Source organism: Mytilus edulis, chromosome 11 (genome assembly GCF_963676685.1).
Source record: "Mytilus edulis chromosome 11, xbMytEdul2.2, whole genome shotgun sequence".
In the NCBI taxonomy this organism is placed as follows: Eukaryota; Metazoa; Mollusca; class Bivalvia; order Mytilida; family Mytilidae; genus Mytilus; species Mytilus edulis.
This window is the reverse complement of record NC_092354.1, coordinates 3458468-3530556: the sequence shown is the minus strand read 5'-3', so window position 1 is coordinate 3530556 and position 72089 is coordinate 3458468. Positions and strand designations below refer to the sequence as shown.

The 72089-nt window shown below is 32.5% G+C and overlaps 1 protein-coding gene and 1 long non-coding RNA gene across 2 annotated transcripts; one reads left to right on the top strand and one right to left on the bottom strand.

Moving 5' to 3' along the window:
* Positions 1-7234: 7234 nt before the first annotated feature.
* Positions 7235-8685, bottom strand: LOC139494730 (uncharacterized). Its single transcript, XR_011657126.1, has 3 exons — positions 8597-8685; positions 7872-7963; positions 7235-7417 (listed from the first exon to the last, which is right to left on the bottom strand). It is a non-coding gene; the product is annotated as an uncharacterized lncRNA (long non-coding RNA).
* Positions 8686-14983: 6298 nt separating this feature from the next.
* On the top strand, positions 14984-66908 carry LOC139495379 (uncharacterized). The gene is made up of 15 exons (XM_071283686.1): positions 14984-15206; positions 19191-19300; positions 23659-23734; positions 28411-28653; positions 29128-29616; positions 34756-34862; positions 41111-41564; positions 47673-48445; positions 50133-50163; positions 54251-54522; positions 56864-56891; positions 59999-60325; positions 61123-61422; positions 63669-65139; positions 65341-66908. Exons 1-14 carry the CDS (start codon positions 14984-14986, stop codon positions 64001-64003), a joined length of 3768 nt encoding a protein of 1255 aa, XP_071139787.1. The 3' UTR covers positions 64004-65139; positions 65341-66908.
* Positions 66909-72089: the final 5181 nt, after the last annotated feature.

Here is a 72089-nt window from a genome sequence, read left to right as displayed (position 1 = left end):
AACGGAAAAATAAATTAAAAAGTTTAAATCAGATTCAACTTGATCACTGTCTCTAATCATCGTCGGAACGGGCTGTTGAAGGCCTCTTTTTTAAAATATAATTACCGATGGAAGGAGAAAGACTTTTTGTGTAACCTGCCTTTGTGTTAAATTTTTTATTATTGATCAAGTCGAAAATGCTATCTAAAACACATACCACTCATGCAAAAAGAGGTGTCAGACAAATTTTTTATCATACTGCTTTAATTACATTAAAGATGTCTGTTTCCGTTTTTTCCGTTAAATACCAATTCCTCAGAGCAATTGGTACTTTGCGGAACGGAACGGAACGGAAAAATAAATTAAAAAGTTTAAATCAGATTCAACTTGATCACTGTCTCTAATCATCGTCGGAACGGGCTGTTGAAGGCCTCTTTTTTAAAATATAATTACCGATGGAAGGAGAAAGACTTTTTGTGTAACCTGCCTTTGTGTTAAATTTTTTATTATTGATCAAGTCGAAAATGCTATCTAAAACACATACCACTCATGCAAAAAGAGGTGTCAGACAATTTTTTTTATCATACTGCTTTAATTACATTAAAGATGTCTGTTTCCGTTTTTTCCGTTAAATACCAATTCCTCAGAGCAATTGGTACTTTGCGGAACGGAACGGAACGGAAAAATAAATTAAAAAGTTTAAATCAGATTCAACTTGATCACTGTCTCTAATCATCGTCGGAACGGGCTGTTGAAGGCCTCTTTTTTAAAATATAATTACCAATGGAAGGAGAAAGACTTTTTGTGTAACCTGCCTTTGCGTTAATTTTTTTATTATTGATCATGTCGAAAATGCTATCTAAAACACATACCACTCATGCAAAAAGAGGTGTCAGACGATTTTTTTTATCATACTGCTTTAATTACATTAAAGATGTCTGTTTCCGTTTTTTCCGTTAAATACCGGAATTGGTACTTTGCGGAACGGAACGGAACGGAAAAATAAATTAAAAAGTTTAAATCAGATTCAACTTGATCACTGTCTCTAATCATCGTCAGAACGGGCTGTTGAAGGCCTCTTTTTTAAAATATAATTACCGATGGAAGGAGAAAGACTTTTTGTGTAACCTGCCTTTGTGTTAAATTTTTTATTATTGATCAAGTCGAAAATGCTATCTAAAACACATACCACTCATGCAAAAAGAGGTGTCAGACAATTTTTTTTATCATACTGCTTTAATTACATTAAAGATGTCTGTTTCCGTTTTTTCCGTTAAATACCAATTCCTCAGAGCAATTGGTACTTTGCGGAACGGAACGGAACGGAAAAATAAATTAAAAAGTTTAAATCAGATTCAACTTGATCACTGTCTCTAATCATCGTCGGAACGGGCTGTTGAAGGCCTCTTTTTTAAAATATAATTACCAATGGAAGGAGAAAGACTTTTTGTGTAACCTGCCTTTGTGTTAAATTTTTTATTATTGATCATGTCGAAAATGCTATCTAAAACACATACCACTCATGCAAAAAGAGGTGTCAGACAATTTTTTGTATCATACTGCTTTAATTACATTAAAGATGTCTGTTTCCGTTTTTTCCGTTAAATACCATACCAATTCCTCAGAGGAATTGGTACTTTGCGGAACGGAACGGAACGGAAAAATAAATTAAAAAGTTTAAATCAGATTCAACTTGATCACTGTCTCTAATCATCGTCGGAACGGGCTGTTGAAGGCCTCTTTTTTAAAATATAATTACCGATGGAAGGAGAAAGACTTTTTGTGTAACCTGCCTTTGTGTTAAATTTTTTATTATTGATCAAGTCGAAAATGCTATCTAAAACACATACCACTCATGCAAAAAGAGGTGTCAGACAAATTTTTTATCATACTGCTTTAATTACATTAAAGATGTCTGTTTCCGTTTTTTCCGTTAAATACCAATTCCTCAGAGCAATTGGTACTTTGCGGAACGGAACGGAACGGAAAAATAAATTAAAAAGTTTAAATCAGATTCAACTTGATCACTGTCTCTAATCATCGTCGGAACGGGCTGTTGAAGGCCTCTTTTTTAAAATATAATTACCGATGGAAGGAGAAAGACTTTTTGTGTAACCTGCCTTTGTGTTAAATTTTTTATTATTGATCAAGTCGAAAATGCTATCTAAAACACATACCACTCATGCAAAAAGAGGTGTCAGACAATTTTTTTTATCATACTGCTTTAATTACATTAAAGATGTCTGTTTCCGTTTTTTCCGTTAAATACCAATTCCTCAGAGCAATTGGTACTTTGCGGAACGGAACGGAACGGAAAAATAAATTAAAAAGTTTAAATCAGATTCAACTTGATCACTGTCTCTAATCATCGTCGGAACGGGCTGTTGAAGGCCTCTTTTTTAAAATATAATTACCAATGGAAGGAGAAAGACTTTTTGTGTAACCTGCCTTTGCGTTAATTTTTTTATTATTGATCATGTCGAAAATGCTATCTAAAACACATACCACTCATGCAAAAAGAGGTGTCAGACGATTTTTTTTATCATACTGCTTTAATTACATTAAAGATGTCTGTTTCCGTTTTTTCCGTTAAATACCGGAATTGGTACTTTGCGGAACGGAACGGAACGGAAAAATAAATTAAAAAGTTTAAATCAGATTCAACTTGATCACTGTCTCTAATCATCGTCAGAACGGGCTGTTGAAGGCCTCTTTTTTAAAATATAATTACCGATGGAAGGAGAAAGACTTTTTGTGTAACCTGCCTTTGTGTTAAATTTTTTATTATTGATCAAGTCGAAAATGCTATCTAAAACACATACCACTCATGCAAAAAGAGGTGTCAGACAATTTTTTTTATCATACTGCTTTAATTACATTAAAGATGTCTGTTTCCGTTTTTTCCGTTAAATACCAATTCCTCAGAGCAATTGGTACTTTGCGGAACGGAACGGAACGGAAAAATAAATTAAAAAGTTTAAATCAGATTCAACTTGATCACTGTCTCTAATCATCGTCGGAACGGGCTGTTGAAGGCCTCTTTTTTAAAATATAATTACCGATGGAAGGAGAAAGACTTTTTGTGTAACCTGCCTTTGTGTTAAATTTTTTATTATTGATCAAGTCGAAAATGCTATCTAAAACACATACCACTCATGCAAAAAGAGGTGTCAGACAATTTTTTTTATCATACTGCTTTAATTACATTAAAGATGTCTGTTTCCGTTTTTTCCGTTAAATACCAATTCCTCAGAGCAATTGGTACTTTGCGGAACGGAACGGAACGGAAAAATAAATTAAAAAGTTTAAATCAGATTCAACTTGATCACTGTCTCTAATCATCGTCGGAACGGGCTGTTGAAGGCCTCTTTTTTAAAATATAATTACCGATGGAAGGAGAAAGACTTTTTGTGTAACCTGCCTTTGTGTTAAATTTTTTATTATTGATCATGTCGAAAATGCTATCTAAAACACATACCACTCATGCAAAAAGAGGTGTCAGACAATTTTTTTTTATCATACTGCTTTAATTACATTAAAGATGTCTGTTTCCGTTTTTTCAGTTAAATACCAATTCCTCAGAGCAATTGGTACTTTGCGGAACGGAACGGAACGGAAAAATAAATTAAAAAGTTTAAATCAGATTCAACTTGATCACTGTCTCTAATCAAGGACGACGTGAGGTCAGTCTAGATATCATAATGCATGACTTGCAAATGCGTTAATTTCATGATAATTTATCAGGACAATCCGACATATTCATCTACAGAATATTTCCCGATGTTATACATTATTACACATTTCACCTGTGAAGATGAGATTAAGTATACATTTGTGTTATTTGTATATGGAAAACCGTAAAACACAAATTTTAAAGTTTGTTTTGTTCTAAAGATTTTTCGAAATTTTGATAAATGCCCCCTTTGGATACCTTAAATGAAATTCCGTTCCGTTCCGTTCCGTAAAGTACCAATAGCCTTGTTTATAAGTTTCAGAACATTTAGTTGACGTAAACTTATATTAGAGAACAGGGGCCGTATGCATAACACATCTTAACTTAAGTATTCCTTAAACTTAGATTTCACTAAGAATTTCCTTAGTTAAGTCAAATTCTTAAATGGTATGCATAAACTTACTTAAGTATTCACTTAACTAAGGAATACTTAAATCGGAACCTTTCTCTAGTTACCGTATGATAAATATTAGCTCATCACATGTACTCATCCGTGTAAAAGTTTGTTATGATTATTTAAATTTATTGATCAATGCATGCTTTTATTTTAAAGAGCTGGGGTTAAATTGATATAGGCATGTAAAACAATTCAATAGAACGTAACATATATATAGTTTAATGATGAACAATTGGCGCATATAAGACAACGCTTTTTATGGTTGATGGTTTGACGGATGAACATTGGTAATCCAAAACTTTCCTCTACTTAATCTTTAATTATCTTTCATGGGTGTAATATTTTCTGGAGACAACAATATGTTTTAAACTCTAACAAAACATGATCAAGGTTAAATCAGTGGTGTAGCACAAGACTGAGTACAGCATTGTAAGCATGCATGTGCTAACAAATAATTTTACAAAACACCCTTTTTTCAATAAAATGTTCACTTATCGTTGAGCTTATTATGCGCTGCCATCTCCCTGTCCAGAACCCTTGCCTACATTTGCTTATAGTTTAAAAAAAAGTCTATTTTGATGTGAAATTAACATTTTTATCACTTCCCTTTTACAACAAAAAAAGGGGGAGGGTAGATTGTTTTCCAGAAATCCATATACAAACTAGGGTATATTTCAAAAGTCCTACAATCTTTACTAAAACAAATGGTTACAGTAAGTATATTCTCCACATCTTAACGAACTTAGAACTATTTTCGAACCGCAATATATCTCTCTGAATATATAAGGTAATATGAAAAAATAATTTAAAACGAGTAAGGTATCACAAATACCTTATATAACCGACGAATTCCATGGGGACTTCTGACTGCCGTAACAGTGATTCCAAACAATCAACCTAATTGTTTCATATCCCCCCCCCCTTTTATGAAAGAAATCCACCTCTGGGTAGGTCTTAAAACTTTTCGATTTTGTCCCGGTAAGTGAACAAAAAATTAGGGTATGCCCTACATCTTTAGAATAAAACTGAATTGAAAGTTCAAATGACGCACCACCTCCCACCCAACCCCATCCACTCGGCAAAACAGAAACCACCCCCACACATATATAAAGTGTTGTTTTTCATGCTCTCTTCATTCCTTGATTCGGTTTTTAACTAACGGTTAAAATTGATACCGCGCGGTGTATTTTAATAATTAATAAAAAACCGTGCACGTACAAAGTATACAAAAGAAAAAAAGTACCATGAATTACATGTGTGTAACACTCAGTACTTTTCGGTATACATAACATCGAGATTAGGAAATAGTATATATAACTACCCACTGTTATCTCTTGATTTGTTGATTATACGTGATTCGAAGAAAATAACGATGATCTTTAATATTTACTTATAATATCTAGCAATAAATAAACGAATAATTAGTTTATTACTGATATATATATATTAATCAATCAAATTGTAGGTAACATAATAATGTTCTACCAAAAACGCAAACTTTCGACTAATTTTTAACTATTTTTGAAAATTTAAGGTAGCTCTATAGGTACCTTGGACTTAAGTGTTATATTAGGCGTTTCCTTAGTATAAGGAGTTTTATGCATACCACTTAAGTTTTGTGGGCGTGACTTACAACAACTAAGATTTTACTTAGGAAATACTTAGTTTAAGATTTTTTATGCATACCACTTAGATAAAAAGGGCGGAGTTTCCTTAACTTAAGTGTTTACTAAGGGAAATCTTAACTTAAGTAGCTTTATGCATACGGGCCCAGAAACGAAAAATTCAGCAATTTTTTCCATGTTTAAAGGGCATAACTCTAGAACAGTAAAAGTGACGTCACCAAAATTCAAACTCCATTTGTATTTTGTGGTAATAAGCATTGTGTATAAGTTTCATAATATGTGGTAGAGACACACTGAAGTTAAAGAACGGAAACCAATTTTGGGACGTACGGACCTACAGTCGGACAAAGGTAAAACTTAATGCCCCCTCCGCAATGACGGGGGCATAAAAAATTGAGTTGTCCTGCATTCATTGAAATTTGAGTTATTGAATGACAGAACATCATCTTTATATCTTAAAGTGAAATTAAAGGACTTTTTTTATCTTTAAGTTGGTTCTGTATAGATCTGCTTCATATGAGTTCAAGTTGATTCAACGTTGACACAAGGTTGTTTCTCAACGTTGAAACAATGTCAAATTTATGTTTGATTTTGAAATTTGAATTAACGTTGTCATTTCAACGTTGAAGTTTCAACATCCATTCAACGTCGATTCAAGGTTGAATAGTAGTTGAAAGTATAATAATGAAATTTATTATAAAGCTACAAACACCACATTTTTTACCTGCTTTCCAAATTTTTGCTGTTGTTAGATGGTAAAGAGGCAGTGTGGGTGTACATGGTTTTTTTTTAATGTTTTTCCCTCTCACCAATACACATATGAACAAAATAGATAAGTTAAATGAAAGACATCTAAATAAATACATCAACTGTTACTTTAAACAACATTTGGTGCTTGTACAAAGTCAAAAATCTAGACCATTAATGTCATATCTTAAAATCCTGTTGGCAGAAGGAATAGCTGAAATGATTGTGTGTGTCCACTTGTATTTAACGATAACTATAGACATAATTATCTATTTAATTTATAAGTGGACACCTATCATTTTTGATATATTCTTACTTGTAGGTTTTCTTGTTGTGAATAGCTATAAAAAGACAATCATTCAATGAATTTGCACAGTTTGCATAAAAACTAAGACATACACTTTATTCCCCGACACCACAGAAAAGAAAGAAGATGTTGAATAGTTCTAAACAATTCTCACAAGTTCAAAGCAGTTTTTATTAAACGACCACCGATGTTTAAACCCTTCTTGAAAGAAGTATATATATCTAGGAAGAGTGAAGACATTATTAGATCCAATGTGTGTTCAGGATGATCACAATATTTACGAAAATAAGAAGTTGCTGCATGACTGCTAACCAGACAACTATCCACAAAAAACAAAGGTCCTTGGTTATATGTTATATAAATGTATATATTACCCGCATAAACCATTACATTAATACTTATTTACTCAGGGACAATAATATCAAAAATAGTAATACAATGATATGTCTTTTGATACAAGATTTATTTTATAAATTCATTTGTTATATTTGTCTCTTTTTGTCCTTATTGTATGTCATCATTCTTCCACCACCTCAGGATCTTTCAGCGGTAAATTTTAAGCAGGAGAGGTCTTCATCAGATATGTATTTCCAAGTGACATCTTTTTACTCTTGCAGTATATTTAAACTCTGGAAAAAATCAGATTATATATATATAATAAATATAAATTGTATGTCCTGAAAAGATATTTTAGATTTGAGCCACTTTCAATTTGTTTCTAGAAGCATTGAAAATAAATAAAATCATACTGGCAAAGCACTTATTGTAATAAGATAATCATTAATAAAAATATATACATTAATGTTTACTATTAGTAGTTTTTTGTTAATGAAGAAGCTACAACCTGAGTTTTGTAAGACTGCGGGTTTCACTATGTTATTGATAACAATGAAAACACTTTACCTAAGACGTTTGCTTGTTGATGACTGCACAATTCCATTAACATAAAATAAAGAGCTTTACTAGAATAGCTTAGATATAAAGACAAACATAACATGGTATGTAAGGTAAACAAAATTAGAATAAACAAAAGATTAATCTTTGAACACAAATGGTATATAGCTATACAGACAAAAAACCTACCTTTGATGATTTTAAAGACTGGAATTCCCAAAACTGAATTTTAATTTTGCTCCACTTGATGCCTTTTAGCCATTAATCTGTTTGACAAGCTTCTGTAAAATAAATAATACATGTTCATGATATCAGATAATGGACTGCTATATCATTCAAAACCAGGTTACGTTCACATTAATGTAAACATGCATTTCTCATATTACACAGAGTTAGAGATCACCTGAAGATCATTAAAGGCTCAGACTGACTTGTTTTTGTAAAAATAAAACAATAAAAGTATCAAGTTTCCATGATTGTCCAGTTGAAATTCATTGTTTAATATGATCGTCAAAAAGTATGTGGTTTACCAAGCCTTAAAGTTAAACTAAAAGAATCGCATATATATAGTATAAAGTAAACATGTTGTGAAATTTACCTGAGCAAAATAATGTAAACACTTGCTAATCCCCCCTTTTTCTTATATGAATCTTTAAGCATAATAATTGTAACAATCTTTACCTAAACTTTAAAATGAAACTAAATATGCTTTCCACATTAAATGCTCTTAGAAATAGTATAATTCGAGGAAATTATATATGATGGCCCTTCCATGTGTTCTGATCTGTTTTCTGGAAATTACAATGTTGACGTTATAATTTTCTCTAATTGTGCAATATGATACCAATTCAGAGTTTTAAACACAATTCATAAATATAACAAACCGTGATAGCCACGTGCAAACATCTACATACCATAAATATACGTGATAAACGGGAAGTTTCTCCTTCGACTTCGTCCTTTGTTGATCTTTTTCAAATACAGGAAAGGTGCGTGTTTGAATAATGCGCATGGGCAATCTAACTTCCTGTTCAAATCCCGCGAAAATATGAATGAAAGAAATCGCGATCATTGTTGATAATCAACTATTTTAAATTTCTTTACATGTTATCTTTATGTTCAAATTAAAGTTATGTGAAATGAAATTAATAAATTATATTTCTTATTCCCTAGAAATTTAGTATCAAACGACTTACCCCCCCCCCCCCTTTTCTGATACCGTCACGGTGACTCAAGTTGAAATAGTGACCAATAGTTAGTACTATACTGTTTTGTGTAACCCAAAACTCTTTTTCATTCATTTCTTTATAAATATATACTTCTACAGTTATGCATATATTGCCTTCTGATGATGATTTTTTTATATAGGCCTACTATGAGTAAATAAGTTAACGTTGATTCAATGTTGAATCAACGTTCCAATTACAACGTTGAAATGATCAACGTTAATTCAACGTTGAATGTTGGTTTATTCCTCAACGTTGAAAATGTTACGTTGTTTCAACGTTGAATATAAGTTGATCAGATTTCAACCTCATTTCAACGTTTATTAAACGTTGACTGCCTGCTGGGCTAGTAGTGGCGCACATTTAGTACCAATTGGAATACAATTTTTTCGGCTCTCCCTTGACACCATCTGCGAGTATGGTCTTGAGGAAACGATGATAGTCCGTCGGAAGGGGACGATAAATTGCTGACCCGGGTTAGGAGAGAGCCATATCTTTTGCACGTTAAAGACACCCTTGTAGATTTCGAAAAAGAGTAGGCTAATGCCGCTACATGGCAGCACTCGCACCCGCAAAGTGGAAAGGGATTAATATAAGTTGCAAAACTTGTTTCCCAATGCACTATAAATAAATATGTTTAAACTACCAAAGGTATGCTGAATTATCAATCCAACAAAAACTCAACAAAGATGATCTTCGGTATTTTTGTTGTGGTAGTCAGTGTGGTTCTTTAAATAAAAAAAGCAGAAAATATCTTACAAAAACACAGACTGGGTGTGATGTGTTATTAATACATCCCTCACAACAACAACAAAAACACAAAGTACAGATGTGAGGGACACAAAAGTCTGTCATAGATCATCATTTCTTTAATTGGAAAACTTTTCGCTATATCCCCCCTTCCACCCCCTCATGAACACATTTTCGTTCTAGACTCTCCTTAAAATCTTTTATGTGTTTGGTTTCCTTATAAAGGTTAATATTTGTAGTTTGACATTGTTTTCAGAGGTCAAACAAAAGAATCAGAAGACAAGTTATATTTGTCAACATTTATTTTATGAGTTTGGTTTCCTAATGAAAGCTTATACTGTAAACAAAATTATATCGTGTTTTATTTTAGTTTAGCCCTTTGTATCCACTGTTTTATTTCTAAATATGTTCTTTTAACTGTGTTGACCTATGCATGGTGTTTTAGTGTAGCCCTTTGTAGCCACTGTTTTATTTCTAAATATGTTCTTTTAACTGTGTTGACCTATGCATGGTGTTTTAGTTTAGCCCTTTGTATCCACTGTTTTATTTCTAAATATGTTCTTTTAACTGTGTTGACCTATGCATGGTGTTTTAGTTTAGCCCTTTGTATCCACTGTTTTATTTCTAAATATGTTCTTTTAACTGTGTTGACCTATGCATGGTGTTTTAGTTTAGCCCTTTGTATCCACTGTTTTATTTCTAAATATGTTCTTTTAACTGTGTTGACCTATGCATGGTGTTTTAGTTTAGCCCTTTGTATCCACTGTTTTATTTCTAAATATGTTCTTTTAACTGTGTTGACCTATGCATGGTGTTTTAGTTTAGCCCTTTGTATCCACTGTTTTATTTCTAAATATGTTCTTTTAACTGTGTTGACCTATGCATGGTGTTTTAGTTTAGCCCTTTGTATCCACTGTTTTATTTCTAAATATGTTCTTTTAACTGTGTTGACCTATGCATGGTGTTTTAGTTTAGCCCTTTGTATCCACTGTTTTATTTCTAAATATGTTCTTTTAACTGTGTTGACCTATGCATGGTGTTTTAGTTTAGCCCTTTGTATCCACTGTTTTATTTCTAAATATGTTCTTTTAACTGTGTTGACCTATGCATGGTGTTTTAGTTTAGCCCTTTGTATCCACTGTTTTATTTCTAAATATGTTCTTTTAACTGTGTTGACCTATGCATGGTGTTTTAGTTTAGCCCTTTGTATCCACTGTTTTATTTCTAAATATGTTCTTTTAACTGTGTTGACCTATGCATGGTGTTTTAGTTTAGCCCTTTGTATCCACTGTTTTATTTCTAAATATGTTCTTTTAACTGTGTTGACCTATGCATGGTGTTTTAACTGTGTTGACCTATGCATGGTGTTTTAACTGTGTTGACCTATGCATGGTGTTTAGCCCTTTGTATCCACTGTTTTATTTCTAAATATGTTCTTTTAACTGTGTTGACCTATGCATGGTGTTTAGCCCTTTGTATCCACTGTTTTATTTCTAAATATGTTCTTTTAACTGTGTTGACCTATGCATGATGTTTTAGTTTAGCCCTTTGTATCCACTGTTTTATTTCTAAATATGTTCTTTTAACTGTGTTGACCTATGCATGGTGTTTAGCCCTTTGTATCCACTGTTTTATTTCTAAATATGTTCTTTTAACTGTGTTGACCTATGCATGGTGTTTAGCCCTTTGTATCCACTGTTTTATTTCTAAATATGTTCTTTTAACTGTGTTGACCTATGCATGATGTTTTAGTTTAGCCCTTTGTATCCACTGTTTTATTTCTAAATATGTTCTTTTAACTGTGTTGACCTATGCATGGTGTTTAGCCCTTTGTATCCACTGTTTTATTTCTAAATATGTTCTTTTAACTGTGTTGACCTATGCATGGTGTTTAGCCCTTTGTATCCACTGTTTTATTTCTAAATATGTTCTTTTAACTGTGTTGACCTATGCATGATGTTTTAGTTTAGCCCTTTGTATCCACTGTTTTATTTCTAAATATGTTCTTTTAACTGTGTTGACCTATGCATGGTGTTTAGCCCTTTGTATCCACTGTTTTATTTCTAAATATGTTCTTTTAACTGTGTTGACCTATGCATGGTGTTTTAGTTTAGCCCTTTGTATCCACTGTTTTATTTCTAAATATGTTCTTTTAACTGTGTTGACCTATGCATGGTGTTTTAGTTTAGCCCTTTGTATCCACTGTTTTATTTCTAAATATGTTCTTTTAACTGTGTTGACCTATGCATGGTGTTTTACATTCACATTATTGTCTACTTGGTCTTCTTGGTCTGTAATTGAAATAATTCACTCTCTACAATTTGTTGGTTTACAGTAAATCATAATAATTTCATGCTATTGCCACAGTTTCTGAAATAACATCGACAATGATTAATGATATGTATGTCGTATTATCTCCCATTGCTATGAATTATCCATGTTGTCTGTCTGTTGATAAGGATCTACAATTCGTCTATACACTGCCAAGAATTTGTCCCCTTTGTTATGAATTATCCATGTTGTATGTCTGTTGATAAGTATCTACAATTCGTCTATACACTGCCAAGAATTTGTCCCCTTTGTTATGAATTATCCATGCTGTCTGTCTGTTGATAAGTATCTACAATTCGTCTATACACTGCCAAGAATTTTTCCCCTTTGTTATGAATTATCCATGTTGTTTGTCTGTTGATAAGTATCTACAATTCGTCTATACACTGCCAAGAATTTGTCCCCTTTGTTATGAATTATCCATGTTGTATGTCTGTTGATAAGGATCTACAATTCGTCTATACACTGCCAAGAATTTTTCCCCTTTGTTATGAATTTTCCATGTTGTATGTCTGTTGATAAGGATCTACAATTCGTCTATACACTGCCAAGAATTTGTCCCCTTTGTTATGAATTATCCATGTTGTCTGTCTGTTGATAAGTATCTACAATTCGTCTATACACTGCCAATAATTTGTCCCCATTGTTATGAATTATCCATGTTGTATGTCTGTTGATAAGTATCTACAATTCGTCTATACACTGCCAAGAATTTTCCCCTTTGTTTCTTGTGAACTTTTGACAAGCTCTGTGCTGAGGTACAACTTGGTAAGATTCCTGCAAAATGTTCATAGAATTTTACTTGTATATAGCTAATATAAAAAAAGAAGAAACTATTCCATAAAAAGACATTTTTATTTAAAACTATGTCAGTCAGACCTGTATAGACTTTTGGTTAAATTGTGAAAGAAATTTATCCCATTAAAAGACTTTTCCCATATGTCCTCCTTCTTTGTTTCTTAAAAGTCCTTTATACTTGGACTTTTCCCAATTTACCGAAGGCTTTATAGTGAAAAGTATACATATTCCGTTTCATCTCTTTTGTCTTCTATAAATATTAGGTTCCCTGATGTAAACCACTTATGTTTTTATAATGTATGCTGTCAGAGTTGTATTTTTCTGCTATTTAGGTTGTTCATGTTACAATCTAAACGGCAAGAGAAGGTAACTGTGTTTGAACGTCTGATCCCACTTTTTCAGCAGTTATCTTTCTTGAGTTCTTGTTTTCGTTTATCTCGAATCTCCAACTTAATTTTCTTTATCTAGTGTCTCGTCCTAAATATGCATGAACTATTTGCCACTGGACCCTAAATAAACCTGATTTGTTATTTTTTTTCAATTTGAAAATCTATTTTTAGTACTGAGTAATAGTCAAACTTACTAATTCAGTATCAGGAATTCTTTCAAACAAAGGAAACTCATCAAAATGGCTGACCATCCAATCATGGAGATCTTTAGCATCTGTGATAGTATACAATATACCTTAAAAATGTGAAGCTGTCAAATACCTGTACTTCACAAAACTTTCAAAATACTGTAAACTCAGAAATTTGTGCAGCATTTATTAAAGAGATTTATGAAAATGTACAAAAATGTGAGATAAGATATTGCAATATCAGTGAATGCTTCATACAAATAGTGCTAACAAAAATTAAAATGTGAACTTTATTTTTGGCAATACTTTTCAATGATCACAATAAGAAAACAAAACAATAATTTCTGAATTCACAGTATATAATTTTCCCTTAATTTCATTCTCTGTACATTTACATAAACTATATTCCCTTTTATAATACATGAGAATTTAGATATCAACATATTATTGTAAACACAAAGACACCTGTAAATTGTTAAATACTGCATGTTGCCCTCTAGATGTCCTCGTTTTTTTTTCGTCATTAGTGTTACTGTTATTCTTAAATGATTGTTCATATCTACAAATACTTGAATGTGATTAGTCTGTTATGAGTTTTTACCTTGGTGTACACTTCCATAGACTATGTTGCTGAAACAACTTTCATAAACTATGTCCAATTCACTGTTCATGCAAGACATATACATATAGAGTTTGAAGAAAGTTGAAGTTGAAAGAATGAATAAAAAAAAATTGGGCTGAGAATTATAAAGAATAAACACATTTTTTTCTATAGGCTATGGATGTGTATTTGTAAGCATACTTTTATTCCAGGGTGTATTTATTCTGACATACCTACACTCACTGGGAAGTATTATGTATCAATAGTATAATCGAGAGGTACTATTATTGAATAGAAACAGTGTTTCTGTTGTTCCATTGTTTTCCTCGTAAAGTTGATGTGTTTCCCTCGGTTTTGGTTTGTGACCTTGATTTGTTTTCACTTAATCGAGTTATGACTATTGAACAGCGGTTTATTACTGTTGCCTTTATGACACAAAGCAAACAAACAATTAACAGATACACTCAAGCATAAAGTACTGATCAGCTAGTTAAAAAACATTAACAAATTATTAAAGAAAAATGTACCCGACAAAATATCAATCAATACACATCAAATGAATTTAGTTTGATTACGGCATAAACACTTTAGGAAAACTTGACATAACATATCTATTTTACTGTGAATATCACTTTATATATCTATGTACATTTTTGGGAGTTTGTTTCTTATACAGGAATTTCATATCTGTGCATTAAAATTGAAGTTTCTTCCATAGAATTAGATTCTGTCTTGAGAGTGTGAGCTGTGCTCAATTTTCATATTCCATATTTTGTATTCGTTCAATTTCAAAACTTGAACTAAAGTCCAGACTTTTCGTTTGTTTGACGATACATATTTTGAAAAGAAATCATTAGATGCAGTATGCTTGCTGAATACAAAATATAATCATTTTGATATTTTAAGTCAACTTACATGCTAAACGAAATTTTGTATTACTACAATTACAGATAAAATCAGAGATAATGCAAACAGAATCATACAGGACATACAAATTAGTCAAATTTTAGATCATATGATGACACATTTGGTGATATCAGCAGACGACAGACGTGATATTGAACATTATCCTCGACAAGATGATCAGAACAAAGCATTGCTGGATATTGTGACCAAAAGGAGGGAACCTGCTTACAGTGTGTTTGTTGATGGATTACGTAATTATGGATACGAAGATATCGCTAATGATTTGAAATGTGATATCAGTCCAAGTCCAACATCAGCACCTGCTAAAACTGAAGGTATGTCTGATGGTTTTTTTTTTATTATAAACACAAAGAAGGATTTTTACTGAAATCATTTTTAAATCTTGTTATATATTCATTCAAAATAGATATAATGTATTTGATTCTAAAGACTATCTACCAGATCAATTGCGTCATATTTAATTTATCATAAGTATACTACTTTTCTTGCATACCAAAGTAGGTCACTGGTATATATGATGAGTCTTTCAGTTGGATCTAAGAAGCGAAATTCATCTGAGGTCATATTTGCCTGATTCGTAACAGGTACTTAATGAATTGTGACTTCATAACAACTGTAGAAAAGAATCTTGATCTCAATGTCTGAAATCATAATTACTCAATGTCACAATGTCTAAGATCATAGTTACTAAACACAAACTGAAATTCTGCATTGTATACTTTATATTTGTTGTTGGTTTAGGTTCACTGGTCTTTATGTCAAGTATAAATAAGACTATTCTGCATTGTACACTTTATATTTGTTGTTGGTTTAGGTTCACTGGTCTTTATGTTAAGTATAAATAAGACTATTCTGCATTGTATACTTTATATTTGTTGTTAGTAAAGGTTCACTGGTCTTTATGTCAAGTATAAATAAGACTATTCTGCATTGTATACTTTATATTTGTTGTTGGTTTAGGTTCACTGTTCTTTATGTCAAGTATAACTCAGACTATTCTGCATTGTATACTTTATATTTGTTGTTGGTTTAGGTTTACTGGTCTTTATGTCAAGTATAAATAAGACTATTCTGCATTGTATACTTTATATTTGTTGTTGGTTAAGGTTTACTGTTCTTTCTGTCAAGTATAAATAAGACTATTCTGCATTGTATACTTTATATTTGTTGTTGGTTAAGGTTCACTGGTCTTTATGTCAAGTATAAATAAGACTATTCTGCATTGTATACTTTATATTTGTTGTTGGTTTAGGTTCACTGGTCTTTATGTCAAGTATAAATAAGACTATTCTGCATTGTATACTTTATATTTGTTGTTGGTTAAGGTTCACTGTTCTTTATGTCAAGTATAAATAAGACTATTCTGCATTGTATACTTTATATTTGTTGTTGGTTTAGGTTCATTGTTCTTTATGTCAAGTATAAATAAGACTATTCTGCATTGTATACTTTATATTTGTTGTTGGTTAAAGTTCCCTGTTCTTTATGTCAAGTATAAATAAGACTATTCTGCATTGTATACTTTATATTTGTTGTTGGTTTAGGTTCACTGTTCTTTATGTCAAGTATAACTCAGACTATTCTGCATTGTATACTTTATATTTGTTGTTGGTTTAGGTTTACTGGTCTTTATGTCAAGTATAAATAAGACTATTCTGCATTGTATACTTTATATTTGTTGTTGGTTAAGGTTTACTGTTCTTTCTGTCAAGTATAAATAAGACTATTCTGCATTGTATACTTTATATTTGTTGCTGGTTTAGGTTCACTGGTCTTTATGTCAAGTATAAATAAGACTATTCTGCATTGTATACTTTATATTTGTTGTTGGTTTAGGTTCACTTGTCTTTATGTCAAGTATAAATAAGACTATTCTGCATTGTATACTTTATATTTGTTGTTGGTTAAGGTTCACTGTTCTTTATGTCAAGTATAAATAAGACTATTCTGCATTGTATACTTTATATTTGTTGTTGGTTTAGGTTCATTGTTCTTTAGGTCAAGTATAAATAAGACTATTCTGCATTGTACACTTTATATTTGTTGTTGGTTAAGGTTCCCTGTTCTTTATGTCAAGTATAAATAAGACTATTCTGCATTGTATACTTTATATTTGTTGTTGGTTAAGGTTCACTGGTCTTTATGTCAAGTATAAATAAGACTATTCTGCATTGTATACTTTATATTTGTTGTTGGTTTAGGTTCACTGTTCTTTATGTCAAGTATAAATAAGACTATTCTGCATTGTATACTTTATATTTGTTGTTGGTTAAGGTTCACTGTTCTTTATGTCAAGTATAAATAAGACTATTCTGCATTGTATACTTTATATTTGTTGTTGGTTAAGGTTCACTGGTCTTTATGTCAAGTATAAATAAGACTATTCTGCATTGTATACTTTATATTTGTTGTTGGGTTAGGTTCCCTGTTCTTTATGTCAAGTATAAATAAGACTATTCTGCATTGTATACTTTATATTTGTTGTTGGTTTAGGTTCACTGGTCTTTATGTCAAGTATAAATAAGACTATTCTGCATTGTATACTTTATATTTGTTGTTGGTTAAGGTTCCCTGTTCTTTATGTCAAGTATAAATAAGACTATTCTGCATTGTATACTTTATATTTGTTGTTGGTTAAGGTTCCCTGTTCTTTATGTCAAGTATAAATAAGACTATTCTTCATTGTATACTTTATATGTGTTGTTGGTTAAGGTTCACTGTTCTTTATGTCAAGTATAAATAAGATATTCTGCATTGTATACTTTATATTTGTTGTTGGTTAAGGTTCACTGGTCTTTATGTCAAGTATAAATAAGACCATTCTGCATTGTATACTTTATATTTGTTGCTGGTTAAGGTTCACTTGTCTTTATGTCAAGTATAAATAAGACTATTCTGCATTGTATAGTTTATATTTGTTGTTGGTTTAGATTCACTGTTCATTATGTCAAGTATAAATAAGACTATTCTGCATTGTATACTTTATATTTGTTGTTGGTTAAGGTTCCCTGTTCTTTATGTCAAGTATAAATAAGACTATTCTGCATTGTATACTTTATATTTATTGTTGGGGTAGGTTCAAGGTTCTTTATGTCAAGTATAAATAAGACTATTCTGCATTGTATACTTTATATTTGTTGTTGGTTTAGGTTCACTGGTCTTTATGTCAAGTATAAATAAGACTATTCTGCATTGTATACTTTATATTTGTTGGTTAAGGTTTACTGGTCTTTATGTCAAGTATAAATAAGATTATTCTGCATTGTATACTTTATATTTGTTGTTGGTTAAGGTTCACTGGTCTTTTTGTCAAGTATAAATCAGACTATTCTGCATTGTATACTTTATATTTGTTGTTGGTTTAGGTTCACTGGTCTTTATGTCAAGTATAAATCAGACTATTCTGCATTGTATACTTTATATTTGTTGTTGGTTAAGGTTCACTGTTCTTTATGTCAAGTATAAATAAGACTATTCTGCATTGTATACTTTATATTTGTTGTTGGTTTAGGTTCACTGTTCTTCATGTCAAGTATAAATAAGACTATTCTGCATTGTATACTTTATATTTGTTGTTGGGTTAGGTTCCCTGTTCTTTATGTCAAGTATAAATAAGACTTTTCTGCATTGTATACTTTATATTTGTTGTTGGTTAAGGTTCACTGTTCTTTATGTCAAGTATAATTAAGACTATTCTGCATTGTATACTTTATATTTGTTGTTGGTTTAGGTTCCCTGTTCTTTATGTCAAGTATAAATAAGACTATTCTGCATTGTATACTTTATATTTGTTGTTGGTTTAGGTTCACTGGTCTTTATGTCAAGTATAAATAAGACCATTCTGCATCGATACTTTATATTTGTTGTTGGTTAAGATTCATTGTATACATAAAATTGATCCTATTACTTTATTATTTATTGCATTATACATGTTATATAGGTAACATTAGTGCAATAATTTACCTATTATTTATCGTTTTGAACTATATAGGTAACATTAATGCAACAACTACCTATTATTTATCGTTTTACATTGTACATGTTGTATAGGTAAAATTTATTCAACAGTTACCTATTATTTATTGCATTATACATGTTATAAAGGTAACATTAGTGCAATAATTTACCTATTATTTATCGTTTTGAACTATATAGGTAACATTAATGCAACAACTACCTATTGTTTTTCGTTTTACATTGTACATGTTGTATAGGTAAAATTTATTCAACAGTTACCTATTACTTAATGTTTTACAGTTTTTGAAATAAAATATATATATATGTATAATTAATGAAAGATTATTTGATTGTATTTCAGGGTAAGACTCCTTATGATCTGGTAAAAATAAAAAAAAGAGATGGTGAAGAGGAAAAAAGGAAGAAGGAAGAAGTGATGAACTTTCTTAAGGTAAATACTCTTGTCTTACTTTGAAAGATATTAACAGATTATGAGAGACAAAACAGACTTGGTACAAAGAAATTACAATTAAACAGTTGCCTGTAGTTTTCAATGTCATTGTAGTAATTTTTGTCAGTTAACAATGTAAGTTGACAATTCCAAGCTTGTTGCCTAATATACATGTTGGCATATGTGAAAGACAAATGTTTAAAATCTGTGTTCTCATCTGTTGGATGTCTCTTATTTTTAGCTCACCTGGCCCAAAAATTTTCTCCTCTGAAATTAAAAGGCTAAATTTCACCAAACTTGGCCACAATCATCATTGGTGTATCTAGTTTAAAAATTGTGTCCGGTGACCCGCCAAACCAACCAAGATGGCCGCCATGGCTAAAAATAGAACATATGGGTGAAATGCAGTTTTTGGCTTATAACTCTAAAAAACCAAAGCATTTAGAGCAAATCTGACATGGGGTTAAATTGTTTATCAGGTCAAGATCTATCTGCCCTGAAATTTTCAGATGAATCGGGCAACCCGTTGTTGGGTTGCTGCCCCTAAATTGAAAATTTAAGGAAATTTTACTGTTTTTGGTTTTTATCTTGAATATTATTATAGATAGAGATAAACTGTAAAGAGAAATAATGTTCAGCAGAGTAAAATTTACAAATAAGTCAACATGACCGAAATGATCAGTTGACCCCTTTAGGAGTTATTGCCCTTTATAGTATATTTTTAACCATTTTTCATAAATCTTAGTAATCTTTTACAAAAATCTTCTCCTCTGAAACTACTGGGCCAAATTAATCCAAACTTAGCCACAATCATCTTTGTGGTATCTAGTTAACAAAAATGTGTGACGTGACCCTGCCAACCAACCAAGATGGCAGCCATGGCTAAAAATAGAACATAGGGGTAAAATGTAGATTTTGGCTTATAACTCTTAAACCAAAGCATTTACAGCAAATCTGACATGGGGGTAAAATGATCTATTAGGTCAAGATCTATCTGCCCTGAAATTTTCAGACAAATCGGACAACCCGTTGTTGGGTTGCAGCCCCTGAATTAGTATTTTTAAGGACATTTTGTTGTTTTTGCTTATTTTCTTAAATACTTTTTATAGATATAGATAAACTGTAAACAGCAATAATGTTCAGCAAAGTAAGATCTACAAATACATCAACATGACCAAAATTGTCAGTTAACCCATTAAGGAGTTATTGCCCTTTATAGTCAATTTTTAACCATTTTTTCTAAAATTTTAGTATTCTTTTAAAAAATCTTCTCTGAAACTACTGGGCCAAATTTAACCGAACTTAGCCACAATCATCATTTGGGTATCTAGTTTTAAAAATGTGTGGCGTGACCCTGCCAAACCAAGATGGCCGCCATGGCTAAAAATAGAACATAGGGGTAAAATGTAGATTTTGGCTTATTACTAAAGCATTTAGAGCAAATCTGACATGGGGTTAAATAATCTATTAGGTCAAAATCTATCTTACCTGAAATTTTCAGACAAAACACAACCTGTTGTTGGGTTGCTGCCCCAGAATTAGTAATTTTAAGGACATTTTGCAGTTTTTGGTTATTATCTTGAATATTATAATAGCTAGAGATAAACTGTAAACAGCGACCAAGTTTCTTGTGAAGAAAACAAAAACATTTTAAAACAACAAACACTGGACATGCTGAAAACCAACATCAAATGAACAGGCATTTTCAGATAAAAAACTTTTTAACCAAAACTGAAACTTTAACATAGTGTCATTATCCAATTTATGACAAAAAATATGATATAATTATTAAATACTGGAACACTTATAAACAAGGAATGTCATTATGACTAGAACTGTTTTAAAGAAATATATTCAGACATGTATGGTTCTTGACTAGAATGTTTTCATGAGTAGAGTATTTTCATCAGAAAATGTATATATTATAGATTTATAAGACAATTATCAAAGAGTGTATTTAAAAAAAAAATAACCATTGAATCTTCCTCAATTGAAAAAAAGGCAACTTGAAAAAAAAGTATTAAGACATCCGACTGTTTTCATATTTCTAACAATATTTAATTATATGTGAGGCCAACTAAAATTAATTAGTAGATTTTCATCCAAATTTTTGAAAACAATGGGGCGGGTGGGAGGATTTTATTTTTTAAATTTTATCTCATATGAAACCTTCTTGTCACCTGTTATTCGATCATATATGCAAGTGTAATAATAAGCTTATATCATGTAAATACATCCATTAGGTATCGTGTATAAGACTATAACAATCAAAACCAAGGAGTAACCAAAAACTTATAAAACCAAAAGACATTTGCACCAACAGTTACAAATAATAAGTAGGAAACAACACAAACTCCACTAAAAACCAGGAATGAAATCAGGTGCTCCGGAAAGGTAAGCATTTCCTGTACCGTATACGGCACCCGTCATGTTATTTGTTTGTTCAGTTCGAAAATGATGGAAGGTTGTTATGACTGAGGAAGAATATCACTGAGATATGATTTCTGACACACTTTTGTCATAATGGCCAATCAGCTCATGATGGCAACCATACAATTGAGTGATGACCTTAATTTGATGATTCATAGCCCTGTCTTAGCAACTTTTGAGAAAGCAGTATTCCTCGTTCAACAAAATCAGCGTACATGTACTTTGATCTAGCTCCAGAGTAACGTATCAATATTGAGACACATTTACTCCACATGCTGGTGTCGCTTTTTCAAATTCGTATTCAAGTATTCATCTCTGATTGGCAACCACTGTTCTACATGTAATTGCCGCTTTAGAAACCTATTTTATAGTAAACAGCAGAAATGTGAAGAAATGCTCTCTTCAGTTGGACTACCTACATGAAATATATTTTGCTTTCTAAGCTATGTTTTGTTGCCCGAATAAAATGAAGCAAATTCATTGGTATGCAACACGAGTACGATAAGTACAGAATAAAATGAAAACTCAAACAGTGTTGAAATAATAGGGTTGGTCCTTAATATGCAAGATGCAAATATAATTACAATGTAGAACAGAATAGAATGTTTAATGACTCTATCGTGGGTATTGGGACAGAGGATGTTTGCTGGTTTTTTTTACAAAAAAACGAAAGGCATGGATAAATTTATTTCTAAGAGCTTGCTGTAAATTAATAAATTAAAAATGCGTATCTGTCGATTTTCTGAACTCAATATACGGTCATTAATCTAAAAAGTTCATGCTTGTGTTAATTTCTTTATTCCAGTCAAATGTGTTCCACGATTCTGACGCTTTTGGGTTTCCTTCACAGTCCAAATTTCTTGACACAAAGTCATTGTATAAATAAAATAAATCCAAGGCGTTTTACTCGCACACATTTGTCATTTGTGACATAGTGCACGGCGATTTGCGTTCTTGGACACAGCGAATATTTCACGCCCTTCTCATAATCAATCTTTTAATTTATTCTCGGTAAATGATGTTGTCATCATAGATCAGCAGAATATATCGACTTAATCATCCAGTTAGAATACTCTAAGAAATACAAAAACCGAAATTTAAAACAAGAAGTTTTACACGAAACGAAATATTGACGGTTACCGGTAACGGAAATGAACAAAATCCGGAAATCGTAATTTTATCAAAAATAAAAGAATTCGGGGCGGGAAGATTTCAGAGGGGCGGGCGGGGATGAAATTCTATCAATTAATTTTAATTGGCCTGATAAGGTTATATTTTTGCCAGGCTTTAATGAAAACCAAAGAAATTTAAAGTTTGGGGTGAAATCCATAGCACCCAATTAAAAGTAAATGGTCTGTACTGAAATGTTTTTAATGCATTAAAAAAATTGGCAGCATAGCTGCTAAGGACATGTTTTAATTGAATTCACACAGGCCACACAGTTTGGGTATACTAAATATTGTAAAAAAGAGAATAATTGCAATGAGTGGGGCAGCCCCCCTTATCCTAAAGGAGCATGGCATACTAAACTCCAAATTGTACACAAGAAACTAAAAGTTAAAATAATACAAGACTAACAAAGGCCAGAGGCTCCTGACTTGGGACAGGCGCAAAAATGCGGCGGGGTTTAACATGTTTGTGAGATCTCAACCCTCCCCTATACCTCTAGCCAATGCAGAAAGGTAAACGCATAACAATACGCATTAAAATTCAGTTCAAGAGAAGTTCGAGTCTGATGTCAGAAGATGTAACCAAAGAAAGCTGCTCAACACCTAGCCCTCAACTTTTTTGCTTAAAACAGCTAGCCCTCAAATGTCCTCCACATAGCCCTCAACTGGCCCTCCACTTTTTTTTCTGTAGGGGTATTAAACTATTTGACAAGTTTTCACATGGGACATGATAGTCTATAGCATATTTTTCTTTTGTAGACTGTCATGTCAAAGACATCCCCGGAAGTAACTCCTGACACCCATTCACAGGAACCTGCAGCACCAGTAGTTGGAGGTAATCATCTAATGTTAATTATTCAGATACCGGCTGAAATGATTTATAATTATTTGTTTCTAATATACGGATATTTGTTGTCCCAAGTACATCCATACTTTTCTGAGAGTATTGCCACAGTGGGATATGCTGATCTGCCTAAGACAAGTAAATGGATGTTTTATGTTCTGCCTACAATAGTAGAGGGTCATGATGTTTTCTGGTTTGTGCGTCTGTCCCAGTATCAAGTTAACGTTTTGAAATAAACATGTAGTTTGTGATCACATCAACTTGAAACTTAGTTAATATATATGACTCAAGCAATTGAATATTTGATTTAAATTGAGAATGGAAACGGGAAATGCGTCAAAGAGACTTCAACCAGATCAAAAAGCATTAAACAGCCCAAGGCCACCCATTCGTCTCGAACACAGCGAGAAAATGACACACCTACAGGCTGCTTCAACTGACCCCTAAACTGTAATGTATACAAGTTCAGTGAAAATTGATGTCTCACTAAAATAAACTATCAGTATTCACAAAGTGTGGACTAATAAAATAAATTAAGTAAAAAGACAGGATATCACACAATTATGTATTGAAGGGTTTCTTTGCAAGTACAAACTGATGGATATCACTAGTGGATCAATAATTGTTCTCATGGACGTTTGGTGAGATTTGTGCTCTATCTGCAATTTTATGTTTAATGTTTTTAATGGACTTGTGTTTGTCTCTTTATGTTGACTCTAATGCGAATAAGGGGAAGTTGGAATGCTGAAAACCAGCCATCAGCTCAACTGGATTATACAGAATAAGTAGTTTTTTGGCATATTGATACATTGACACATAGATGGATAGACACATTGACCAGTTGACCTATTAAAAAACTGACATATTAATTAATTGCCATATTAAAACATTGACAGATCTTCATCTCAAAATTGAGGTATCAAAAGAGGATCAAATTCAAACATTGACACAAAGACATGAGGACACATTGACAGTTCTAAAGCTTTTTACACATCAACGCTTTGAGAGATCTACACATTGACATATTGACACATTGACAGATCAACACTTAAACAGACTCATATACTGACACATTGACGTATCCACACTTAGACAGATCAACACAATAACAGACTCATATATGCATAGACACATCAGGCCTCTACAATAACTTTTTTTCAACTTGTCCAGTAGGACAAGTACATACCAAAACTTACTTGTCCGAATGAAATTGTTACTTGTCCAAATTTTTTTAACCCAAAATAACCTCTTTACATTTTAAGTTGATTAAAGGAACAAAACGAATTTAAATAATAGAATAGAATTTGATGAATTTCTTTTGAAAAAGATTCAAAAATATGAGTCAAGTACAACTGAATCTAGTCATGTCACAGGACTTGGGTTCTAGTTTTCACCAATGTCAGTCTCATCAGAATCTAAACATTAGGCACCATCTGATAGGCCTGTACACTCATCATTGCTCATTGGATTTGTATCCTGGTTTTTTTTATAGTTGAAAACAGTTTTATTCAAATGCAATCAATAAAAAGAAGATGAGGTCGGATTGCCAATGAGAAAACTCAAAACAAGAGACCAAATGACACAGAAATTAACAACTATAGGTCACCATATTACAAGTATTGTTTTTTTTTCTACTTATGATCAAATATGATTTTGTGAATTTTATGAAATTATGGTAAATAAAAAAAATATTTTTGTGAAAAAATTACCGGTATGGTATTTATTATAAAGAACATAATAAGGTAAGAAAATGAGATACTGATTTGTCTTGGTCCCAAATTGTTTCCTGTCTTGCCAAACTGTCTATCAATCATGTCTACTAAATATGTGTCCTACGGTGCCAAACTGTCTTAAACTTTGAGCTAAACCTGTCCAAGTGACGAACTGTACTGTAAAGTTACCTTATCTATAAAGCGCAGCATTGATTCGGATCAGTATGACTGGTTTCCAAGAATAGTATACTTTTGACTTGTTAAAAAGTACCTGACAAAGAACCAGTTAAAAATTATCGATTGCAAGTAAACATGTCGAAGAAAAAAGTTTTGCATTTGAATAGACAGAATACAGAAACATGTCAAATTAATATTTGTTTTGTTTGTTTGTTGTTTATAATTATACTTTGTTCATCAAAGTTGGATGAAGTTTTTTTTATGCAGAATAATTGTACTTGTCCCAACGGACAAGCTTGATACAGCTTTTACTTGTCCGACCATTTTTCCCTCTGGTACCGGACAATTGGACGAGCGTTATTGTCGAGGTCTGCACATTGCTATATTGACACACTGACAGATTAACACTTTTACAGATTCATACATCAGCACATTGACATATCGACAAATTGACAGATCAACACAAAACAGACTCATCAATTGGCATATTGCTTCACTGACAAATCAACACATAAAGATATTCATACATCAACACATTGTCATATCGATACACTGACAAATCAACACTTAAACAGATTCATACATCAACACCATATTGACACACTGACAGATTAGAAAAAAATAACAGACTCATATATCGACTCATTGACATATTGAAACACTGACAGATCAACCCATCAACTTACTCATACATCAACATTTGATATATCAACACATTGACAGATCAACACATTGACAGATCAACACATTAACAGACTCAAACATCAACACATAGACATGTTGACACACTAACAGATCAACATATAAACACACTCAAACATCAACAAGCTGACATATTGATACACTGACAAATCAACAAATAAACAGACCCATACATTAGCACATATACATATTGACATAATGACATATTGAACAGACACATTGACATATTGACACACTGACAGATCAACATATTACCAGACTCCCACTTCAACAAATTGACATATCGACACACTGACAGATCAACACTTTAACAGACATATATCATCACGCTGATAGATCAACACATTGACAGGCTCATACATCAACACATTGACATATTGACACACTTACATATCAACATATTACCAGATTCAATCATCAACACATTGACATATTGACACACTTACATATCAACATATAACCAGACTCAAACATCAACACATTGACATATTGACACACTTACATATCAACATATTACCAGATTCAAACATCAACACATTGACATATTGACACACTTACATATCAACATATAACCAGATTTATACATCAACACATTGACATATTGACACACTTACATATCAACATATAACCAGACTCAAACATCAACACATTGACATATTGACACACTTACATATCAACATATTACCAGATTCAAACATGTAACCAGATTTATACATCAACACATTGACATATTGACACACTTACATATCAACATATAACCAGATTCATACATCAGCACATTGACATCTTAACACAGTGACATATCAATATATTACCAGACTCAAACATCAACACATTGGCATATTGACACACTGACATATCAACACATTCCCTGACTGAAACATCAACACATTGACATATTGACACACTGACATATCAACACGTTCCCTGAATCAAACATCAACACATTGACATATTGACACACTGAATATCAACATCTTACCAGACTCAAACATAAACACATTGACAGATGAACACATTAAGAGACCATACATTGACACATTGACAGATCTACACATTAACAGACTGAAACATTTGCATATTGACAAATTGACACACTGACAAATCAACACATCAACAGACTAAAATATTCACACGTCGACATATTGACACATTGACAGGATCATACCTCAATACATAGACATATAGACACTCTTGACATATTAAACCACAAACATATCGAACAACTCATACATTAACACATTCACATATTGACACACTGACAAATCAACACATTAACAGTCTCTAACATCCACAAGTTGACATTACGACACATTAACAGACTCACACAGCAACACATTTGCATATTGACACACTGACAGATGAACACTTTAACAGATTAATAAATCTACACATGACATATCAACACATCAACATATCAACACATTAACATACTAAAACATCTACACCTTAATACATCGACATACTGACAAATCAACCCATTAACAGATTCAAACATCAACGCATTAACACACTGATATATCAATACATTAACACTCATACATCGACACACAAACATATTGACACACTGACATATTTACTAAAATTTCAGACTCATACATACACCTTGACATATTGGCACACTAACAGATCAACAAATTAACAGACTCATACATCAACATGTAGACATATCAACACACTTATAAAATAAATTCATCCACACAGACAAACTGACATTTTAACACATTATCATGCAGATTCATCAATCGACATATAGACATATTGATGCACTGAAATTTCAACACATTAAAATATTCATATATCAACACATTAACATATTAAAACACTAACAATTTAACACATTAACAGACTTCTACATCATTACACCAATAATTCACTACATAAACAGGCTAATACATCAACACATATCCATAAAGACATTCTGACATATTTAACACATTGCCATATCGAAAAGATGACATATCAACATATTAACCAACAAATGAGGAGAAATTATCTATGAGTGTGTGTATGGATACATTTTTTTTCCACAACATAAACACATCAAAACTTTCCAATTTTTTTATTTTTTTTTAGATTCCATCGGAAAAGGTCAACAGTCTGCCATGTTAAATCGTTTATTAGGGAAGGGCAGTTATGAATCATTTGATATGAGATGCATGGTAACCGGTCAATTTTCTGTTGGGAAAACGACTCTTGTGAAGCTGTTAGCTGGGGATGTCCTACCAGAAGGGCGACATCCAACTGATGGGATTTCTCTGGTAGAAGGTCGCTGTGGCCTCGACATTCAGTCAAAAGAGTGGATTCTTGTTGATCCAGGTGAGAAAGAGCACAAGTAGAATATCTGACCACATTAAAAAAAAACTATATTGCATGGACTGCGCTATCAGCAGACATGTTATAGCACTGATTTAAATAGTTTCACATTGTAGCCATTTTTTGTGCCTTCTATTCACGCACCATATTAATTCAATATCAAATCTGATTTGTGTATGAAAATCTTAACATTTTACTAATCTTATTAGAAAGATGTTAAGGTTTTATATTTTGAAATTGAATTTAAATGTTAAAATTATTCAATGAATTAACATTATTTTCCATATTTAATAATGTCATCATCAATCAGTTAAAATATGACTCTTTAAAATGTGTTAATAGCATTATGTGAATGTTACACCTGACAAGATATCATTCTAATCTTAATTACTGATTTTTCTTACATTCTTCACTTCGTTTTGACAGCCTGCAGCTGATTTTGATTTGATTTGCCTGATGTATTAAATATAATTTCAGACTCTTATAATGCCCTGGATGTTGTGTACAGTAAGGTTTTAATGACCTCTCTGGAAGAAGAGGAGGAGAGTGAACTAACCAAAAAGTTCATCAAAGCTTCAGATACAAGCCCAACTCGTTATGCCAAAGCTACACTTTCCTCTTTGTCCTCAGAACAGTCTGCAGCAACACAATCTCTGCCATCTACGAAATCCTCCAACGTGCCTCACACGGTCAAACAGATGGAAAAGAAAATGAGAACAAGAATGACTAAAGAAGAAATAAGAAAGAAAATGGAAAAGTTCCTCAAAAGTGGGAAGTATAAGATGAAAGTCGGACGTCTTATCTTCTGGGATTTTGGTGGACAATATGTTTTTCTAACAACACATCAGACCTTCATGACGTTCCGGGCATTGTTTCTTGTAGTATTTGATGGGAGCAAAGATTTGCATGAACAGGTCCCTGATGTGATGTGTTTTCCAGGGCAGCACATGACGCCAACGCCAGCAGGTAATGTGCATGTTATTTACACTCAGATAATGAAAACAGGATACATTTCTATGACAGCAAGGTGATAGTTCAAAAAGCAATTAGAATTGTCTAAATATTTAAGCCAATCTAAATGTTTACGTAACTTATTTGCATTGCCACTTTGAGCTTGTCACAAACTACAATATTAACCTTAACATATGTCTCACATTTTGAAACATTGATATGAGGTAAGACAATAATATTTATCAAAGATACCAGGTTTTGAATTTTTGAACGTCGGAAAGTGCTTTAGATTTTTGAATCAGTAAATTCTCACAAAAAAGGAGCTGATGATTTTATCATAAGCATGAACAGAGTGTTGCATTTATTGACAGACAACATTATATTTTTGCGGTCATATATTGGTATGAAGTTGGCGTTTTTGTCGTCGTAGGAAGACATATTGGTTTTTGCAAAATAACTTAAGTTTAAGAAATGGATCTCTATGAAATATTACCATAAGGTTCAATACCACAAAAGGAAGGTTGGGTTTGATTTTGGGGGTTATGGTACCAAAATTTAAGGAAAAAGGGGCCACAAATAAGCATTTTTGTAACTTTCAGACAATAACTTTTGTGTTAGTTTATGGATCTCTCTGACATTGTACCAGAAGGTACCATATCACAAAGGAAATGCTGGGATTGATATTGGGGGTAATTGCCTCAAAATTTTTGGAATTAGCGGCCAAAAAGTAAAAAAAAAAACATACATTTTTCTAGTTTCAGGACAATAACTTTTGTGTAAGTGTATGGATCTTTCTGAAATTATACTACAAGGTTCTATATCACAAAGGGAAGGCTGAATTTGAGTTTTGGGGCAATTGTCCTAAATGTGTAGGAAGTTGGGACCAAAAAGGACACAAAAAAGCTTTTTTCTAGTTTCCAGACAATAACTTGTGTTCAAGTGTATGGATCTCTCTGAATTTGTACTGCAGTTTGGGGTTTTAAAAGCTTTATATTTTAGAAGGTGGAAGATCTGGATACTTCATACTTTGTATATAGATGCCTCATGTTACGAAGTTTCCGTCAGTCACATGTCCAATGTCCTTGACCTCATTTTCATGGTTCAGTGACCACTTGAAAAACAAGTTCAAATTTTTTGTAATGTTGAATTCTCTCTTATTATTAGTAATAGGATAATTATATTTGATATGTGCGTACCTTGCAAGGTCCTCATGTCTGTCAGACAGTTTTCACTTGACCTTGACCTCATTTCATGGATCAGTAAAAAAGGTTAAGTTTTGGTGGTCAAGTCCATATCTCAGATACTATAAGCAATAGGGCTAGTATAGTCGGTGTATGGAAGGACTGTAAGGTGTACATGTCCAACTGGCAGGTGTCATCTGACCTTGACCTCATTTTCATGGTTCAGTGGTTATAGTTAAATTTTTGTGTTTTGGTCTGTTTTTCTCATACTATATGCAATAGGTCTACTATATTTGTTGTATGAAATGATTGTAAGGTGTACATATCTAGCGGGCAGATGTCATGTGACCCTGACTTCATTTTCATGGTTCAGTGGTCAAAGTTAAGTTTTTAAGTTTTGGTTTTTTATCTAATACTATATGCCATAGGTCAACTATATTTGGTGTATGGAAATATTTTATGATCTTTATGTCAGTCACGCAGGTTTTATTTGACCCTGACCTTATTTTCACGGTTCATTGCACAGTGTTAAGTTTATGTGTTTTGGTCTATTTTTAGCTCACCTGGCCCGAAGGGCCAAGTGAGCTTTTCCCATCACTTTGCGTCCGGCGTCCGGCGTCGTCCGGCGTCCGGCGTCGTCCGGCGTCGTCCGTCGTCCGTCGTCCGTCGTCGTCCGTCGTCCGTCGTCGTTAACTTTTACAAAAATCTTCCCCTCTGAAACTACTGGGCCAAATTGAACCAAACTTGGCCACAATCATCATTGGGGTATCTAGTTTTAAAAATGTGTGGCGTGACCCGGTCAACCAACCAAGATGGCCGCCACGGCTAAAAATAGAACATAGGGGTAAAATGCAGTTTTTGGCTTATAACTCAAAAACCAAAGCATTTAGAGGAAATCTGACATGGGGTAAATATGTTTATCAGGTCAAGATCTATCTGCCCTGAAATTTTCAGATGAATCGGTCAACCTGTTGTTGGGTTGCTGCCCCTGAATTGGTCATTTTGAGGAAATTTTGCTGTTTTTGGTTATTATCTTGAATATTATTATAGATAGAGATAAACTGTTAACAGCAATAATGTTCGGCAAAGTTAGATTTACAAGTAAGTCAACATGACCGAAATGGTCAGTTGACCCCTTTAGGAGTTATTGTCCTTTATAGTAAATTTTTAACCATTTTTCATAAATCTAAGTAATCTTTTACAAAAATCTTCTCCTCTGAAACTCCTGGGGCAAATTAATCCAAACTTGGCCACATTCATCTTTGGGGTATTTAGTTTAAAAAATGTGTGGCGTGACCCGGTCAACCAACCAAGATGGCCGCCACAGCTAAAAATAGAACATAGGGATAAAATGCAGTTTTTGGCTTATAACTCAAAAACCAAAGCATTTAGAGGAAATCTGATTGGGTTAAAATGTTAATCAGGTCAAGATCTATCTGCCCTGAAATTTTCAGATGAATCGGTCAACCTGTTGTTGGGTTGCTGCCCCTGAATTGGTAATTTTGAGGAAATTTTGCCGTTTTTGGTTATTATCTTGAATATTATTATAGATAGAGATAAACTGTAACAGCAATAATGTTCAGCAAAGTTAGATTTACAAATAAGTCAACATGACCGAAATGGTCAGTTGAACCCTTAAGGAGTTATTGCCCTTTATAGTCAATTTTTAACCATTTTTCATAAATCTAAGTAATCTTTTACAAAACTCTTCTCCTCTGAAACTAATGGGCCAAATTAAACCAAAGTTGGCCACAATCATCTTTGAGGTACATTTACCTTGTTTGAAAAATGTGTCCGATGACCTGGCCATCCAACCAAGATGGCCACCACGGCTAAAAATAGAACAGGGGTAAAATGTAGTTTTTGGCTTATAACTCTGAAACCAAATCATTTAGAGGAAATCTGACAAAGAGTTAAATTGTTAATCAAGTCAATATATATCTGCCCTGAAATATGCAAATGAATTGGACAACCGGTTGTTGGGTTGCTGCCCTCCAATTGGTAATTTTTAAAGAAATTTTGCTGTTTTTGGTTATTATCTTGAATACTATTATAGATAGCGATAAACTGTAAACAGCTATAATGTTCATCAAAGTAAGATCTACAAATAAGTCCACATGACCTAAATGGTCAATTGACCCCTTAAGGAGTTATTGCCCTTTATAGTCAATTTTTAACAATTTTCATTAATTTGGTAAATTTTTACCAAATATTTTTCTCTGTTACTAATGGGCAAAGTTCATTATAGATATAATTGTAAGAAGCAAGAATGTTCAGTAAAGTAAGAACTTCAAACACATCACCATCACCAAAATACAATTTTGTCATGAATCCATTTGTGTCCTTTGTTTAATATGCACATAGACCAAGGTGAGCGACACAGGCTCTTTAGAGCCTCTAGTTCTTAAACTATAAGTAATGGGTCAACTATATATGTTGTATAGAAGCATTGTTAGCTGTACATGTCTGCCTGGCATGTTTCATCTGACCTTGACCTCATTTTCAAGGTTCATTGGTCTTTGTTTGGTTATCTTGGTTAATGTTCAGTTTATGTGACAGTTGTAATAAAGCTTAGCTTTATGCCTAGGACTATCAACATAATATCAATGATTAGTATAGAAGGCGAGACATTTCAGCGTGTGCACTCTTGTTTTATTTTAAGTTGTTTATTTCTGATATATATATATATAAAAGCAAATAATAATGATATGGCAGGAGATACACACCAAACAGGATATGTGCATTATTATATTAAGTATTGTGCAATAGCAAGAAATTTTCAATTGCACAGTATTGCGCTATAGCAAGAATAGGTCAACTATATTTGGTGTATGGTAATATTTTATGATGTACATGTCAGTCTCGATGTATCATCTGACCTTGACCTTATTTTCATGGATCATTGATCAATGTTAAGTTTTCATGGTTAAGTTTGTTTCTTAGATACTATAAGCAATAGTTCGAATATATTTAACGCATAGATTGATTGTACGATGTACATGTCTGCCTGGCATGGTTCATCTGACCTTGACCTCCTTTTCATGGTTCATTGGTCAATGTTAAGTTTTCTTGGTCATATCTATAAATAAACTGTTAACAAAACTTTTGAATTTTTGAAATACTAAGGCTTTTCTACCTCAGGAATAGATTACCATGGGTGTATTTGGCAAAACTTTCAGGAATTTTGGTCCTCAATGCTCTTCAACCTCGTACTTTATTTGGCCTTTTTAACTTTTTTGGATTCAAGCGTCACTGATGAGTCCTTTGCAGACAGACTGGTCAACTACATTTAGTGAATTGAATGATTGTTAGGAGTACATGTATTTCTGTTTAGTTTATCTGACCTTGACCTCATTTTCTTGGATCATGCTAAGTTTTTGTGATAGTTGTAGTAAAACTTTATATTTAGAACTATCAACATAATATAAATGGTTAGTAAAGAAGGCGAGAAATTTCAGTGTGTGCACTATTGTTGTTATTCCTTAATTCTATTTTTGTTAAAACTTTGTATTAAATAGCAGCAAAACAAATGTTTTCCTTACTTGTGTCAAAATGTGTTTATTTGTTGTAAAAGTAAGTTAATCAATGTATTGTCAAATTCACGGCCTAGTCATTAAGCAATGTTGAAAAAATGTTTTCCTATAGAAAGTCAGATTGTTTTATAATGAGTAAACCAAAAAACATATTTAATGTTAGAATGTTTACATACTGATTTCTCAAAATATATACCCAAAGACTAAAAATTGTAGTTTTGATGAATTTTTTCTTCATACACCATCCAGATTTATTTTCTTATATTTTATGCCTAAAAAAGTAAGTAGGGGAATGGAATTACTTGTTAAATTTGGTCATGAATTTGTATTCCATCTGCTTCCTTTGTTTAATATTCACATAGACCAAGGTGAGAGACACAGGCTCTTCAGAGCCTCTAGTTTATACTTTTTTTATGACAGATTTTGATTTTATTTTGTAGTATTCTTGCAATATTGGGTCAATTCCATCCTGACCTATTGTAAGGTTGTATATGCAGGCATACCAAAAATCTTGTTTGTTGCCACTCACAAGGACAAAGTACCAATGGTGAGTGATCTTATGTTAGAAATATAGTAGTAAGTCATTGCCATTTGAAACACTTGAATAATGTGTAAAAACTGCTTACATAATGATAATATGCCCATATGTCTTAACTTGACCAAACTTCGTATAAAGCTGCACTTTCGAAAGAACAAGATTCTAATTAAATTGTGGGTAATAGACTTAAGATCAGATTACAGGGCCTATAACTTGAGTAGAATATATGAAGAAACACTTATAGATAAGAAAATGATATTGGTTAGCATTTGTATTAATATTCAATTTGATATATCTCATTGTCATGGAGATTCTTTGCCGTGTCACTCTCGGTCATAGTCTATTGAGTTTAAACAGTTGCTCAGTTTAAATGTAAAAGTTTGTATTTTCTTTGCCGTGTTACTCTCGGGCATGGTTTATTGAATATAACAATTGCTCAGTTTAAATGTTAAAGTTTGTATTTTCTTTGCCGTGTTACTCTCGGGCATGGTTTATTGAATATAACAATTGCTCAGTTTAAATGTTAACGTTTGTGTTTTGTTTGCCGTGTTACTCTCGGGCATGGTTTATTGAATATAACAATTGCTCAGTTTAAATGTTAAAGTTTGTGTTTTCTTTGCCGTGTTACTCTCGGGCATGGTCTATTGAGTTTAAACAATTTCTCAGTTTAAATGTTAAAGACTTTTAAGTTTGTATTTTCTTTGCCGTGTTACTCTCGGTCATGGTCTATTGACTATAACAATTGCTCAGTTTAAATGTTAAAGTTTGCATTTTGTTTGCCGTGTTACTCTCGGGCATGGTCTATTGAGTTTAAACAGTTGCTCAGTTTAAATGTTAAAGTTTGTATTTTGTTTGCCGTATTACTCTCGGGCATGGTCTATTGAGTTTAAACAGTTGCTCAGTTTAAATGTTAAAGTTTGTATTTTGTTTGCCGTGTTACTCTCGGGCATGGTTTATTGAATATAACAATTGCTCAGTTTAAATGTTAAAGTTTGTGTTTTGTTTGCCGCGTTACTCTCGGGCATGGTTTATTGAATATAACAATTGCTCAGTTTAAATGTTAAAGTTTGTGTTTTCTTTGCCGTGTTACTCTCGGGCATGGTCTATTGAGTTTAAACAATTGCTCAGTTTAAATGTTAAAGACTTTTAAGTTTGTATTTTCTTTGCCGTGTTACTCTCGGTCACGGTCTATTGACTATAACAATTGCTCAGTTTAAATGTTAAAGTTTGTATTTTGTTTGCCGTGTTACTCTCGGGCATGGTCTATTGAGTTTAAACAGTTGCTCAGTTTAAATGTTAAAGTTTGTATTTTCTTTGCCGTGTTACTCTCGGTCATAGTCTATTGACTATAACAATTGCTCAGTTTAAATGTTAAAGTTTGTATTTTGTTTGCCGTGTTACTCTCGGGCATGGTCTATTGAGTTTAAACAGTTGCTCAGTTTAAATGTTAAAGTTTGTATTTTCTTTGCCGTGTTACTCTCGGTCATGGTCTATTGAATATAACAATTGCTCAGTTTAAATGTAAAAGTTTGTATTTTCTTTGCTGTGTTACTCTCGGTCATGGTCTATTGACTATAACAATTGCTCAGTTTAAATGTTAAAGTTTGTATTTTGTTTGCCGTGTTACTCTCGGGCATGTTCTATTGAATATAACAATTGCTCAGTTTAAATGTTAAAGTTTGTATTTTCTTTGCCGTGTTACTCTCGGTCATGGTCTATTGAATATAACAATTGCTCAGTTTAAATGTAAAAATTTGTATTTTCTTTGCCGTGTTACTCTCGGTCATGGTCTATTGACTATAACAATTGCTCAGTTTAAATGTTAAAGTTTGTATTTTGTTTGCCGTGTTACTCTCGGGCATGGTCTATTGAGTTTAAACAGTTGCTCAGTTTAAATGTAAAAGTTTGTATTTTCTTTGCCGTGTTACTCTCGGGCATGGTCTATTGAATATAACAATTGGTCAGTTTAAATGTAAAAGTTTGTATTTTCTTTGCCTTGTTACTCTCGGTCATGGTCTATTGACTATAACAATTGCTCAGTTTAAATGTTAAAGTTTGTATTTTGTTTGCCGTGTTACTCTCGGGCATGGTCTATTGAGTTTAAACAGTTGCTCAGTTTAAATGTTAAAGTTTGTATTTTCTTTGCCGTGTTACTCTCGGTCATGGTCTATTGACTATAACAATTGCTCAGTTTAAATGTTAAAGTTTGTATTTTGTTTGCCGTGTTACTCTCGGGCATGGTCTATTGAGTTGAAACAGTTGCTCAGTTTAAATGTTAAAGTTTGTATTTCTTTTGCCGTGTTACTCTCGGTCATGGTCTATTGAATATAACAATTGCTCAGTTTAAATGTAAAAATTTGTATTTTCTTTGCCGTGTTACTCTCGGTCATGGTCTATTGACTATAACAATTGCTCAGTTTAAATGTTAAAGTTTGTATTTTCTTTGCCGTGTTACTCTCGGTCATGGTCTATTGAGTTTAAACAGTTGCTCAGTTTAAATATTAAAGTTTGAATTTTCTTTTTAAGTGAGTTTTATTTCAACAAATATGTTGGCAATATGAAAGTTTAGAATTTAGTGGTACTGCACCAGATGCACATCTTAACAATAAATGTCTCTTCAGTGATGTTAGAGGCCAACATATTTGAAATTCCAAAACGTAATACAAATGTTGATGAGTTTGTGAAATAAAAGATTGTGACAGGGAATGCATGAGGACGATTCATGATTTGTTTTAAAATAAGTTCAATTTTTATCAACAAAAAATTGAAATTAAACAATATCCTTATGTTCATGCAAATACCCTCTTGACATGTTTTAGATTTATTGCCAACTTATTAATTGTGACTTATTTTGTTTACTTGAAGCAGGGGTTAAGAAATCCACTAGCCCGACGCCCGGGACTACAACATTTAGACCTCGGGCAACCAAAACCTTATGCCCGACGGACTAGTAACAAAATATTCTTGGCGTTTCTGAAATAGAATGAACAAAATCCCCTCATCACTTTTCTATTCTAGCCAATCAGATTCCAAGAATTTGAACTGATTTTGTACAAGTTTTAAAATAGAACAAATAACTCTGGGTGGATCCCGTTCTTTCAATATCAATGTGTCAATACAAGGGGTGGTATTGCACCTCCTTCTGGTTAACTTATTGCAATATAAATGTGAATCCCTTTTGACAGCAGAAACCTGACTTTTGTCAGATATAAATTTGAAACATGTGCACATGTTATGGATGCCATTTTGTTTTTGTTTACATAATGCAAAGAAGCTTCCCGAACCATGAACTAAACATTAACAGTCTTCAGAAAACTTAACCTTGATGCAATAATATTTCATCAATCATGATTATCTTCATTGATATTCAAATGAATTCGATTTGAAGAAATAAAATTTATAACGAATACAGTTTCAGTTTAGAGACTGTGTTCAGGTTGTAATCTATTTATAGCCTACAAATAGCCTACCTGTGATAAATGTAAATATGGACATTACTGTACTTGGTTAATAAAACAATTATAAAAGACCTAAACTATGGATGATGAATTTATTCACATACATATGTGAGGTCTTTTAATTAATTTTAATAATATATAATTTTAAAACTAAAAACAAATATGAGTATTACGTAATTAACCAGCTGATAATTCTTTTACAAAAACATGATGATGTTATTGTATCTGATAAAAAAAAAAAAACAATCCTTTAACATAGCCATGTATTATATAGCAGTGGTCAAAGACTTGTATCATCTCCAGATTTGGTCAACTCATTAGATCAGAATATTCAGTGAATATTCAATTATCGATTAATTGAATATATATGCTAAAGGAATATTTTTTGCTACATAAGTTTTGAGTATCATGTTTGCAAAAATCTACTGTACAATGGATACAAATTGTTAACTTTATAGAAATCATTGTTGGGCATACTAGGGCTAGCAGGTCAGTTTTGTTGGGCTAGTAGTTCTTCCAACAGGGCTAGTAAAACTCTGCTACCAATTAGCCCTGGGCAAGTGAGCTATAACAAAATTTCTAAACCCCTGGACTTGTGTTTCTTTACTAGGTAGGTAAAGTGAATTACCAAACAAAAATAATAATAGCAAGTTTTTCTTTCAAAATACCCTTTTCATTGTATTCCCCTTTGGAATGTAAGATTTAACAACTGATAACAGTTTCAATCTGTTATCTTTGAAAGTATAAGATCTAGGTTAAAAGTGTAAAATTTACCTTTGAGAGAAGATGTATGTCACTTGAAAATTTGAGTTAAATCTAATTGAAGAACGAGTTATGAATGATGGTGATGTCAACTTAACAGTCCTGTCGGATTTTAAGAAAGCTTTTGATGTAGTAGATCATGATATTCTCTGTAAAAAATTTGAAATTTATGGATTTGATGATACTGCTGTTTCTTTTTTAAAATCATATTTAAATGAAAGAACTCAACAAGTACAAATTGGTAATGCTCATTTTGAAAAACTGTATATCAAGTATGGTGTCCCCCAAGGCTCCATATTAGGCCCCCTTCTGTTTATATTATACATAAACGACCTTCCTTTGTATATGAAAAATTGTTTCACTGTTATATGCCGATGATTCAACTTTACATCTGTCTGGTAATTGTTATCAAACTCTACAGTCAAAGGTACAAAAAGATTTACATGGTGTTGAGGAATGGTGCAATGATGACAATATGTTCATCAATAAAAATAAAACAAAAAATATTATCATTGGAACGAAGCAAAGAGCAAAGCCACATTACAATGAGAGTTGTTTAACTATTAACAATCAAGTGATACAATCTTCCACATGCGAAAGTCTTTTAGGCTTTTAAATTGACCCTTCCCTCACATGGACAAACCAAATTGATGTGATCTGCTCAAAAATATCCTCTAGACTATATCTACTATTAAAGATTAAAAAATTTCTTAATCTAAAATGCAGAAAATTATTCTATAATGGTTTTATCTTGCCACTAATTGATTATTGTTGTTTAGTGTGGAGTAGTTGTAGCAGTGAGGATTTAAAAAGGATATTAAAATTACAAAAGAGAGCTGCTAGATTAATACTAGAAACCGACCCTTTCGCTCCTTCTTCGCCCTTTTTTCAAACACTTAAACTGGTTGACATTTGAACAGAGAATAAAATATCACAAGTTTGTGATGACATTTAAGTGCATTAAAAATGATGCCCCATCATATCTAACTGACAAGTATCATTATGTTTCAGACAGAAATACATATCCCTTGAGAAATGCTGTTCAAGGAAACATCATACTTCCTAAACCAAAAACAGAATTGTTCAAAAAAAATTTTATGTATTCTAGACCGTTCATGTGGAATACTTTGCCAATACCGTGAAGAAATATTGCAAATGTTAATTCTTCAAATACAACATTTATAACAGATCATTTATTGAAATCAACCTAGCTGTATAAATAATATTAAAAACTGATTATCATGATTATGTCATCATGTTTATTTTTTCATCACATTTTATCAAGTTGTATTGAACATTATTATCATACTTGACTTTTTATACTAATGTATGCAATGTATATGTTTGCATTTTGTTTGATTTTTCATGATGAAGGCCTCAGGGAAGATTAGCTAATTGTGTAAATAAAGGCAACAGTAGTATACCGCTGTTCAAACTCATAAATCCGTGGACAAAAAACAAAATCGGGGTAACAAACTAAAACTGAGGGAAACGCATAAATATGAGGAGAACAACGACACAACACTACAATGTAACACAAACAGAAACGGACCAAGCATCAGACAAAATCCCACGAGAATAACAAATATAACATCAAAACCAAATACAAGATTTTTGGATAGACAAGTACCGTGACACGTTTAATCGCAATGTCAGTTTACTCAAAAATAAGAGAAAACAAACGACGCAACGTTAAATTGTAACACACACAGAAACGAACTATAATATAACAATGGCCATATTCCTGACTTGGTACAGGACATTTTTAAAGGAAAGCATGGTGGGTTGAACCTGGTTTTGTGGCATCCCAAACCTCGCACTTTAATGGCAATGTTAAATATAACATTGAAATGACAACATAATATTACAGGACTACAATACAAATAAATAGGAGAACGTATTAGACAAAGAACTCTCTTAAAATAAAGTATTGTTGTTGTTGTTGTTATTCCACCATTGAAGATGCATTTAAATCACCAGGTGTGCGATACAGTATCTTTACAGTGTATTATTCTGTCAACTTTTTATCTTTAACAGGAGAATATTGAGACCAGACGTGAAGAGCTTTACAGAGGAATTGAGGAGTTGTTTAAAGACCACGAGGGAAAACATCATCTGGTCCTTAGACCTCTAATATTTGTCAATGCCAAAGATCAAGCCGACCCAGAAATAGAAGTTCTGAAGAAAACAATAACAGAACTTACATTCGACCACCCATGCTGGGGTGAAAGAATGCCCAATGCTTGTGTTCCACTAGAGCTAGAGATCGCTGAACTAGTGGCAGAAGGAAAACAAATAATGTCATTGGCTGAAGTTAAAGAATTAAATGCTATCAGCGAGGTGTCTGTCCTGTCCCCTGAGCAGTTGACTGATTTTCTACATTTTCATCATTCTTTGGGAAAGATTGTTTATTTCGATACCCCCCAGCTGAGAGATAATGTAATGATCAACCCTCTTCTTATGGTGGAAGTTATGAGATCTTTTATCACAGGTGCGTATGTATTTTCATTGTGTAGTGAATATATATATTGCAGGTAAAAATGTTCCAATATCTAAAAAGTGTTAAACTACCTTTTATTAGAGCGTGACAGACTGTTTGATAATATTGTAATGCCGTCAATCCCCCTTTTTGAATATGCTGTGTTATTAAGTACAAATAATAATACGGAGATGTCTGTGAGATGATATGCTTTGCATATGAGTGTATTCGATACGCTGATTACACTAAAATTGATTTAATTGTATTGTGTTTCAAGTGATGTTATGAGTGGAATTTACTCGCGGTGACAAGTTTGTTCCCGGAGTGCCGGTACCTTTAGTTCTGTTGTATATTTGAGATATTAACCTTTTTCATGTGTTCCTAAGTTATCCTGTTGGTGTAATAACCTTCATGATGAATACATATGTTAGTTCTTAATGATTTTAAGCTGGAAAACATCTTTATTTACATAAAATGTCCAGTGTTTACATTTTGAATTGCCATTTTTGGGAATTTCCCAAATTAGAGAGATGGTTGCTGATTGGTCCGACTTTTGTAAGAGAGTCTGTGATTGGCCGACATTCTTATAAAACTAAAATGATCAACTACGGAAAGCAGTAATTGTTGTGGTTTGGAATTGAATGTTATGAAACACCAAACTTGAAATCTCGGAGAATTTAGGAGGAAATTAGGAGACGAAATGGGGAGACTTTAGGAGGAAATTAAGGAGATACATTAGGGAGATTGTGGGAGTAAATTAAGGAGACTGATTTGGGAGACTTTAGGAGGAAATTAAGGAGATACATTAGGGAGATTGTGGGAGTAAATTAAGGAGACTAATTTGGGAGACTTTTGGAGGAAATTAAGGAGACAATTAGGGAGACTTTTGGAGGAAATTAAGGAGACGAATTTGGGAGAAGTTTGGAGTAAATCTCGGTGACTCAGTTTGGGTGGTAATAGTTGGTGACAATATATGTAGAGGGTAAATTATACCTATAGTTTTAATTATCAAAGTAATATATGTCTTGGTGACAATACTAACCAATAGTATTTATATACAGATGGTTATTTTAAATAGATGTTGTTGAATTAAGGCTACATAATTTTATAGGTGTTCTTTTATTGAGACCCTTTGTAAGCCTGCATGAGCTATATGCTAATGGTAGCTTTTAAACATGTAAAACTAGTCGACTGAATCTACAGAGTGGTTATACTCTGGATTGTTATATATATATGTGTGTATATATATATCTAATTAGTTAGACCAACCATACCAGGAACCCAACCAAACCAGTAACAGCTAGAGCCTTCACAGCCATCATCTCTCTGACATTTTAAGATTGTTAAATAAATTATCACAACTTTTATATGCTTTGTCTTTTATTTATAAATAATAATTATATAACATTTGATAGACCTCTAGAGTCTAGGTTAACGAAGCTGTAAAGTGTGTTGGTTCGACGGTATTCCAATTAGACGTCGGGCCATACATCTTATAGTAATATAAACCATACCAGTTAAAGAAATCCCTTTTATTTGTAACCTGTTATCTCTAGTGTCCGACACTAACACCAGGGAGGCAGCGTTATAATATCCTCTACTAATATTTATGTTGGTATGTGAGAACTTTTATGTAATATATTAGTAAAAAGATTAATATTTTTTTTATCCACAGTGTTAATAATTGTGAAATGCATGCAATTTTTTAACAGAATTCTGAATAAAAATGTTGTTTTTTAATTGGTGATGTACAGCAGCAGGCAACCGAGGAGTTTACTTAGATACTTAGATCAAATTTGAATTGTGTGGCGTCACTTTTATTATACTAGAGTTATGTCCCTTTAATTTATAAATGGGTAAATTGCTGAATTTTTTGTTTCCATTTTCTTACTTAAGTTTGCCTGAACCAGGGACTTTCTATACTAACAGGACTCGTCTCTATTGATTTTAACTGATTACTCAGCCGCCTGTTTAAAGCTACCAACCAACAATAAACTTAGTTTCGTATTTCTGATATACGATGCTAGTAGTTATTTGCGTACTCCACAGTACATTGTAATTGTATAATTATTATTAGTTGTATATATAAAATCTGATTAATAGCGATTTAAGATGACAAAAAATATAAGATTTTGACAGAATGATAAAGTACTAAAGTAGACGTGTCGTTTTGAAGAACACCCCAAATGTTTACCATACCACACAAGATGGCGGCCACTGAAAATTCAACGAACAAATTCCTCAAAGTTTAAAGATCAATATTCAAAAGACGAGAAATCTTTTGAAAAACATGAAAAGCAGTTTGCAATGACAAAATGCATAAAATTTCATAAAAGCGATTTTTTGTTAAATTTGAACATATAGTTTATTTGTAGTTTGTAGAGATCAGTCTGATAATGTGTACAGATATCGTTATAAGTGACTAGTCCCGTTAGTATAGAAAGTCCCTGCCTCAACCAAACTTTATGAATTCTATACAAAATGCTTATTACCACTAAACAAAAATCAAGTTTGAATTTTGGTGCCTTCCCTTTTACCGTTATAGAGTTATGCTTCTTACAAATGGAAACAATGCAGATTTTTTCGTTTCTGTTCTCTTTCTTAAGTTTACTTCATCAAAATTCTATGCAACTTAAATATAATAGATTTTTTTTCAATTTAAACTGAAACTGATATTTATTAAGTATAAAGGTATCGGTATAGCTATAGAACTACATGGTTTCAAAATATAAAATATATTTGAACAATGCTAAAAAACTTTGAGAATGCAAGTAGTTCTATATCGTTATGAGTTGATTATCAACACAATTATGTTTTGAGACAATGTGTAGTTGTTTACCAACACAATTATGTTTTGAGACAACGTGTAGTTGATTACCAACACAATTATGTTTTGAGACAATGTGTAGTTTTTATATATTTAAACTGAAACTCGTATGCTAGGCTTTTTATAGAAGGTGAATGTAGACGTGGTTAGTGTGACATTTAGTTTCACTAAACTAACATACATTATTGTTTAGGGACCAGCTGATGCACAACTCCCGTTGCGAGATTTTTTTTATGTGTTGGTGGCCTTTGATTGTTTTCTGCATTTTGGTCAGGTAGTTGTCTCTTAAACGCATTCCATGTTTTTATTTTCAATTTTGTTGCAGGATCAATGCATTTTGACCACAAATGAAACACAATTCCAAAATGGTATAAGTGCCCATATTGATGCCTAACTAGTGTTACAAACTATTCATTGGTCCCCATTTTTTAAATATTTGTCAAAAGATACAACAAGTTTTATACACAGATTTAAATGAAATTCCTGCTAAATTAAACCAATAGTTCCAAAGGGTGAAGTTGAAAGTAATTTTTACGGACACCATCACGAGTTGGTTGACTGTTATGAAATATTCATTTAACAGATGATAACGGAATATGTCGTATCTATGGCAATGTCAGTTTATGAGTTTGAATGTGCCTCTGGTATATTTGGCCCCTATTTTATAATATCATATTTGTCTGTTTGTGTTTTTCTTTGTTAGCCATGGCAATGCCAGTTTTTTAGTTTAAATGTCCCTCTGGTATATTTCGCCCTATTTTATAATATCTTATTTGTCTGTTTGTCTTTTTCTTTTTTAGCCATGGCGATGTCAGTTTATGAATTTGAATGTGGTTGTGTATATTTCACCCCTATTTTATAATATCAAATTTGTCTGTTTGTCTATTTCTTTTTTATCCATTGCGATGTCAGTTTATGAGTATGAATTTCCCTGTGATATATTTGACCCCTATTTTAAAATATCATATTTGTCTGTTAGAGATACATTATCTATGATCAATCCAGTGATCAGTTATTGAACTTTTGGATGTAAAATTATCTATGATCAATCCAGTGATCAGTTATTGAACTTTTGGATGTAAAACCATCAAATCATAGAACGAAACATCTGGTTTCATACGAAACAGGTTCAACAAAAATATGCCCTTGAATTTAACAGCTGTAGAATGGTAGAAAAATAACCTTGCATTTCACTGCAAAAAAAATAATTCTGGGTCCTTAAAATATATTTTGGGGCTTAAGAAGCACCATTCTTTGTTTGTGCTTTTATAGAATATTTTGGAAACTCTAGATGACATGGTTACTTAAACTTGTAAACAGGAAAAAAGGGGGGGATTTGATTGGTGATCTTATATGCAATGAAATCTTATACGAAAAGTCTGACTGGACAGAATAAAACTTTACTCATGCCAATTAACAAAGATAAATTTTGAAACCGTTTTTTTTTAAATGTCAATTTAACAAAGACTAAAAGGAGAAAAAACAATGGTGATATTAATCCTATTAAGAGAAGCTGCACATGCACCTTTGACCTGTAATGAACTCTCATTTTTCTAAATTTCATTATTTTTAACTGAAATTTTGCAATCCTGAAATATAGTTAGTGGATTAAGTCTCCAAACACATTTGTAAAAAATTTACATCTCAATGAGACTCTACCATTAATATTAGTAGGCAGAGCAGGCCTGACACAGAGTTTTGGGGAGCTTATTTTGACTTTTTCTATAAATTGCCTATTTTGGGTTTTACAAGAAAACATCTTTTTAAGTTGATCTTTAAGGAATGTACTGTAATATGTAAATGAAATGATTTTGAAGCAGTAACAGTACATTATTTACTACTGGTAGAAAAACAATGTAGTCAATTATTCATTTTTGTGTGTTTCAAACCCCTTACACCATAGTCAGGTGGTGATGTATAGGGATTATAAAAGCCTGACGACTGAAAATAAATAACTTATTCTTATTGATGCGACTGTCATACAAGTGAGAGGTTTAGCTAGCTATAAAACCAGGTTCAATCCACCATTTTCTACATTAGAAAATGCCTGTACCAAGTCAGGAATATGACAGTTGTTATCCATTCGTTTGATGTGTTTGGACTTTTGATTTTGCCTTTTGATTTTCCTTTTTGAATTTTCCTCGGAGTTCAGTATTTTTGTGTTTTTACTGTTTATTACTAAAAGGGAAGCATAACATGTCTCTCTTTGGAATTGAAAGTAAACTTCAGTTTTACGTAAAAACTTATTGAGCCCTCCATGGAGTCAGTTAACTTTTATATGTATAGCTCATTCAGATTTAACAATACAATTACTCATTTAATATCACATTTCTTACATAAATATGTAATAGTTCTTAGTCTTCAAAGTTTAAGGGAATGAGAGTTATAAATGAACCAAAAATACCTTATTAATGAGAACACAGAGGTAATTGTGTGCTGTTTACCATCTTATAGATATCTTTAATATCATATTGAACCATTTTTACTAAGATGGATAGTTGATCATTTATTGGTCCACACTATATTCTATCATGATGCGGCATGGTTTGAATTTTTTTAAGACATTTTGCTCAAATCGCTGTAGATGTAGTTTTACATTAGGATGAAATTCTCTAAATTTATAGAACTGATAAAGACAAAACTTAACGGGGAATCTTCAAATAACCAGTATTTCAAAGAAAAAAAATCACATTCAGTGTATTTAACATTAATGTCTTCTTTGTATATATACGATCACAGCTTGGGAACTTACATCAAAACTAAAAAATTACCCACCCAAAAGGACTGTATTAAGTCAAGGTAATAAACATTCAAAATATTTTTTGACTTAGGATAAATAGTAACTAAGGAGTAGACTTTATACCGGACAATTGTGCTTAAAGCTGGAAAAAATATGAAAGACAGTAATTGACTGACAAGATGTCATCATGGATGACTGCCATACAACATTCTTAGTGTTTCTCCTACAGAAAACATGTACAAACCATGCAAACATTTGAAATCTAGCAGTTTTCCCACAGCACATGCAAGCCTTGTTTCAGATAATTTTCTTCTAAATTGGAAATGATTCAACTTTGACCACCAAATCCCGTTATAACAGACTAGACCAAAAAAAAATGTGTTCTAATATAAAAGACATTTAATTGAAATATGAGGATAAATTGTTTTTTCCAGTGATGATCTAAATGAGTGATACAATTTGTTTTATCATGTAGCTTTTATAGACCGGTATTACCTCATAATTTAAACTATATTTTAAATCTGATAACATATTCTTTGTTTCATTTTTATAGATGTTGCATTTTGGCCCAAAGAAAATAAAACAAGGAAAACCTTCAAAAAAATGTCTGACAATGGAATGATACAAAAAGGAGACCTCTACCAGATTTGGGAACAAGAAGAATTCCGTCAGATTTTACCATTTAAAGAGTACATATTTGATATGCTGATACATCTAGATATCGTATCCGAACAACGGAGATATGATACAAAAACAGGAAGTCGGCTACCAGTAGAAAACTTTTTTGTACCCTGTATGCTTACACAAAGAAATAATACAGATTACTTGACACAAGAATGTACACCAGAGAGGACTGTTAGTTTGGCCTTTGTTTTCAAAGGAACCATCATACCTCCAGCCTTACCAAACCGTCTAATATGTGCATGTCTGAGTATGTGGACATTAAAAGAATACCAAGGACGGAAACTTATGTTTTCTGGGTTTGTTGGGTTATCGTTTGATAAAGACCATGATATTGTTGTCTGTGTAGAAGGAAATAAGATCTTACTGTACCTAGTTCACAAGCGCTCCAAGGGCCTGATAATACCTGATATAGCCACCAGTGTCCGGGATTGTTTGTTTGTTACTTTAGAAAGAATCTCCGAATTTTATCAGTCCTCCATTCATTGTAAAGCCAGCAGCAAGTTACCCTTCCTCACCGAGTACTCCTGCTCGAAATTAAACTGTTTCACTTCAGAAAAGAAGTTGGTCTCCGAGACTGAGGAATGTCTTTGTAAACACGGAGAAAACATTAAAAATAACTGGCGTATTTGGAACAAGAAAAAGGTATGTAAATACTTTTATAAGAACATCACTGCGAGAAATTTAGATTTTTTTTGCGCATATGTGGCCAAGTTCCCTTATTGGATAAGATAGTTACTTTATTTGCATTATATGTTAGACATTCAATCTTTCAACATTATGTAAGAAATATGATATGGTATATGATTGTCAACGTGACAACTCCCCACCATAAACCAAATGACGTAAAATTCAGCACCTTTAGGTTGCCGTAAGATCTTCAACTATGAGTAAAATATATGTTACATATCAAGCTCTTAAAGTCGTTACGTAAAAATGTTAATACATTCAGAGACAAATTTTGTATCTGTACAAACTTGTTGATGCTGGTATGATAGTAACTAAACAGCAATAGACGAATGTATTAGACAGAGGGACAAAGGATGATATTTTTTCCATGACACCTCTATGTTAAAACCTTTTTTTATAAGGTAGAAGATCGAATTAATATTTATAATATTTACCTGACTTAGCTTGTAGTAACTGTCAGCATTTGTCAATATTGTTTTTATACGCCCGTCAAAATTTTGACGGGACGTATTATGGTATACAAATGTCCGGTGTCCGTCCGTCTGTCCGTCTGTCCGGCGTAAACATGTCGCACCGTAACTTGAGAACGACTTATCCAAATTTCATGAAACTTTATGTAGTTGTTTCTTATGATGGTCAAATGATCTGTATACTTTTTGGTGAAAATAAGATTTAAACTTTTTGAGTTACGGCACTTTGTAACTAAAACAGGGGTGTGTTTTTTTTCACATGTCGCACCGTATCTCAAAAACGTTTCTTGATTATTGCTTAAAACTTTACACACTTTTTAGTTATATTAAAATTAATATCTGTATACTTTTTGGTGATGATTCAAAATTTCATTTTTGAGTTTTTGAGTATTTTGTAAAAAAGGGGGAGGGTTTTTTTACATGTCGCGCTGTATCTCAAAAACGATTTATGATTATTGCTTAAAACTTTACACACTTCTTTGTTATATTAATCTAAAGATCTGTATACTTTTTGGTGATGATTAAAAATTTCATTTTTGAGTTATTGAGTATTTTGTAAAAAAGGGGGAGGGTTTTTTTACATGTCGTGCCGTATCTCAAAAACGATTTATGATTATTGCTTAAAACTTTACACACTTCTTTGTTATATTAATCTAAAGATCTGTATACTTTTTGGTGATGACTCAAAATTTTATTTTTGAGTTATTGAGTATTTTGTAAAAAAGGGGAGGGTTTTTTTTTTTACATGTCGCGCCGTATCTCAAAAACAATTTATGATTATTGCTTGAAACTGTAAACACTTCTTTGTTATACTAATTTAAAGATCTGTATACTTTTTGGTTTGATTCAAAATTTTATTTTAGTGATATTTGTAAAAAAAAACAGGGTAGGGAGGGGGGGGGTTGGGGGTTGGGGGGGGATTCACATGTCCCGCCGTGTCTCAAAAACAATAAATGGTTATTGCTTAAAACTTCCACACAAGACGTCGGGCGTATCATGCTCTCATGGCGCAGCTGTTTATTGTTTTTGTTTTGTTTTATTATATGTGCTTTTGTCATTAGTTTCACACATTTTACAAAGTGAAATGTTCTTTTGTGGACCGATGAGCAAGTAGGTTGCTTACATGAAATTATACAAATACTTGAATTGAAGAGTTATTTTCTATTTTACAGGAACAAAAGCAGTGTGATGCTAATTGTCAAGGTAAATGTATCATTAATCTCTCTGCACTTGACCAGAGTTAACATTTAACTTATTAAAATATCCAATTTAATTCCAATCTCATGACATAAACCATGCTACTGATGTGCTTCTATTTTGTGCCGATGACATTCAAACAATACAATGATATTTCACATATTTCAGATTGAAATTTCTTTGGAAAAGTAATGGATTTTAACCATCTGTGTTTATACAATTACAAAAAGATATATGTATTAGAAACTTTCAATTTAGAATATATGATTGGCATGTTAAGTTAAGATTAATTGCTGTAAATTACTAAAATATATCCTATATGTCATATGAGTAAATTGTCTACGATTGCTGTCAACAAATACAACTATGTGCTGTACATAAGATAATACATTTAGGTGTATTTTGTGGAGATAGTTTCGAAGAATTTGAAATTAGATTACTGCATATGTTGCTAAAATTGCGAACCCAACAACTTCAAATGTTGAATAATTATCTCATCTAAACTCGGTATATAACGTACTTTCTTTACAAATTCTACAACTTATCTTTCAGTGCTTTTAACAAGTTCATGATAACATTAACGGTACCAATTTTTCTGCACCAGATGCGCATTTCGACAAATAATGTCTCTTCAGTGATGCTCTTGGCCAAAATATGTAAAATCCAAAGCTTATATAAAAGATGTAGAGCTATAATCCAAAAGTTCCAAAAAAGTATAACCAAATCCGTGAAAGGAATCAGAGCTTTGCATGAGGGAGATACATTCCTTAATTTATAATGTTTTTTAACATTTTGTAACAGCAAATTTAATAACACAAAAAATCCGTATTTTCATGCCAGTACCGGAGTACTGGTTACTGGGCTGGTAATACCCTCTGGGACTAACAGTCCACCAGCAGAGGCATCGACCCAGGGGTAGTAATAACATTAATGGTACCAATTTTTCTGCACCAGATGCGCATTTCGACAAATAATGTCTCTTCAGTGATGCTCGTGGCCAAAATATGTAAAATCCAAAGCTTATATAAAAGATGTAGAGCTATAATCCAAAAGTTCCAAAAAAGTATGACCAAATCCGTGAAAGGAATCAGAGCTTTGCATGAGGGAGATACATTCCTTCATTTATAATATTTTTTAACATTTTGTAACAGCAAATTTAATACCACAAAAAATCCGTATTTTCATGCCAGTACCGGAGTACTGGCTACTGGGCTGGTAATACCCTCGGGGACTAACAGTCCACCAGCAGAGGCATCGACCCAGGGGTAGTAATAACATTAACGGTACCAATTTTTCTGCACCAGATGCGCATTTCGACAAATAATGTCTCTTCAGTGATGCTCGTGGCCAAAATATGTAAAATCCAAAGCTTATATAAAAGATGTAGAGCTATAATCCAAAATTTCCAAAAAAGTTTAACCAAATCCGTGAAAGGAATCAATCAGAGCTTTGCATGAGGGAGATACATTCCTTCATTTATAATATTTTTTAACATTTTGTAACAGCAAATTTAATAACACAAGAAATCCGTATTTTCATGCCAGTACCGGAGTACTGGCTACTGGGCTGGTGATACTTGGAGACTAACAGTCCACCAGCAGAGGCATCGACCCAGTGGTAGTAATAACATAAACTGCTATCAAATAGCTTATTATAAACTATTATAATACAATATATGAACATAGTTAAATTAACTATTTTTGGAGTGTAAAAAGTTCTTTGGATGTTTTCTATAAATTACGTGTTTTTGATGGTCCTTTTGATTCTGTTTTTATTTTTCTACTCTTTACACTACACTTCTACACTATAATATCAAACAAAAGTGTTCCTATTTAATTAAATAGTCATTTGGTAAATATGAATGCAAATATATGTGCTGCAACTCATTTCAGGGATGATTCCACTATATAGTTTAGGGCCGCTTAACGGCCCTTAAACAGGCCAGTGGCCCCAAAAAAATGTTTGTAAATATAAATTCCCAATTCAGGAAAATAAAACTAAAATTGGTATTTCCGAAAAGGTTCCTGTCACCGATTACTGCTACTATATTTTTTCAAAGTTTGTCGTCAAAACGTAGTAAAATCCGGAAAAGAATGCTGACTATGATCGCATTTTATTTACGATTTAATTATGTCAACATGAGGTAAACAATTTAAGCGGCCGGATTCAATTGAAGTTAAAATGTTATGGGAGTATGTGGTGTCGTAAAAGTAGATCGCTCAGCAGGTTGATCAAAAATATGCTCTTTTGTCAAAATGGGTGTCAAAACAGACTTCGGCAAAGAGCAAATTCAACATTATATGACATTGATGAAATAATTTAAAACTTGTTTTGTAAAAGAAATTATTTTATATTTTGCTCTTTTTTCCGCAAAAGACAAAAGTTTGATCGTTTTTGAAAATAATGTTGCTGATAGACCATTCATGAAATGAGACCCCCCCCCCCCCCCCTGAAATACGATGTCATCATTACGGAACTGTTTCAAAAGATATGAATATGATCCAAATAATTTTAAAGTTCACTGGTTCAATTGTTTTGAATATCTTGTCAATTAAGTATATATATATATACTTTTGTAATTGCTTTTCTGAATTCGACAATTGGCCAGTTCTATTTGAAATACATTTAAATCAAGGTAAGTTTTTAAAGATGATCTGTTGAAAAAATACCCAATGGATGATTTTTTTCACTGGTTAATATGGCAAGCCGTTTTGCTATTTAATCTAACTTCAAGATATCTCATAAACTTTATAAGATATCTTATATAATAGTTCATTAGATATTTGATATAGTTTGAAAGCTATCTTATAAAGTTTATAAGATATCTTATATAGTTCACGAGATATCTTATAGTTGTTACCTTAGATATAGAGTATATTTGTAAGATATCTTATATAAAGTATATTTGTAAGATATCTTGTATAAAGTACAAAAAATGTATATTTGTAAGATATCTTATATAAAGTATATGTAAGATATATATTTTAAAATCAATATTAGATATCTTCTATATTATATGAGATATCTATTTTATATAAGATATTTTATAAAAAAATATTATTTATGATAACTAGAAATAATATTAGAGATATCGTATATAAATTATAAGATATTTCATATAATTTTCTTAAAATGATATCCAATAAATCATATAAAATATCTTATACGAAAAATATTTATAAGATATTTCATATACTTTAAGATATCTTAAATAAATCGTATACATTATATGAGATATCTTATATATTTCATAAGATATCTTATATATTATGAGATAATTTGAAATTCGAATAAATAGCTTAACGGCTTGCCATAGGTTTATGTTAGCTGGTACTTGTGGTATATATGTTTTTGTAATATGCCTCGTTTACCAAAGTTAAGATGATAGTGCATCATATGCAATGATATTCATGTATTACAACTACCCTGGTCTGAATCCAACAATTTCTTCAATCAGTGTGCAGGTGAAATTAACTTATTATTCATTTTCCGTTTTTACTGGAAAATGATATATATTTCGTCTTAGATTGTATTCATAAAAATTCCCAATTGGGATAAAAATTCCCAATTTGATATTCAAGGGACCCATTTGAAAACACCTGGTATCAAATCTGCATTTAAAGCCTTCTTCTCTAAAGAGAAAGGTACATATGCTAGGTATACTTATATTTAATGCGTTTCCCTCAGTTTTAGTTTGTTACCCCATTTTGTTTTTTGTCCATGGATTTATGAGTTTTGAACAGCGGTATACTATTGTTGCCTTTAATTATATACTGCATCTCCTTTATATATATAGATTGCCTAACAATGTAATTTTAATACACTATTTAGTATGTAAATATAAGAATGTTTAAAATATTTACAAAATGATGAAAATAAACACAATTTTTCGCTTTATCAAGCGTGCATCTATCCAGGTGAAATCGGATGTAGATGATAAGAAACTTTTGCAGCTCAATGTATATGTTGCACTTAGCCGCCTTGGAAATAAGAAAATTTTGCAGCTCAATGTATATGTTGCAAAATATATTGAGTTGGATTTAGCTGCCTTGATATATATATATATATGTGTGTGTTTTTATTTTCATTTTAGGTTTGAGTGAAGATGCGTTATCTCAGATCCCAAGTAACACAGAGTTGCTTCGTCTGTCTGTTAATTGTGAGACACGCATGCTACACGATTTGGCTCTCCATCTTGGAATGGAAGAAATGGTATGGAGTGATATGGTAGAGAATTACCCAACAAATACACAGATGGTAAAATTTTTGACACTGATGCATTTGAAAGAGAATGATGAAATAACATTCACAGAATTGAACAATGGATTGAGAGAAATGGAAATAACACCCCATACATTATGTGTGGTAAGTTATTACTGCAATGGACTTGTACTATTTTTTTATTATTATTTATTTTTATATATTTGGTATATGCGATGGTTTTAAGGTGTACATGTCTGTCTTGTAATGTTCATCTGCAATTGACCAAAAAATTGCATTGGAAAGTACCAAGACCTAATAGAGACATAAGCAATGTCATATGTAATTATAGATTCTAGTTTTTATGTTGTGTTTGTTTCTTTCAATTTTACTCCAGTTTCCCTTTATTTGTCTTCGAGATATCATGTTTCTTTTGATTTAATGAATTTTGAATGACTTTCTATCTGAACATACTACCATCAGGTTGTCATTGAGCCTACAAAATTAATTTCGTGAACCTGAAACATAGCAATCCTTGATACTGGTTTAGGCATCGGCCGCAACATCAACATTTAGCAGTCAGGATCCTACTTCGTCAAAATTATCTCCCCATTACGCCAGTTCATTTTCACAATCGTAAAAATGGAAGCCATTGTAGCGATGACGCGCTACCAATTTTGCTCTTGGAAACCGATAAATTTATCCACATTGCACCAAAACGATCCTTATATGTCAGTTATATTTTAAAAGACAAATGTATCAACTAGCTAATGAGCATCAGTTAATGATCTTGTCTGTATTGATTCAACTTAAAACTATTGTCTGATCGGTTATTAGGTGGAATTTTCGAAAAATCATAAACATTTAAAAAAAATCTAATTAAATATTTCGTGGAAGGGCAGACTAGATTTTTTTAGTGGTTGAAGACTATAAACCCTAGTTATCACACACAAAAAATTAGAATTTTTCGAAGATATGCATTTTCATCATCCAACTTGTAAGACTGTCGTCAAGAACTTTCAGTAAAAAAATAGCTATTCGAACACACCTTCCCTGTTTGTGTGACTCATTAGATAGGTATTTCACTTGACCCATATATTTCATCTTTTAGTACTGTTATTTTTTTGTGTTATAAAGTCAACCTGTAGCTTTAATTTATAAAAATGATAGAATCTGAAGCGAGACGATGTATGAAATATTCTTACTTTGAACGATACCAAGACAAAATACTCAACTCAAACGCGCCCTAACATAAAAAGGTGCTCTCGATTTTCTCTTTTCGATACAATTGTTACCTATTTTTTGGAATTTTTTCTTCAGTCACATAATGGAAGGGCAGACACGAAAATTACTGAACTAATAGATTGATATCTTTTCCGTCCGTGGTAATTTTTTCAAAAAAATCAGAGGTTATGCATTTTTGTCATCCAACTTGAAAGATACCCATGTCATCGACTTGATATCTAATTGTTCTGCTTAACTATGTACTAGATAAATTGAAAACTTATGCAAATGGTGTTTTTGAAATAAAACACCTCGTAATTGAGAAGAAAATTGCAGTTTTGTTTGTTTCTATTAACTTTTTAAAAATTTGTCACTATAGTAAACAATACAGTAAACATTTATCGCCTTCTCTAATAGAGAGCTTCGATTCTTTTGTTCTATTTCAACCTGGTTTCTGACTGTTAGGTCCAGTCTGATGTTAGAGTTTAATTAAATGTCATTAACTTTTTTCAATCCTTTCTGGAATATTATGAAATGTGGATAAATCCTTGTTAATGACCAAAACACAGTATCACGTTCGTGTTGATATTGGGTTATATGACCATTGGCAGTCTTAGGAGGTCATCTCGATGGTTAATTAAATGGCATCTAGACTAGAATACACACAAAATACTGATAAATATTATCGACCACATGCATCGTGAATTGATTATTTAGGACTTTTTTTTATAATTTAATAAAATTGAGAATGGAAATGGGGAATGTGTCAAAGAGACAACAACCCGACCAAATAAAAAACAATATACATGTTAATAGTTTTAAATCATATGTTATAATTTGAGTCAAATCGATAAGCATGCATTTGACAGCTACTGCCCCTTTAATGACTGTTTAACTGACTATAAACCAGATTGAACACGCTTTCTTTTCTGAAAATGCATGTACCAATTAATGAATACGGCCGCTGTTTTTCACCTTTTCAGTTGATTGATATTGATATAAATTGGTCAAGTTTTGATAAGCGTCCTGTTTTTTAATTTGTCTTTGAGTTTGGTACTATACTTTTTTACATTAATTTTTGCTAAGGTTAAGTTTATATGATATTAATTTTTGACCAAAACCGTCATAAGCAATGAGTAATTTGAACATGTCTTTATGATTTTGTCTGGACCCTTTACTTCTGTAGTAACTGTACGAACTTGTTTTCACATAATATGGATCAATGGTAGATGTAACTTATCACCCTGAAATAAATTAATGTTTAATATTATCATATCTGCAGGTACGTCAGAGAAAACAAGTGAAATCTAGTAAGTACTTTGATATCTAAAGTTTTTTGCATGGTATATTTAAAAAGTGTTATGTTTTTGGTACTGTTCTGGATTAAAAAAAATTAAATAAATGTTATGCTTACCTTGGTACAATATCCGATTAAGGGTAGTTAACGTAAACAAAAGGTCATCTTGATTCCTTTTTATCTAACTGTGCAATTTTTTAGCTCATCTGGCCCAAAGGGCCAAGTAAGCTTTTCTCATCACTTCATGCACTTGGCGTCCGTCGTTGTCTGTCGTCCGTCAACTTTTACAAAAATCTTCTCCTCTGAAACTACTGGGCCAAATTTAACCAAACTTGATCACAATCAGTATTGGGGTATCGAATTTAAAAAAAATGTGTTCGATAACCCGGCCAACCAACTAAGATGGCCGCCATGGCTAAAAATAGAACACAGGGGTAAAATGTTAATTTTTGCTTATATCTCTGAAACCAAACCATTTAGAGCAAATTTGACATGAAGTGAAATTGTTTATCAGTTCAAGATCTATCTGCACCGAAATTTGCAGATGAAGCGGACAACCCGTTGTTGGGTTCCTGCCCCTGAGTTGGTAACTTCAAGGAAGTTTTGCTGTTTTGGGTTATTAGCTTTATTATCTTGAATAATATTATAGATATGGATAAACTGTAAACAGTAATAATGTTCAGAAAAGTAAGATCTACAAATAAGTCAAACATGACCAAAATGGTGAGTTGGGTCTTTTGTTAAGGAGTTATTGTCCTTTATAGTAAATTTTTGTAAATATTTTTAATCTTTTACAAAAATATTCTCCTCTGAAACTACTGAGACAAATTTAACCAAACTTGTCCATAATCATCATAAGGGTATATAGTTTAAACATGTGTCTGATGACCCTGCCCGTGAACCAAGATGGCTGACATGGCTGAAAATAGAACATAGGGTAAAATGCCGTTTTTGGCTCATATCTCTAAAACCAAAGCATTTTGAGCAAATCTGACAGAATTATATTGTTCATTAGGTCAAAATCTATCTGAATTGAAATTTTTAGACCAATCAGGCAACCTGTTGTTGGGTTGCTGCCCCTGAATTGGTAATTTTAATAAAATTGTGCAGCTTTTGGTTAATATCTTGAATACAATTATAGATAAGGATACACTGTACACAGCAATTATGTACAGCAAAGTAAGACCTACAAATAAGGTCAACATGATCTAAATGGTAAATTGACCCCGTTAAGGAGTTATTGCCCTTGATAGTCATTTTTTTACAAATTTCATAAATTTTGTAAATTTTAATAAATTTTTACAAAATATTTTTCACTGTTACTACTGGACAAACTTCATTATAGATAGAGATATGTGTAAGCAGCAAGAATGATTAGTAAAGTAAGATCTACAAACACATTACCATCACCAAAACACAATTTTGTCATGAATCCATCTGTGTCCTTTGTTTAATATGCACATAGCCCAAGGTGAGCGACACAGGCCATTTAGAGCCTCTAGTTTTCACATTTCATGGGATTGAGTAATCATAATGTTTTCATCTTTATCATATAGTTATGTATCTTTTTTTGTTACAAAGCAGTCAGCACATACTTACGAAAATATAATCACCATCTTTACAGATGTTTATCTTCCATGCGTGATTTGGATGTAAAAATGACTGGCTCCCTGAATTTATTTCAATTAATAAAAAACATTCAAAGTTTCTCTGTGCCGTTGCTACTTTTATAAAGATAGTCACCTCGTCAAAAACTATTGAACCAATTTCAACAAACCCTAGAGTGAATATGCAGCATGAATGTTGTTCTGACAACAAACATGGCTGCTATGGCTAAACATAAAACATACAGTTACAATGCATTGTTTTGTCTTGAAAACCTGAATAATAGTAGATAGACAAAACTATAACATAGGCCAAACGTTTTTACTAATTTTGTAATTTTAAGTAATGGGAACTTCTCTCTTATGCTTAGTTATACAACATATAGCTGGTTCCTTTGATATCTTTTTGTCAATCAGACAGGAATCAGCTGACCTTAACCTGTATTCCTGTATCAATGATCAGGGTTATGTTTACTTGGTCAAGTTCGTATCTCAAATACTATACATGTAACAAGACAGCTTTATTTGGTAAGTGTAATGAATGTAACGTATACATGTCTGACTAAACTTGTCCTCATTTTCATGGTTCATTTAATTTGTAGATGTTATTCTTCATGATATTCATATTCATTGTATAAATAACCTAAATGTCACGCTTCTGTAATCAAGGATGAGTTTTCCTGGTCAACTAAATTGCACAGATCCTATAAGTCATATGTCAACTATATTTGATGTATCAAATGATTGTAAGGTATACATTCCCGACTGGCAGGTTTTGTCTGACATGATCTTTTTTTCATAGTCCATTGGTCAATGTGTTGTTTGGTAGTTTGCCGGGAAATAATGGGGCAGTTGCATTTGGTTTATTGCATGATTGTAAGGTTAAGATGTCCGACTGGTATGTTTCCACTGACCCTAATCCCATGTTAAGGATTTATTGTTCAATGTTCAGTTTTTGTGGTTTGCTTTGTTTCCGTAATACTAGCTATATATAGTATTATGAAATGTATACATTGTATGTCTAAATTTCATTTTTGATTTTAACCAGCCAGTGAATGAAATGACACTAATAATAATCGATCTGTAATGCTCTCTTAAATGCCGGTCATGACCCTTTAAGAATTATCCAGTAGACGATTAAAATAATTGGTATGCGACAATAATTAAAAGTTGGCAGTCCAATATGGGGGAAAATATGTCCTTGAATATTTATAAAATTACAATGAAGTAATGGGGGAAATATTTAGGTCCGATTTTCAGTTTCAGCTATTGTCTCCTTTCCAGAGAGCATGAATTGAATCTAGAAACTGTATACATTACCATATTTGCTTTTTAGTGCTAGTTGGAAAATAAATGCAAATGTTTACCCTTGTGAGTCACAAGCATAACTAGCATTTGACTGTCCAGGATAAACAATATTCCATTGTTTAAAAAAGCATTCAAGGTAACACTGCAATATGAGTCTTTGATTAGTTTTGAATAATTCTCTGTAGATATATTTTTTTTCTTAATCCAGGTATTCCTGATGATATTCTAGACTGTATTCCATCAGATGAAATTGTAGACAGATTAGCACCGCTGATTGGCAAGATAGTTTTTCAACTAGGAATAAAACTTGGACTGTCTGTAGCTGATTTAGAGAGTATTAAAGAGAAATGTGATCGTGATTTGACAGCACAGAATAAGGAAGTCTTGTTTGCATGGAGGAAAGACAGAACAGTGAAACCTACAATACGGGTACTTGAGCAAGCTTTTGTAAATATTGGTAAAGGAGCAAGGTGTTTAAAGGAGGTTGTAAAAGATGTTGATCCCAATACACTTAAAGCAGTAGAAATTGTAACAGGTAATGCTACATGAACGGTCTGAGTAAATAAAAAAAAAACACTATTAAAGGTATTATGTCAATCAGTTATTCAGTACAGGGCATATATATATCATAGATTTATAACAGAAATATATTAAATCAGTGCTGAAATAGTTTTATTATACAATGCCACTGACGTTCTGTTTGTTGAATGAAATTACATACAATCAGGAAAATGTTTAAAACAAAGTTTGTCTAGTGTACTTCATCGAATGGTTAAGCACAAATCTCTCTTCTACTGCCTTTGTCTGACGTATTAAGTTAATGCTTAACCAGACCTTGGTCAACATTTTCCTAATACTTGCTAAATAACGCCAAGTGATGACAGCTCCGAAAACATTTGCTGCAGGAAAAAGTAGAAAAAAATCCCAAACAGAAAGATACACAAACTAGAAGAGGGTGTTTTGTCAACAGTCCAATCCATACTGATAATTTTACATGATGATTCTTCCTGAACTTATTGACATCAATATAATATACTGACATGTTTTGTATTTCCTCTTATGCAATAAAATTGAGAATGGAAATATGGAATGTGTGAAAGAGACAACAACCCAACCATAGAGCGACACTTTACTTTTAATTTCGAATGACACTCAACTTGATTTAATCTGTGTATTATGACATTTCATGGCAGTTTCCTTATAAATAATGATATGTTTTTCGGGAAACAACATTTGATGCACAAAAACAATGTAAGAAAATTGTAAGCATTCTTTTACTTGACGATCCACTAAACTTCTTCTTTTTTAATAAACAAATCTGTTCATTTACAGATAGAATCAGGGAAAACAAAAACAGAATCATACAAGATATACAAATCAGCCAAATTTTAGACCATATGATGACACATCTGGTGATATCAGCAGACGACAGACTTGGTATTGAACATTATCCTCGACATGATGACCAGAACAAAGCATTGCTGGATATTGTGATTAAAAGGAGAGAACCTGCTTACAGTGTGTTTGTTGATGGATTACGTAATTATGGATACGAAGATATCGCTAATGATTTAATATATCATTCACAGGAAACTAGTCCAAGTACAACATTAGTATCTGATGAAGATGAAGGTATGACTAAAGGGGTCCTAAACACAAGCAACGAATGTTTATACTGAAACATAAAATATTTTGGTACTTCTGCGCATGTTAGTGTGACATTCGACACAGAGTGTATTTGATTTGATAATACTTTGTAGATGCAAAAAAGTTCCTCAGATGGGTTTGATTTCTTTTTGGCATGATACATTTTGAAACAATAGAAAATCAAATTTCAGTGCATGATGCAAAAATCAATATCAGTGCATAGAGAAATAAATTGTTGGTCAATAGTTTCCCACATTAAGGTAAACACATCTACACTGCATCAAGAATAAACTTTATAAATAAATTGTTGGTCAATAGTTTCCCACATTAAGGTAAACACATTTACACTGCATCAAGAATAAACTTTATAAATGAATTGTTGGTCAATAGTTTCCCACATTACTGTAAACACATCTACACTGCATCAAGAATAAACTTGATATATACAATAGCTGTGTATTAATAAATTTGTATTAATGAAACATATGAACTTTCAAACCATCTATGGATTAATACATATCCATTAAGTAAAATTAAAGAAAATAATGCATTAAAATAGTTCTAATGTAAAATTAAAGCCAGCTCTGTTAATACGCTAAACATCTCTATCCGTATCAACTCGTTTGATAGATAATATGATGCCTACATTATCCGTTAGTTGCTGACAAAAAAGGCATAAAAGTTGAATTTCTTGGTATTATCTGCAATACTTTATTCAATAGTGATACAGCTTATAGAAAGAAAAAAAATATTTATTGACGAATGATAATTATGAAGTATTGTTGACTGTGTGTATGCCCAAACCATGAGCATTATGTTATTTCGGTCTGCGTGTCCATTCGTTCGTACGTCTGTTCGTTTTTTCCCTTCATTTCTCTGTCTGGTTGTCCTTCTCTCGTTCCCGATTTAAATTAAACTGGGTCAAGATAGTGTTTGGTGATGTTGAAATCCAATCAATTTGAAGTTAACAATGAATGAAACCGCAACAGTAGAAAAGCTAAATACCTAAAAAGGACCTACAAATTAGACAAATCCATTTAAGACCAACTTTGCAGCAAATGAGTTGAAACCTTAGTTTCTGCATAATTTTTAAATTGATAAACAGTAATTTTTATAAGAGTTTGTTATAAATCATGTCAGTACCAATGTAACAACAACTGAGCAGATAATACTCTAGGGTAACGGAAGTACATAGCCAGAAGTATCAACCAATGTAACAACAACTGAGCAGATAATATTCTAGGGTAATGGAAGTACATAGCCAGAGGTATCAACCAATGTAACAACAACTAAGCAGAATACTGTAGGGCAATGGAAGTACATAGCCAGAAGTATCAACCAATGTAACAACAACTGAGCTGAATACTCTAGGGTAATGGAAGTACATAGCCAGAGGTATCAACCAATGTAACAACAACTGAGCAGAATACTGTAGGGCAATGGAAGTACATAGCCAGAGGTATCAACCAATGTAACAACAACTGAACAAAATACTTTAGGGTAATGGAAGTACGTAGCCAGAGGTATCAACCAATGTAACAACAACTGATCAGAATACTCTAGGGTAATGGAAGTACATAGCCAGAGGTATCAACCAATGTAACAACAACTGAGCACAATACTCTAGGGTAATGGAAGTACATAGCCAGAGGTATCAACCAATGTAACAACAACTGATCAGAATACTCTAGGGTAATGGAAGTACATAGCCAGAGGTATCAACCAATGTAACAACAACTGAACAAAATACTTTAGGGTAATGGAAGTACATAGCCAGAGGTATCAACCAATGTAACAACAACTGAGCAGAATACTCTAGGGTAATGGAAGTACATATCCAGAGGTATCAACCAATGTAACAACAACTGAGCAGAATACTCTAGGTATGGAAGTACATAGCCAGAGGTATCAACCAATGTAACAACAACTAAGCAGAATACTGTAGGGTAATGGAAGTACATATCCAGAGGTATCAACCAATGTAACAACAACTGATCAGAATACTTTAGGGTAATGGAAGTACATAGCCAGAGGTATCAACCAATGTAACAACAACTGATCAGAATACTTTAGGGTAATGGAAGTACATAGCCAGAGGTATCAACCAAGTGATGCTGAAAAGAGAAAACAACACGTTATAAATTTCATGCGGTCCAAATCACTTTTCAGAATTTATTCTATCATTCTATAGCACTTAAGAAAATAAAATCTCTCTTTTTATATTTTTGTAGGCTTATTAGTTTGTAATGTTCCATTGTATAAAGTTCGTCTACAAAAGAATTACCTCAAGGTCATCACTGATATACAACACGAGAACATAGTAGATCATCTTATATCAAGAGAGGTATTGTCAGTTGATGATGGGAAGAAGATAGAATCTGGTAAAACACCACAGGAAAAGAACAGGAATTTGTTGGACATTCTTTTGCGTAAAAGTGAACAGGGATTTAATGAATTTCTCAAAGCCCTTCGAAAAGACTCAATTTATGCAGACCTAGCAGAGCAAATAGAAAAGACAGAAGTTACTAGCACAGATATGGCAACCTTTCATAAATGCTTGAAATAAAATAAATGTACATTTTTTTCAGAAGAAAAACTTTTCAAAACAAGTAAAAGACATCTAGGACAAACACCAGTAAACAATGAATAAAATGAGGTATTGTCAATGTTCAATGATTCGGTCACTTAAACCATCAATGTGAATGAATAACAATATATTATTGATAACAATCTTTTATATTAAACATATGTCATGTGTGAGTGTCATGCATGGCAAGGAAAAAGATAAAATATGTACTAATCCCTATTACTAGTGTCTATTCATAAACACAAATCCCCTTTATGAGTGTAAGTTACTAAACAGATATGATAATTATGAAACAGTCATGACATATTCTGTTTAAGAAAATAATTTTAATGTATTTTAGTATATTTATTGAAAACCAGTAATTGGAAAGGTCATATGCATTACTTTTTTTTCAAAGGTCAAAACATCTGGCTGTGCGGCATTTTTTCAACAGTTATATTCCTCAAACTTCAAAAAATTTAAACCTATACTAAAATTATGTTCTTCCTCTCACTTAACATTTGGTCTCAGAATTTAATTTGGCTGCTATCCATGTGGATTTATACTGGTAAAGTTCCCAAAATGAGTCTCTTCGAGATGAAACATAGATATCATATCTGGGAACCAAAGAGGCGTGGTTCGCGAAACAGCTGTATTTACAAAGTGCAACCTAAAGGAAATGTCATAACTTGATACAATATTATACTATATGTACTATTTTGATAAATTTTGAATAACCTACATAGCTGTAATTAGGTTATTTAAATGTCATTTCAGTCATAATTGTGTATGTTAATCTCTTAAAGCTGTTAAATGTTACCTTAACTTAAAGCTGTTAAATGTTACCTTAATAGTCTAAATTGTAAGTCTAATGAATAATAAAGAATCTTGTTCTTAATGGGTTTTTTTTGACATTAGCTTGTTGTATATTGTGTTTATCAAACAGCTATTTTTATATGTACATTTGTAAATAAAAATGCCTCTTCATAAATATAGTTTTAAATAAAAATGCAATGATATGCTCTTATTATGTAAATATAGTTGTTGCTAACATGACATGGTATTTCACAACGAATGCTTTTGACATAACGCATCTGTTCTGTCAAATGCACTTATCTTTCATCCATCAGACAAAAGTAAAATCACAAAAATACTGAACTTAGAGGAAGATCAATTGGGAAAGTCCATAATCATATGGCAAAATCAAATAACAAAACGCATCAAAAACGAATGGACAAGAACTGAAATATTCCTGACTTGGTACAGGCATTTTCAAATGTAGAAAATAGTTGATTAAACCTTGTTCTATAGCGCTAACCCTCTCACTTTAACAAAAGAATTTTAAATCCAAACAGATCAGTGATAATTGTTTGGTTATATTATATTTTCAAAAACTACTAAGCAAATGTTTGGCCTCTTGCAAGTCAGGCTATCTGCACCATATGTTTTTTGGTGGTGTTTTAGCGCAATGCTATACAACTTCCTGCTTGCCTTTTTAACATTTTTTTTTCGATCGTCACTGATGAGTCTTTTGCTAAAGTTCTTCAGAAGATACCAAGACCTTGTTGATACATATTCAACTGCACAAATAATACACGATGGTCTTGAAGTATAAATTTTAGTCACTGACGTTGTTTATCATCCTAATTACGTGTTGTATTCTTCCATTTTTTGTCTTCGTAAATTACTTTTACTGTTTAGCCCTTTTTTGTAATACCCTTTTGGTATCTTTTGGTATGGCTCAGTACTTAAACATCCCGCCATTGTGTTATTTTGCTATGGTCATTTTTGTATTCTTGTATATTTTTGCCTATGCGCTTTGGTCTATATGCCATTTTATTTTCTTTGTTGACATATTTGTCTTTTTTTTAGATTATAACACAATGTTGACTGCTGTTCCCCTATTTTTTACATTTAAATATTTTATCTATCATGTCTGTTTGTTTTGTTCACACATTGTTGTCAATATAATGGAATTTTATGCGACTGTCATACAAGTGAGAGGTTAAGCTAGCTATAAAACCAGGTTTGCTTTACCATTTTCTACATAAGGAAATGTCTGAACCAAGTCAGGAATATGACTTCCCATTCGTTTGATGTGTTTGAGATTTTAATTTTGCCATTTGATAGGGGAATTTTTCGTTTTTAATTTTCCTTGTATTTCTGATATTTAACTTTTTTGTAAACGAAAAATACAATGACGCTCAAAATGATAAGCCTGGAATCTTTTATGATTTTTTTTTTAGTTGTACGTCTGTTTAATTTGAAGGAGTCGAGTGTTTCAATACACGTTGTCAGTTTTACAAAATTTAACCCCCTTTTCCTTTCATCGCCAATATCAAAATTTGTATATAAAAATAAGGAGATTTGATATAATTGTCAATTAAACAACTATCCACCAAAGTTCAAATAAAGTGGAGGTAAGTAATTATAGGCAACTGTACGGGCTTCAACAATGAGAAAAACCCATACCGTAAAGTCGGCTATAAAAGGCTCCAACATGACAAATATGAAACAGTTCAATTGAGAAAACGAACGGCATAATTTATAACAAAACAAATATGACAGACGTGAACCAACGACAACCACTGAACTCCAGGCTCCTGACTTGGGACAGGCACATACAGAATGTGGCGGGGTTAAAATTATTTGTGGGCCCTCAACCCTCCCCTAACCTGGGACATTGTTTCATAGTTATTTCATTTTCTTCCACTTATTCATTTATTCCATTACTAACTATTCCTATTGATTTTATGTGAACATGTTTATATATTTTATAATATTTAATAGTGATTAGATTTTGTAAGAAATTATTTTGTAACAATAATAATAGTCCGATTTCATGCCTGATAATTTTCTCCTTGTAATCAATCACTCCAAACGTGTATACAAAATCCTAAGCCAGATTTGTCATAAATTTGTCAACTTTTTTCAATGTTTATACATTTTGCCTTCAAATTGTTTGTATTAGCACAACTGTTTTATTTTAGACACCTAGTGACTTTGTAATTTACCAATTTATTATGTTATGATACCATTGTGTTTGTTGTTGATGTGATTACTGTAGCGCTATTTGTGTTTTAGTTCTATCTTCTACTTGTATATATGTATAAAAAAAATCTACTACGTATACACTTAAAGGTAAAAACAAAATTACATACATGTTCTTGTTCTTATTCATTGTGCAATAAAATCAAAGCAGCATCAACACGATGAGTCTGACAGTCCAACCATTCACAAAATCTGAACAGAGGTGAAAGATACCAAAGGCATATTCAAACTCATAAGCTGACAACTATGGCAAACAATTATGCGACCAAGAAACAAACAACAGTTTACAAAATGCAACATAAAAAACTAGACTGAGCAACACAAAGCCCACTTAAAACCGGTAGCTGGAAGATCTTTTTCAAACAATGGAAGGAATATACTTTGGCTACCCGAAGTTTATCAGTACAAACATTCATTCAAAGATGAAGACCTGATGAAAATAAAGGTTCCTTTGCGGCAACAAAATATCATTGTATTTTTTACAAGTCCCTGATCAAACAATTGCCCAGATAGCAGATGTTTTAAATCATCGAACAAAACATAAGCAAACGTACAAAATGCTTTCCAGATTATTTCAGCAATTTTGAGATTTGAAAAGGGGCAAAACTTTAAAACGGTGAAAGTGACACCACCAAAATTCAAACTTGATCTGTGTTTTGTGGTAATAAAAATTGTGGATAAGTTTCGTAACATTTGGTCAAAGCATACTACAGTTAGAGAACGGAAACGAAAAATTCAGCAATTTTTCCTTTTGAAAAGGTACATAGCTCTCGAACAATAAAAGTGATGCCACTTAAATTCAAACTCTATCTGTGTTTTGTGGTAATAGGCATTGTGTATAAGTTTCATAACATTTGTTTGAGGCAAACTAAAGTAAGAGAACGGAAACGAAAACGTCAGCATTTTTTCCATTTGTAAAGGGGCATAACTGTAGAACGGTAAAAGTGACGCCACCAAAATTCAATCTCGATCTGTGTTTTGTGGTTATAATCATTGTGTATAAGTGTCATAACATTTGGTAGAGGCACACTGAAGTTGAACAGCGGAAACCAATTTTAGGACGTACGTACGGACGGACGTACAGTCGGACAAGGGTAAAACTTAATGCCCCCTCCGCAATGACGGGGGCATACAAAAGTGAGTTGTCCCGCATTCATTGAAATTTGGGTTATTGAGTGACAGAATATCATCTTTATATCTTAAAGTGAAATTTAAGAACTGTTTTATCTTTAAGATGGTTCTGTATAGATCTGCTTCATATGAGTACAAGTTTGCTAGTAGTGGTGCACATTTAGTACCCATTGGAATACCAACGGTATGCTAAACTATCAATCCACCAAAAATTCAATAAATATGATGTCGATAAAAAACTCATGCATTTTAATATTATCTTCGGTATTTTTGTTGTGGGAATCAGTGTGGTTCTTTAAATTATGAATGTGAATAGTAGTGTAAAGCATAGAAAATAAGATTAAAGGTTTTGATTTTAATTTAAAATTTTCAAGTCGTTGCCTTTTATAGCTTGTTATTCATTATGGACTTTTCTCATTGTTGAAGTATGAACGGTGACCTGTTGTTGCTACTTCTTCATCATTTGGACTTTGCTGGAAAATTATCTCATTGGCAATCATACTATATCTTATTTTTATACTGACATCTGACAACTATTTTGGGACTTGCTAATGCTGCGGTACCAAAGGCATGCCCAAGAGCCCTCCAGTCCTCAGAGCAATTTCAGACAAAGACGGAATGATAACGTCTCCTAATATGCATCTCATATCATGGCACTTGAATCACTTGTACTAGGCGATCACAGTAATGGAAAAACAGTATTGTAGACAATCGTATAATTATATAGCAATTACATTTAGTGATAAACTATCTCCTTCATTATGATTTGATATCTGGAGCTATAATCCTTTAATACATATACAATTGGGATTAAAGCGTCTATGAAAGGCAGATAACATGAATATATGTTAGAATGGTCGTAAAACAAGAGGATATAGAAACAAGGCTTCATATTTCTGTTTAGGTTGGTAGCTATAGCTAAACTGTAACGATACATCAAATAGAAAATAGTTTCACATAGGAGTTGAACAGTACAACATAAGTACAAACTATAAACATCAGATTGATACAAAGCAAAAAACATCTTACAAAAACACAGACTGGATGTGGTGTGTTATTAATACATCCCTCACAACAACAACAAAAACACAGACTGGATGTGGTGTGTTATTAATACATCCCTCACAACAACAACAAAAACACAGACTGGATGTGGTGTGTTATTAATACATCCCTTACAACAACAACAAAAACACAGACTGGATGTGGTGTGTTATTAATACATCCCTTACAACAACAACAAAAACACAGACTGGATGTGATGTGTGTTATTAATACATCCCTCACAACAACAACAAAAACACAGACTGGATGTGATGTGTTATTAATACATCCCTCACAACAACAACAAAAACACAGACTGGATGTGATGTGTGTTATTAATACATCCCTTACAACAACAACAAAAACACAGACTGGATGTGGTGTGTTATTAATACATCCCTCACAATAACAACAAAAACACAGACTGGATGTGGTGTGTTATTAATACATCCCTCACAACAACAACAAAAACACAGACTGGATGTGGTGTGTTATTAATACATCCCTCACAACAACAACAAAAACACAGACTGGATGTGATGTGTTATTAATACATCCCTCACAACAACAACAAAAACACAGACTGGATGTGATGTGTTATTAATACATCCCTCACAACAACAACAAAAACACTGACTGGATGTGGTGTGTTATTAATACATCCCTCACAACAACAACAAAACACAGACTGGATGTGATGTGTGTTATTAATACATCCCTCACAACAACAACAAAAACACAGACTGGATGTGATGTGTTATTAATACATCCCTCACAACAACAACAAAAACACAGACTGGATGTGATGTGTTATTAATACATCCCTCACAACAACAACAAAAACACAGACTGGATGTGATGTGTTATTAATACATCCCTCACAACAACAACAAAAACACAGACTGGATGTGGTGTGTTATTAATACATCCCTCACAACAACAACAAAAACACAGACTGGATGTGGTGTGTTATTAATACATCCCTTACAACAACAACAAAAACACAGACTGGATGTGGTGTGTTATTAATACATCCCTTACAACAACAACAACAAAAACACAGACTGGATGTGATGTGTGTTATTAATACATCCCTCACAACAACAACAAAAACACAGACTGGATGTGATGTGTTATTAATACATCCCTCACAACAACAACAAAAAAACAGACTGGATGTGATGTGTGTTATTAATACATCCCTTACAACAACAACAAAAACACAGACTGGATGTGGTGTGTTATTAATACATCCCTCACAATAACAACAAAAACACAGACTGGATGTGGTGTGTTATTAATACATCCCTCACAACAACAACAAAAACACAGACTGGATGTGGTGTGTTATTAATACATCCCTCACAACAACAACAAAAACACAGACTGGATGTGATGTGTTATTAATACATCCCTCACAACAACAACAAAAACACAGACTGGATGTGATGTGTTATTAATACATCCCTCACAACAACAACAAAAACACTGACTGGATGTGGTGTGTTATTAATACATCCCTCACAACAACAACAAAAACACAGACTGGATGTGATGTGTGTTATTAATACATCCCTCACAACAACAACAAAAACACAGACTGGATGTGATGTGTTATTAATACATCCCTCACAACAACAACAAAAACACAGACTGGATGTGATGTGTTATTAATACATCCCTCACAACAACAACAAAAACACAGACTGGATGTGGTGTGTTATTAATACATCCCTCACAACAACAACAAAAACACAGACTGGATGTGGTGTGTTATTAATACATCCCTTACAACAACAACAAAAACACAGACTGGATGTGGTGTGTTATTAATACATCCCTTACAACAACAACAAAAACACAGACTGGATGTGATGTGTGTTATTAATACATCCCTCACAACAACAACAAAAACACAGACTGGATGTGATGTGTTATTAATACATCCCTCACAACAACAACAAAAACACAGACTGGATGTGATGTGTGTTATTAATACATCCCTTACAACAACAACAAAAACACAGACTGGATGTGGTGTGTTATTAATACATCCCTCACAATAACAACAAAAACACAGACTGGATGTGGTGTGTTATTAATACATCCCTCACAACAACAACAAAAACACAGACTGGATGTGGTGTGTTATTAATACATCCCTCACAACAACAACAAAAACACAGACTGGATGTGATGTGTTATTAATACATCCCTCACAACAACAACAAAAACACAGACTGGATGTGGTGTGTTATTAATACATCCCTCACAACAACAACAAAAACACAGACTGGATGTGGTGTGTTATTAATACATCCCTCACAACAACAACAAAAACACAGACTGGATGTGGTGTGTTATTAATACATCCCTCACAACAACAACAAAAACACAGACTGGATGTGATGTGTTATTAATACATCCCTCACAACAACAACAAAAACACAGACTGGATGTGATGTGTTATTAATACATCCCTCACAACAACAACAAAAACACAGACTGGATGTGGTGTGTTATTAATACATCCCTCACAACAACAACAAAAACACAGACTGGATGTGATGTGTTATTAATACATCCCTCACAACAACAACAAAAACACAGACTGGATGTGATGTGTTATTAATACATCCCTCACAACAACAACAAAAACACAGACTGGATGTGATGTGTTATTAATACATCCCTCACAATAACAACAAAAACACAGACTGGATGTGGTGTGTTATTAATACATCCCTCACAACAACAACAAAAACACTGACTGGATGTGGTGTGTTATTAATACATCCCTCACAACAACAACAAAAACACTGACTGGATGTGGTGTGTTATTAATACATCCCTCACAACA

What these genes read in the sequence shown, in the direction of transcription:
- LOC139495379 (XM_071283686.1), top strand. Translation starts at nt 14,984, where the DNA reads ATGACACATTTGGTGATATCAGCAGACGACAGACGTGATATTGAACAT. An exon ending in CATGACGCCAACGCCAGCAG is followed by an intron (nt 29,617 to 34,755) that starts GTAATGTGCATG and finishes TTTATTTTGTAG; the next exon opens with TATTCTTGCAATATTGGGTC. An exon ending in TATGAGATCTTTTATCACAG is followed by an intron (nt 41,565 to 47,672) that starts GTGCGTATGTAT and finishes TCATTTTTATAG; the next exon opens with ATGTTGCATTTTGGCCCAAA.